Raw genomic sequence first — 72,089 nt, forward strand, 5'->3', positions numbered from 1 at the left:
AAATCATAGAAGACAAGAAAGCAAATAAACTTTTATTTTGATTATTAATTTCAGCTTCTCACGAGTCATCTTCAGATCATAACAGCGTTCGTGATTAGTGTGAATGCCATGACGGCTCAACACATCGTCAAAATCTTTTCAAAATAATACACATACAGAACGTAGAGGTAAAATAACTTCACAGCGTTTTTAACCGTTCAAGTAGGACGAAGGTCGTAGAACTAAGGCGTCACGCCGTTAAAAGTAACTGACACAGTTTCATCAATATCTGTATTACCTCATGGAAGAGATCATCATGAGTACGTTATTACAACGTGGTATACGAGAGTAGTACTATCTCATATACCACGTAGTAATAACGTACTCATGATGGTCTCTGCTATGAGGTAAGACAGATACTGATTAAACTGTGTCAGTTACTAAGTTTGAGCGACACAACGCCTTAGCTCTATGACTTTCGTTCTACTTGATTGGTTACGAACAATGTTAATATCGATGTTATAATTTTAAAAAAAGCTTTGAAATATGTGTTGAACCGTTATGGCAATTACACTAATCAAGAATGATTTTATGTTCTGAAGATGGCTGGTGTGTGACTGAAACTAATAACCGAAATAAAAATTTATTTGCAATCTGGACTTCGAGCATTTTCAATCCTTAATACAAAAATTGTTTCCAGCATTGACAGTGTCAACAAACATGACCTTCCAGGTTACTATATTTCTTATTTTGATTGCCGGTTACAAAATGATCAACAGATATTTTCAAAGCATGTTTGTGCTGAGGAGTACCATTCTGATATATCTTTTTATAAGATCGAAACCAGTGATGAAGAAAATAAATATCGTCATACGGAGAGTGGTTTTCTATGACCTTCGCTTATAGCTTAAAGCGGAACGTGCTAGCTTGCGGGAAAGGCAATTGACTGTCACCCAGATCGAATCCGCTTAGTGGATCAACGACCGGTAGTTTAGTACACCAATTAACCTGCGTGTGATTTTTTCATGGTTTTCTACGTTCTTTTCGGAAAATACTTTGCTGCTGCACACTCTCCGTCTCAGAATGTACGATGCATGAACAATTAGAATGCGGTAACACCCAGAACAATGATCAGGTTACCTTGCATTAGGGAAATGGGTGCACTCAGCGGCTGTGATTTGTAAGTTATAGAGCGCAGCAATCAGTCGTCCTTTTTTTGTAGGTTTCATTACGCAGATCCAGATTTCGGCTAGTGCCTAGCCGTTATCAATGCAACATTTTCTAATCTCGATGCATGTTAGTTCCCTGTTGTTCGGGAGTCAGTCACAGTTCGTTGATTCAGTTGTATTTAAAGAACATGCATCGAGCAATCAGTCGTCCTTTTTTGTAGGTTTTATTAGGCAAATCCAGATTTGAGTCAAAGAGCTGAACAGTGTTTGCAATTGGGCTACCATTTTACTGGATTAGATTTTAGGTAATAAAAGCAAGTAGTATCTAGTTTCACTATGTCCTGATTAAGTGAAACTGCGCCTTGATATAAATAAATTCTTGACCCAATAAACAATATGGTAAGGTTGTTTGACTTTGAAAATTGATAATAAATCAACTCAGAAATGTAACCATACGAAAAATCGCTGTACTAATAAAAGGCAGGCAAGGCTTTTGCAATTTAACTTTAGCGAGTGTGAAAATGTACTCGTAAGATCTTACAAAAAGTAAGAGAATGTGATAGTGACCAACGCAAAATTAAACTCTGTACAACAGAGATCTTGTGCTCTAATTGTAGTCACAGCACTCACATACGAAATTACTAACTGCTGACAATAATTGTAATTATTGGAATAATAACGCGGCTCGATATATATACTGAAGCGCCAAAGAATCTGGTATAAAGATGCATATTCAAATACAATGTAAACAAGCAGAATACGGCCCTGCTGTCGAGAACACCTATATTAGACAAGTGTGTAGTGCAGTTGGTAGACGGATTACTGGTGCTACAATGGCAGCTTGTCAAGATTTGAGTGAGTTTGAACGTGGTGTTACAGCCGGCGCACGAGCGATGCGACACCTCGGAGGTGGCGAGGAAGTGGGGATTTTCCCGTTCGATCATTACACGAGTGTACCACGAATATCAGGAATCCGGTAAAACAGGGAATCTTCGGCATCACTGAGGCCTCATAAATATCCTGCAAGAACGGGACCAACGACGACTGAAGAGAATTGTTCAACGTGACAGAAGTGCCACCCTTCCCCACACTGCTGCAGATTTCAATGCTGGGTCACCAACAAGTGTCAGCCGAAAGCCCTCTCGTGCACCCTCGATGACTGCAGACACAAAGCTCTACGCCTCGCCTGAGCCTGTCAACACCGACACTGACTGCTGATGACTGCAAACATATTGCCTGGTCGGACGAGTCTCGTTTCAAATTGTATCGAGCGGATGGACGTTTATGGGTATGGAGACAACCACACGAGTTCATGGAGCCTCCATGTCAGAATGGGACTCTTCTAGCTGGTGGAGCCTCTGTAATGTTGCGGGGCACGTGCAGTTTCGACTAGATACGACTTTGACAGGTGACACGTGCGTAAGCATCTTGGCTGATCACAGGCGTCCATTCATGGCCATTGTGCATTCCGACGGCAATTCCAGCAGGATAATGCGACACACGGCACATCCAGAATTGCTACACTGTGATTCCAGGAACACTCTACTGAGTTTAAACACTTCTGCTGGCGACCAAACTCTCCACACATGAATATTATTGAATATACCTGGGATGCCTTGCAGCGTGCTGTGCAGAAGGGATTCCTGCCCCCTCGTTCTCTTACTGATTTGTGGACAGCTCTGCAGGATTCATGGTGCCAGTTCCCTCCAGCACTACTTCTGACATTAGTCGAGTCCATGCCACATCTCGTTGCTGCACTTCTGCGTGCTCGCTTGAGCCCCACACTATATTTGGCAGGTGTACCAGTTTCTTTGGCTGTTCAGACAGTGGATCCTATACGACAGGTAAATTTTAGAGTAGAAAGGGAGGAACGGGGACAGAGAGAGAGGGAATTTTGTGTCATTATAACCTCGTAATTTCTCAATCACGAGACACGACGAGCTATCCCATACGTCATAGTGATTGGAGAACCATCTCCTTATAACAGTGAAGCTATGTCTACTTCAAATGCCGAAGAGAGCAGAGTCCTTTCACTGACTCACACTCCACACCGACGCTAGCAACCAGGCTAGCAATGATTGTCCACCACTATATGTGTGAACTACTTTGAAGCATAACACTGTACATCTGCCGCTACATCTACATACATGTTCCTCAAGCCAACACTATATGAATGAAGGAGGGTACTTTCTAACATTGCTACTCATTCCCTTACATACGGAGCGAAAGAAAAAAATAACTACCTATATTGTTGCTTACGAGCCCTAATTGGTTTACAGCCTGTGTCGAACGCCGAATCTCTAAAGTTTCACAAAATGTATGTCTTCTTGCGCCCAGGAATTCACAGTTCAACTTATGGAGCATTTCGTAGTACCCGTGGTTTGGTCGAACCTACTGATAACAAATTTAGCACCAACGCTTCTAAACTGGTTCGATGTCTTCCTTTAATTCGACTCGGTAGGGATCCTAAATACTAGAGCGGTACTCAAGAGTGGGTCCCACTAGTGTTCTGTACGCGGTCTCCTTTTATAGATGAGCTACGCATTCCTGAAATTCACTCAATAAAACGAAGTCAACTATTAGCTCCCCTACAACCGACATTACGTGCTCGTTCCCTTTCAAGTCGCTTTGTAACGTTACGCTTAGATGTTGAATCGACATGAGGTTTTCAAGCACCACTCCACTAATTCTACGGGTGGTTAAAATTTAAAAAGTGGTTGAAAATGCTCTAAGCACTATGGGACTTAATATCTGAGGTCATCAGTTCCCAAGACTTAGAACTACTTAAACCTAACTAACCTAAGGACATCAGACACATAAATGACCGAGGCAGGATTCGAATTTGCGACCGTAGCAGCAGCGCAGCTACGGACTGAAGCACGCAGAACCGCTCGGCCACAGCGGCCGGCGTTAAAATTAAAAGTGCAGCTACTCATGGAGGTCCAGTGAGTGCTGTAATTATTGTTTGACAACGAAATTTGGAAAATATGCTCATGTGTTAGTGCGGAACAGATTTACGCTAGAAAAGAAAATAGTTCCAGTTTTGGCCACCAGGTGCAAATATGGCCCTGTACACTGTTTGTATGACGGTATGGAATCACCCTGTCATTTGACAAGCCACAAAGTGAATGACCTATATGGCTGTCGAGGAGAGAGACCGTGTGCTGTTAGTGAAACTGTTTTACCAGAACGGCAGCAATTACAGTGCAGCACTGAAGGAGTATCGTCGACTTAAAGGTCTGAGGCTGGCCTTTTGTCACTAAATGGTTTAAAGAAGACGACAGTGAAATCCGGAAATGCGGCTCAACTTGGTGTGGCATCTGGCAGAGGAAGGTGTCCTACCCCGCTGAAAGTTATTGACGAGGTTACATTTTCTGTAACTGGCCATGCAGCACGTGCCCCGTGTAGTGGTGGTGCTCATGCAGTGCTACAAACATTGTCCATCCCGTAGTCAACTGTACGGAAAGTTTTGCTGTCAATTTTGCACTCTTAGCCGTACAAGATCCAGACAGTGCAGCAAATGAAAGCTCGTGATCTGCAGGAACGTAATCTATTTGCTCCTCAGTTTCCCGCACGAGGTGAAGATGATGACATTGGCCGGGCAATATTCGATGGACTGACGAGGCACATTTTATACTTCAGGGTGCAGAGAATACACAGACCTGCCGAATTTGGGGTAATGTTAAAAAGCATGTTGTGAAGGATGAGCTACTGGACTCGTCGATGTGTCTGTGTTGCGTGGATTCACAGGAACCTTTATTCTCGGTATGTTTTCTTTAAAGAGAATACACCCAGATGAATGGCAGGTATACCGCAAATTCTACACGTTATCGTGATCTCCTCGTACAGCAAGAGATTCATGCTTTGTAAGTGAGCAACTATGTGTAACTGGTGTTCTCATTCGTGGGATAACATCTCATGTAGCTTGCTCAGTGAAGGATCTGCTTACTGCTACCTTCCACTAACGTGACATCTTGTGGGGCGGCGGGTGGAAAATAAAAAAATTGATTATGTTTGTATTGCCGTTCTCAACACCGTCTCTCTAACTACAATATTGGCAACCAGAAAGTGATTAGCAAAAACGTGATGCCTGCAATTGAAGTTCACTGTGCCTACTCTGATGGAGAAAGAGTTATTGATTATAGAAGTTCATTACTCTGGCGATTTAGGATGATGCCTGGGACTCATAGAAAATGCACTTTACTATATTAATTTTCACTCTATTCTGAAAACGATAAAGCATAAAATTCCAAACAAATGATTACCTATATGAGCTAAAACGTCCAAATTTCGAAAACTTTTAAAGTTACTAAACTGAAACTTAACACATTATTATTTTATCATCATTCCTGACATGCTATTAGGTTTTCAGATTATTTACTTTATTTTTAAGGTATTGCGCAACATTCGTGACGTCATAGCTAGTTACAGCGGACTATGCTGGCACAGAATGGAAAACATATGAATTCTATATGGCGTGAGCAGGCTGCTTCCCTACAATCACCAGAGGTTTTCCAGACGCATAGCCTGCAACATTACCTTATCTAAATCTATGTGACTTTTGACAGTGGGGTTATCTAAAGGAACGCGTTTACCAGGTAAACGTTCGGTCTCTACCTGATTTGTAGGTCACTATGTAGGAACACGTTACTCAGATTCCATTGAATTGCTGCGAACATACGTTAATCACGTCGTTTTAATGCTGCAGTATCTCGTCGACTTCTCTGGTGCTCATATTGAGCGAAGTATGCAAGCGGCGATGTACAACGAAACCAACATTATGCTTTTCTCAACTTGTTTGACCATTCCTGCCCACGTTCCATTCCATTACTCATCGAAACAATTCTGTACGTCTTTCATTCATTCCCAGCACCAGATTTGCACCAGGTGGCCAAAATTGGAACTAATTTTTTCCCAAGTAATTCTGTTCCGAATAACGCATTAGAATATCTATCAAGTTTTGCTGCCGCGCGATAATTACAGCCAAAATTGGACCCCTCCGGGTAGCTGCGCTTTAATTATAGCCGCCCAGTGTATTCGAACAGTACAGAAGAGTTTTTCCTCCCCATCTCCACATTTCCACGTTTAGGGCTTGTTGCCATTAATCTTACCAAAGAGAAATTCTACGGCATCCTATATTCTCCTATAGTTACTCAACATAGCTGCGTTTCTGACACTACAGTTTTATCAAGCAAACAATCACATACTGGTGCTCATTCTGTCCGTGAAGAACAACAGCTGTCCTTTCACAGTTCCATGGAGCGCTCCTAATGACACCTCTTCCTTCGACGAACACTCTCGGTCCAGATAAACACACTGGATTCTATTATTTAAAAAGTCTTCGACCCATTCACATATCTGAGGGAAGCCGACCTCGGGGAATATTGGAACACGTGAGGCAATACTGACCTTACGACTTATCTTACAAGAAAGATTAAGGAAAGGCAAACCTACGTTCCTAGCATTTGTAGACATAGAGAAAGCTTTTGACAATGTTTACTGGAACTCTCTCTCTCAAATTGTGAAGGTGGCAGGGGTAAAACACAGGGAGCGAAAGGCTATTTCCAATTTGTACAGAAACCAGATGGCAGTTATAAGAGTCGAAGGACATGAAAGGGAAGCAGTGGTTGGGAAGGGAGTGAGACAGGGTTGTAGCCTCTCCCCGATGTTATTCAATCAGTATGTTGAGCAAGCAGTAAAGGAAACAAAAAAAATTCGGAGTAGGTATTAAAATCCATGGAGAAGAAATAAAAACTTTGAGGTTCACCGATGGCACTGTAATTCTGTCAGAGACAGCAAATGATTTGGAAGTGCAGTTGAACGGAATGGACAGTGTCTTGAAATGAGGATATCACATGAACATCAACAAAAGCAAAACAAGGATAATGGAATGTAGTCGAATTAAGTCGGGTGATGCTGAGGGAATTAGATTAGGAAATGAGACGCTTAACGTAGTAAAGGAGTTTTGCTATTTGGGGAGCAAAATAACTGATAATGGTCGAAGTAGAGAGGATATGAAATGTAGACTGGCAATGGCTAGGAAAGCGTGTCTGAAGAAGAGAAATTTGTTAATATCGAGTAAAGATTTAAGTGTCAGGAAGTCGTTTCTGAATGTATTTGTATGGAGTGTAGCTATGTACGGAAGTGAAACGTGGACGATAAATAGTTTGGACAAGAAGAGAATAGAAGCTTTCGAAATGTGGTGCTACAGAAGAATGCTGAAGATTAGATGGGTAGATCACATAACTAATGGGGAGGTATTGAATAGAATTGGGGAGAAGAGGAGTTTGTGGCACAACTTGACAGGAAAAAGGGATCGGTTGGTAGGACATGTTCTGAGGCATCAAGGGATCACCAATTTAGTATTGGAGGGCAGCGTGGAGGGTAAAAATCGTAGAAGGAGACCAAGAGATGAATACACTAAGCAGATTCAGAAGGATGTAGGTTGCAGTAGGTACTGGGAGATGAAGAAGCTTGCACAGGATAGAGTAGCATGGATAGCTACATCAAACCAGTCTCTGGACTGAAGACCACAACAACAACAACTCCGTATGTGCGGACTTCGTTACGAATATGCAATGTGTCAAGTATGATCCAACTCTTCTAGCCTACTTGAATACTTGTGGACTCAGAACAGAAAAAATTAATAGTAAAAGCACGATAAAACAACATGAGAGAGAATCTATGGAGGGGATCCATCGTAAATTAGCAACCGAGCTTGAAGATGGCGGAAGAAGAAAACGATGGTGGAGGAAAAGTTACATGTGCAAATAAAATATAAAAGATGATTTATTCATATTTTTTAGAGTCTTTAGCGTCCCTGCTGTTTTTGTTTCGTAAGAACGTACGAACGATCGAGATTACATTAGCTGTGTTTTAATACCGTGCATGGGGCTGACGTTCGCAGGCTGGCGGTCACGTTGCGACGAACAACGCGGAGTCCGTCACGTGTACCCGAACCGCCTGTGACCGCTGCGGACTGCCACGGCCACCTGTCTGGCTGTCGGCGGGCTTAACCGGTCGCGCCACCTGCGCCCGGCGGCTGCCAGCGCCCGGGATGCTGCCTTTGAGCGCCGCGTCTGGGCGCACGCCGTTCCCCGCGGCTCACCAGTGTCGGAAGGGTAGCCGACTGTGCAGGCGGCAGCAAGAGCAGTGACACCGTTTGCTACGCGCTGCGGCTGTTTTCGGACGAGGAATTGGAAATAAGCGCTGTTGATTTCGGTTTCCCAGTCTATATTTAACCATCGTTATGTTAAAAGATAAATTTACATAATGGCGTAAATATCAATACAAAAATACATCTAATATCATATTTATTACTCAATAAATGCAGCAATAATTAGCGTTACATATCCCACAATTTGTTTCTGCAGACTGTAGCAATAACGTGTCTTTAGAAATTCAGTTTATTGCGTTGTTCAGAAAGTGTATACGCTGCTTTTGAGAACAGTCTTCCAGAAGGTAACGATTTGGCTATATAGCTCGAATATTTCAGTGCAGTTCTTTGTAACTTTTGTACTGATCATGCGACTGTGTGCTTTTTTAAGGCATAATGAAGGCGATCTTTTTTATAATAACTGAGCTATCACGGTACTTCCATTTCTATTCCAGTTTCCAAAGTATTGTTTTCTCGAGGTATTTTATAACGTTCTCTGGTTTCTAGTAAAGGCTCAACGTGTTATCCTCACTACTTGACACAACGAAAGCATTAACAGCGAAGGACATTAGTTCGTTGAAAAATGGTGGCAATTCCCTCCCCCCCCCCCCCCCCCCCTTCGTTCCCACCGTAGCCACGTTTTATAAGTCGCAAATGTGTTCAGAATAACACTCGTTAAAATGAGGAAAACATTGTTTACAATGCGAACAAGTAACCAGTTCCTTGGTTTTTTGTTCTTTTATCATCGAAGTCGACATTTTGTCTCGAACATTGAAGTTGCTATGTTTCAAAGACTTCAGTACCCATAGCGAAACTTCGAAGCTTAGCTCCCATCACCGGTATTTTGTAAATGGTCATACACCATCCGTAAGAGGAAACTGAGTGTCAAAGTAAACCTATTTCTACTTCGGAATCGTACATTTTTTTTCTGACGACACGTCAACATGATGTTATTTTCGTCCATTAACGGCGTATGAGTCCTCTGTTGTTCTCGTCTTGAGTCGAAAGACTGGTTTTATGAGACTACCCACAGCAGTCAGTCATGTGCAAGCCTACGGCAACCGACATCCAATTAAACCTGCTTAGCACAGTCCAGCCTTGGTTTCCCTCCACAGCTTTCACCATAAACCCTTCTCTCCAGTACCAAAGTGACGTTTCCTTGATGTATCATTATGGTGGCCCACTTAACGATCCCTTCTTTTAATAAAGCTGTGCAATCATTTTATTTCTCCCCCAGTCAGTTGAGTACCTCTTCATTACGCGTTCGGTCTTCGCATCTAATGTTCAGCATTCTTCCCTAGCACCACAAAGAAGCTACTATTCTGATCTGGTCTGATCAATTTAGTGCCCACGTTCCCCTACCATACAAGACTAAACTCTAGACAAATACTCACAAATGACCGCCCAACACTTCACACAACCGTCACAGCTTCGCATGGACGGAACTATCTTCGTACGAACTACTTTTCTTGCGTAGCAGTAGTAAGTTACATATACAAATTTGCCTCGTGAATCAGTCTGTCTGTTACTTACCGTATCAAAATCCCTACGGTAGTCCCTTAGATTAGTCTTCACACACAGAGAGAAAAACGCGGCGGCAGACTTTAATTTGTAGTATCTGTTGACTGCGACCTTACTACTCTGCATTTCATGAGACATAGGGACAGAAGCATGGCTTTGAAAAATTGCGAGTCAAAGTCCTAGGGACGAGCCGTACATCGTCTGTTTTTCGCCATGTTGCTGTATTGGCAAATAATTTACTCAAAGGTAGTCTTGTGGTTGAATATTTGAGGGTAAACAAGTTATGCGAATTGTCAATCAATGTACATAAACAGACAGGGAAACATTTGTAATAAATTTAGGCAAAATTGTATATTTAACTTTTAAAGATTAGATGGTTTATTCAGTAAGCTCCCAACTCTTACTAAATTGTGGTCCTACGTACACTTTTATGCGTAAATAAACTCAATTACTGGAATATATCACAGTCCTTGCATTATCTAGCGGGCCCAAGAACCTGTCGCCCCCCCCCCCTTTCCCCACTCGTACTGGAGCTTCAGAAATGTCTCAGTTTAGCTGGTGAGCCCGTAGATGGTGGTATAAGGAGCGTACAGTATAAGTGGTCTCGCTTTCCCACCACAGTTTTTGCGATAATTAAGACAATCCGCCCTTGAACTGGCTTCCTACCTGTTACGTGGAGACGCTCTCGTACTTTTACGTCCCCTTGCAGAGGAGTAGCAGCGCCATCGGGTTCTGAAAGTGCAATACAGCCGTCTACGTTTTATGTAATGAAGCGCGGAGAAGTTTACTTTTGTGCATATAATGTTACTCGGGATGCCATTATGGTGCGTTTATTTAAGAAATAACGTAAAATGAACTTGCCCACACTGACTGTAATTAACTCTTAACTGAACGGGAGCACGATCTACCGCATGAATGGACCGAAAGGCATCATAGCGAATTCTGCCGACTATGGCGCACAGTCTATAACTTGAGCGTAAAACCGCTATAGTTGGTTTAATATCGTACATCTTCGGTTATGCTAAACTTATTCATTTATTTATTACTCTCAACGTTTTCTGGAATTACAAAATTACTGAAAGTTGGTGTGTATGACTCCTAATATCTCAGTGGGGCTGCACTTGACAGCATGGGAACATACTGCCCGCTTCTTACTCCGTAGATACTGCGTCGCTAATACATTCACTTCACGTATGTGAAATACGAAAACTGGAATTACAATAAAATGCTCTCTTATCTGCAAACTAGTGATACCTTACATGTGGCACGAACGATGACAGAATTCCCACTCGAAAAAGGCCATGTTGTGTACTCAACACAAGCTTCTTCATCTGCGTTGTTAGATGCGCGTAACGTGGATCGGAAAAACGATACGAACTGTCTCTACGTATATTCAGTCACACCACACAACTCTGCCGTAGTTTGTGATGCCAGAAAACTAGAATCTCTCTTTCACAATTGATATCGCGAACTGCTCTTCCGACTTCTCCTACCCTCCTGCTCCCACCAGCATCTCTTCCACCACAACCAACATCCACAACATCACGACACTGCAGCCAATGAGAGCTTGAGCAGCTCCTCACCACATTAAACAGTTCGTATAACATTTTGACATATATGGTTCGTAGAACACTTCGTATAAGACTTTGACATTTATGCAAATAGACCACTGCTCCTGTTCTAATTATTCTACGATGTGATGTGATTGACAGCGTATTTTGTAACGTGGCTCTTGGCGCCAATTCTTGTCATTTTAATTACATCATATGTCATCAAGAGCAACTTATTTGTGTTTTAAGTGCACCTCCATTCATATTACGAGGGTTCTCCAGAAAGCAAGTTCCGATCGGTCGCTAAATGCAAACCTCAGTGAAAATCATAAACACTTTATTTGAAAGAGTTAGCTGCACTTTCCAGATACTTCTCTATATAGCCGCCGCTCCGACTTCGACATCTGTTGGAGCGTTATACTAAATTTCCTACACCATCGTCATAGATGGCAGCCGCCGGTGCTCTCTGATAATTCTCTACGCTGGTCTATGGCGCGTAGCCTGAGGCCAAGTGTTATCTTCGTATTCAGCGTTTCATGTGAACAGAGATATTACTCGGGACGAGCCAATTAGGGCTGTGTTGTGGGTGATCGAACACTTCCCATCGAAAAGGCAGCAGTAGCGTCTTCTCTGCCCCTGCAGACTGTGGCTGAGAATTGCCATGAAGAAGGAAGTGCATGGCAGTTGTGTTAGATGGGCTGCATTCATTAAGGCGAAGCCTCTCAGTGGGCCCTCCTACTTGGCGGGAGACATCGTTGTTCTAGGCACCTCTACGTGCTCACAATGCGCTCACAACTAAAAAGAGCCTCTTGATGCGATCGACGATTATACTAGAGACACTACCCAACACATCTATGCAAAGCTTCATTGAGATTTCACTGTGGTGTCCATTTCACGAGAGATCGGAACTTACTTTCTGGACAACCCTCGTATAAACAGCACTGTTCATAGTTTAATAAAGCGATTCGCTCAAACGTCCTGCTGTGTATTCGCCCCTAGGTGATCCGAATGGTGGCGGGTGGGAGGAGAAGGCTATTTTTATCTCTGCAACAAGAGCTCTCATAATTAAATCATATAGTAGAGATTGAGGCGCGAAATGTACAAACATTTCCACCGTCATCACTTAGAGAAGGATCTTGCCGACAACCGGTGAAATTTCTGGTTCCAGGTAAATCGCTAAGCGGGTTGAAGGCCTCTATTCAGTCATTTGTCGAAAAGTCTGGCGTGCGAATAGAAGACAGCAAATTGGAAGGTGAAGTTTCAAATTACGAGTTTGAAAACTATTCACGCAGGATGATCCTACGAACACACCAATGCTTGACCGAAAAATACACTGCCATTTGTAGGACATGATAACAGGCATTTCTGTAGTAGACAAGCGCCTGAAAGAGTTTAAAAATAAGGCGACAGATCCAGATGGAATACCCATTCGATTTTGCAAAGAGTTCACTACTGCACTGGCCGTTTACCTAGCTTACATTTATCGCAAATCTGTCGCTCAGCTCAGATTCTGAGTCGCAGGGGATTCCTGTATATAAGGAGGAAAACAACGGATCCGAAAAATTACGGACTTACGATGAGCAGCAATCTGCGACTATTTCCTTATGACACTGTGGTATACGGAAAGTATCATCGTTTACTGACTATAGAAGGATGCACAGTGACAGACACAATTTATGGTTGGTCTGATGAACGATAGACTGCTCTAAATGTGGATAAACTGTAGATGAGTGTGTAAAACAATGCAATAACGTTCGCATACACTATTGGTGGTGTGCTTCTTGACACAGTCACGTCCTTAAACTATGTGGGCTAACGTTGTAAAGTGGTACGAAAGGGAACGAGCACATATGGACGGTAGCAGTGAAAGCTAATGGGCGACTCTGGTCTATAGCTCATCTACAATGGAGACTGCTTATAGAACACTTGTGCTATTCATTCTTGAGTGTTGATCGAGTGTTTGGAGTCCCCGTCCGGTATTTAAAGGAAGACTTCCAAGCAATACTAAGAAGCGTGCAGCTACATATGTTTTCTATAGCTTTCATCAGCAGGCGAGTATTACGGATATGCTTCGTGTACTTAAGTGGGAATCCATGCAGTGAAGAGGACGTTCTCTTCTCAAATCACGGCACACCGTTGAGAAAATTTAGAAAACCGGCATTTGTAACTGACTGCAGAGCGATTCTACTACCATCAAAGCAAATGTCACGTAAGGAGCGCGAAATAAGATGAAAGAAATTACGGCTCGTTCCGAGGCATACAGACAGTTGTTTATCCCTCGTTTTATCTACAATGGGATAGTTACGAAAATGACTAGTAGTGTTAGTTACTACCCTCCGCCTTGCACCAGGCAGTGGCCTGCCGTGTATGTATGTAGACGTGGAGCTGCGTGTTCTCGGGAAATATTATCTCCGTAGTTTATTTATCCCTTGTTTTCAGCCGTTCGCAGTACCAGCTGCACGTTGGTTAATGTTACATGGGCAGATCAATCAACCATCCAGTTTTCCCGGAAACTGCTGAGAAGGACGCTGCTCGTCTTCAACAACTAAATTTTAATCTGATTCACGTAGCCTCTTGATAATGTTTTTAATCACTGCATCCGTTGTCCCCAGCTGCCTGCGTTTACTTTTGCAATTCAAAAGTAATAAAAATACACACTGGAGCAAGATATATTGCAGGGTGTATAAGAAACAGGAATTAAGATCAGTTCTACAGGGCTAATAATCGTTTTACAATCAAATCCTGCATAAATATGGGTAAATATTCGATGTCACGTTTCTTTTATGACACTATTTACAGAGGAGTTAATTAAAGAAGGAGTTACACTCAGTTACCAGCAATAAACGTAACTTCCAGCAAGGGTACGAGACTATGTGGTGTCGTGCGGAGGACGTCTCGCAAGTAAAGACCCAGCACGTTGTGACTCCTTAGCCTACGATTACTGTCGTTGTATATTAATTGTAACTGCAAGTGGCAATGGAAGGACCGAAGACCAATGACAAACTCTCTGAATGAAAAGGCAATAGTTGATAATTGTTGTCTGAGACAACAAACAATAAAAGACGTTGTCTAAGGACGTTATAGTGCTTCTTAACAAAACGGATATTATTAACGTTAAAATTATGTCATTTACTGTAGTTAATCGTTACATTCGTAAAATGCACACAGGTCGTTTAGGTAATTGAGGGAGAGTATATGTTCTGACTGTTGGTAAAAAAGTTGTTGTAAATTGAATGCTAAAATGTTCTGTATGGGATTAAAGGATTTTTCATTTTGTAAGTATTACGGTTTCTCTTCATTCAATACAGCAAGTATTAATTTGTTGCACATGTAACAATTATCTGGACCTTCGTATTTAGTGGGTGCACCGCGTCTTGTCATAACTCTGAATCGAAATGCACAGCCGATGGAGACTTCTTGCATTGGAGACTCCTGCTGCCGTTAAGGTGATCCAGAAATTGTACATCGTGACATATTGAACCTCAGGAAAGTATAACATCTCAAATTTTGTGAAAGAAAAACGTTATAACCCTGAATTTATCGTGTTGGCAACTACTTTTTGGAGCTAAATCTCACAGTTTTGTTTGAAAATGAAACGTTATGTCTTTATGTCGTTAGTTAATAATGTTACGGAAATTTGTTGTAGGCCATTTTTTTGTGAAACTCTTAAATAATTACCGTAAAGTCTTGTCGTACAATCAAGTTATTTGACATCAATTTAAGTCTTTCATCCCGGTCAGCAGAGAGTATATTGACTTGAACAAATTAAGGAGTCCATGAGATCAGTATCACTAGGCTACATGGCACACATTCTAATTATATGGATTCATTGTGAAAGGTACCATGCAAACATGAGGTCTTCGAACGTATTATTGTCATCGTAGATTAATGCCTTTTCTTTGGCAAACACATATAGTATGTTAGAACGTCATCTAGCGTATACACAGTTGTAACATAATGGTCCACGAGGAACTATCGAGGTAACGGTAGAGAATAGCAAACTTCAAAGTGCTCGTCGTGTAGTAAGGCCATGACAGCTTACAGGAATATGCCTTTAGTTCACAAAATTTCCCTCAGAATTTTCGTCCTAGCAGTAAAGGACATTATTGCCGAATCCGTGCGAGATGCCTCATAATGTATATGCAGGCGGTGAAGGCAGTTGGAAAAGGGGGCAGAGATTACGATTAATTCGTTTTACAAGATCGGACCTGATGAAGTTTGTGGGGTGCCCGATTTTAATTTTCAGTAAAATTGATTGGCCTTGATCGTAGATTTACAAAATGATGGCCGGTTTGGAATGCAGAAGCAATCGTCTTCAGGTCTAAAATAGACTGAAAAAAGTGTTCGTAAAAAGTTCTACCTACTTTCAGTACGTACGATATAAAATGAAACGAAGGTGAGAGAGAAGATCGCACTAAAATTTCGTTAGAGTCACATGTAGTAGAAACACGTGTTATGTCATTAAAACTAGCGTGTGTTCTATTATGACAGTATTCAATATAGAAGCAAACGTACATATGGTAGAGGGTACAGTTGCGTGCAGAGTTATATCAATAAAATGATCGTATAAGCAAAGTTAATAAAAATACACAAAAAAGTATGTTGGTTGTTTAACTAAGGGAAATAAAAGAACTCTTCAGCTGATTGTTATGAAATACGAAGTAATTTAACAAATAAAAGTGCAAGGTATAAAATGACAGAAGGAAAGCATCGCGGGGACTACGAGTTCATAGCAACCAGCAGGGTCACTTTGTTCAGGCGCGGTCTAGCTTTTTGCTGTCTTCAGTCGCTGATGTTGTGGTAGATGGCAAAGTGGCCATGTGGAAGCCATATCGCTGTCTGTTTGGTTTAATTATGAGTTAGTAAGCGTCAGAATTACTCTTGTGTAATGCACCATAATTGAAAACACGACGATGAAATATCAGATCACTGCAGCAGCTCCTACTCATTTTGGTAATACTAATTTTTTATTTAAAATCTCTTCCGAAGATCGGCCGGCGTGGCCGAGCGGTTCTAGGTACTTGAGTCTGGAACCGCGCGACCGCTACGGTCGCAGGTTCGAATCCTGCCTCGGGCACGGATGTATGTGATGTCCTTAGGTTAGTTAGGTTTAACTGGTTCTAAGTTCTAGGGGACTAATGACCTCAGCAGTTGAGTCCCATAGTGCTCAGAGCCATTTGAACCATTGAACCTCAGATGTTAAGTCCCATTGTGCTCAGAGCCATCTGAACCAGTTTTCTTCCGGAGAAAGCTTCCTGTGCTTAAGATTACCATTTCCTTTACGACACGAGCAGTCTTACCTTGGTTTCTGTGTGTAGCACTTCCATTTTCCGTTTTATGTTTCTTGTGGATTGCTTATTTTCGTAAATTAGTGTACCAAACGCCGATTTATTTCGGAAATATTAATGCTGTTCAAAATGTGTTTTAAGTAAACGTCGTCTTTCAACTATGAAACACTGGTCGTATTCACTCAGTTCGTATTATAGATACTTGAATTTAAGCAATTATTATGATTAGGACCAGTTTTATGACGAGATATAATGCCAAAGCGTCATTTGTTTGAAAACCTGTTGTAATGTTTGATTTTTTGAAACATTGCTTAATTTTTATTTATTTTTGCCGTTATATGTCTAAGCGAAATACTAAATTTTTCTTTTTTGGACTCTGTTTGTAATTGGTTCATCTAGGTGTGAATGACTTCGTCTCTTCGTTTTTTGGAGAACGTTGGTACTGTGGTTTTATAATCGTTCATTACAGCAATTTGTTTCAGTCTATCTTCCTTTAGTTGTAATGGCAGACGTACTAGGCAGTGAATCATCAAAAAGTTGTGGACGACACGAATGAGCATTTATTATCAGATCGGTGACCAGTTTGGTTTCTGTAAGTTTCCGGAAATATGTCAATCATGTTTTCGGGTTGCATAGCAATTACCACGTTCAAATTCGAGAATGAAGTTGATTTTAGGATACATCAAATTCATAGTGTAAAGTTGATTTGTCTGCTTTATTGTCTTTGAAAAAGAGAATCGGAACACAAATATTTTCTTATCGTAATTTTAAATGATGGCATTCACTTTTTAGGTGCTGCACTCCTATATTTTGCAATTACAAAAGATTCTCCGACAGATTAAGGTTTTTTTCAAACGTGAAAACTTGTTCCAAGATACAAAATGATCATGCAACTAGGAAGAAATGTTCGCTTGGAATTTAAAAGCGTTTCAATCGAGATTCTTGTCAATACTATAAAACAATAGTCTATCTGTTGCATTACAACTGTACTACACACCAGTATTTCAGTAATCAGTAGGTAAAATCAAATTAAGAGGTGTTACTAAACACTATGTACACGTTCAAGACAGGTAAAATTTTAAGACATTAAGGAACCTCAATTTATGGACGTTTCATGTTAAAGGATATTCCTCTGTTTCACTATAAGATGGTACACGCCCGACGAAGTATTCCTTAACTGTACACATGTTATGTAAGTAATTCTAAAACATATAGCATTTTACTCAGAATGACATTCTGCATCTGAAGAATTGACAATATATTCCAAACAGCTTTAAATATTATGCAGGATTTAAATGTGCACAACGCAAAGTATTTAAAGTGCTGTGCAAAGCACCACCTTATATCTAACAATACCAAAGACTGTAGAAAGTGGTGGAAATTACCTACGGCGGTCTCTAGTGGGCAATCCACCATGTGATTCTAAAACCAGTCATTACATTGACGTACCGGCCAAAAAGCATCGTGTGTCCATGGGTACACCATACTCTAGGTAAAATAATTCACGCTATATATCCTTTTCTGTGCTAAAAAATTTCTTTTTTAATGTGCATGGTTTCTTCGACTGCCACATTGCTCTATGTGCTAGAGAAAATAGAAATATTTAGCAACAAAATGGGCGCTCCAAAGAGATTTTAAATGAACAACGCAAATTTAGTCAGAATGAGTGTTGTAACATTTTTCTGGTGCTACTTTAGTGATCTGACAGTTGAACGTCATGTCGTCAATTGTGGGAAGGCGCGTAACTCTAAGTCAACAAAGGCCTACGAACTGTAGAGAATGGATGCGGCCGAACGTTGATCGCCAATGCATTTGCTTTCGGCTCCGCATCCACACCAAATGAAAGGCTTGGGGCCGAGGCATTCGGCCGTGTGTAATCGCAGTTCACTCTGATACCTTGCAGACGTTCCTCCCGTTCTGTTATTGTGAAGAAATGACGTCTTAAACACAATTTCACCGACCGATATTATGAGGGGAAAAGTGGGTATAGCAATAGTCGCAGGTGCAGCATTTCTTTTATTCCAAGAAACTTATTAGAAAAAGAAGAAGAATAAACAACGCTGGTGGACGTCTTCTAAAAACTGGGGAGCAATGTTGTGGACAAAATTAATATCTACCTTAAAGGTAAATAGGAATATGGGCTATTTCGTACTTTTTCCGAATGAATGGTACAGATTTCGAACTGTTATTGAATTGTGTAGGCCATAAAATTTTCAAATATGACACTTCTCTTAGGATAGCTGTAACTGCATCTAAGAGATTAATGGTCACTCTCAGTTACGTTCGTTTCTCTTTGTCGTTCACGGCAAAATGATGTGAACAAAGACGCCATTTTTTTTCCACATCGTGGACATTTTTTTCTAACGGCTCGCTTATGTCCCTCCAAGCGTCTTATCTTTTCTATTTGTTTTTACAACATTGGCGTTCACGATGAAACACTGTCAGCTTTAAAGCTATTCCACTCCATACTCTCGTATGTATACACACCCTTAGTCTGAGTGGGCATTGGCCTGCAGCGGAAACAGTGACTGTTTAAATTAAGTTTTTCAGGACAGCCAGGTTTCGCATTTAGTATGACCGGTTTCCCTCTTTAACTTAGCAGCTAGCTACTTTAAACTGCAAATTTCAGCGTTTCGAATGATGTCCTTGTTGAATTAAAGAGCGAAAGCGGTCTACAGAACGTACTAACTGCGACTTGCGTCTTTACTAATATACAATCGCACCAAAAAGTATTGGCACACGTGCGTATTTATCGTTGCTGGTTACAAACGCCGCACTTTCCGGTACACAGTACATGTACGTGCTACCTCACATACCAGACATTACAATTCTGCCCATAGTGCCTACCATTAACAAAGAAATGCAGTGTTATGGGCAAACACGTATCTCCTCTGCACACAAAAAGTATTGGCACAGAGCATGGCATCTCGGTATATTGCTGGGTTTTCAGGTACCGGAACGCCATCTGCTGACACATTAGACACTGCGTGTTGTTGACGGCCCGGTCGCCAGTATGTTGCTGTAGTGCGCGATAGTGGTCAGCATGGGGCCGAAGAAGAAGGAACATTCAGTGGCGTTGCGTGAGAGAGTGGTATTGCTCCATTCACAAGGGAGAAGCTATCGACAAATCGGAGCAGAGGTGTCTGTGAGCTACACCACGGTAAGAGCCATCATTCAGAAATATAAAGAGACTGGAACAACAGTGAATAAGTGTCGTCCTGGACGTCCAAAAGTGCTTACAACCCGAGAGCGTCGCCATATCATCGCACTTGCTCGGAAGGAACCTGCTACAAGTGCAGCAACTATTGCTGAGATTGTTCAGACAACGTCCGACAAGACGGTTAGTGTTCAGACTATACGAAATGTGTTGAATGAGGCTGACATGCATGGACGTTCTCCCAGGAAGAAGCCATACATTTCGGAAATTAACCGGCAGAAACGCCTGCAGTTTGCCAAGGACTACATCAGCAAGCCGATGGAGTTTTGGAACACTGTGATATTTAGCGACGAATCGAAGTTCAATGTGTTCGGATTTGATGCAAGAAAGAAAATTTGGCGCAAGCCGAATACGCACCTCGACATCAAACACATGCATCCCACAGTCAAACACGGTGGGGGCGGTATCATGGTCTGGGGCTGTATGGCGGCTTCCGGCGTTGGAAATCTAGCTGTAATTCACGGCACAATGGATCATATGAGATACATTGACGTGTTGCGAGGTAATTTACACGCTAGTGCACAGAAATTGGGCCTTACTGGGGTGTTTCAGTTCCAGCAAGACAACGACCCAAAACATACCGCCATGAAAACCCGGGAGTGGTTACTGTACAATGCCCCCAGAAGGGTTCTAACACCACCTCAGAGCCCTGATTTGAACCCCATTGAGAACCTGTGGGCTCATCTTGACACACAAGTCAGAAAAAGGCGTCCGTCCGGTAAAAACGACTTGGAGAAAGTGCTCCTGGAGGAATGGTCGAAAATTACCCCTGATATCACCCGGAATTTAATACAAAGCATTCCTAGGCGTTTACGTGCTGTTATAGATGCTAAAGGGATGCACACTAGCTATTAGATGGTGAACATCAATGAAGAAAACGAACACACTGTCCGATTCATATGCGTGTGCCAATACTTTTTTGGGTGCAGAAGAGCGATGTTTTTTTTCATGACACTGTATGTTACTTTAAGGACAGGTGATTTTGACATATTTGTAAACTATGTAATGTAAGGTGTCACATGTATGGGTTCTGTTCTGAAATATATGTTTCGTTTAACCTACAACCACTAAAATGTAACTGTGCCAATACTTTTTGGTGCGATTGTACACTCCTGGAAATGGAAAAAAGAACACATTGACACCGGTGTGTCAGACCCACCATACTTGCTCCGGACACTGCGAGAGGGCTGTACAAGCAATGATCACACGCACGGCACAGCGGACACACCAGGAACCGCGGTGTTGGCCGTCGAATGGCGCTAGCTGCGCAGCATTTGTGCACCGCCGCCGTCAGTGTCAGCCAGTTTGCCGTGGCATACGGAGCTCCATCGCAGTCTTTAACACTGGTAGCATGCCGCGACAGCGTGGACGTGAACCGTATGTGCAGTTGACGGACTTTGAGCGAGGGCGTATAGTGGGCATGCGGGAGGCCGGGTGGACGTACCGCCGAATTGCTCAACACGTGGGGCGTGAGGTCTCCACAGTACATCGATGTTGTCGCCAGTGGTCGGCGGAAGGTGCACGTGCCCGTCGACCTGGGACCGGACCGCAGCGACGCACGGATGCACGCCAAGACCGTAGGATCCTACGCAGTGCCGTAGGGGACCGCACCGCCACTTCCCAGCAAATTAGGGACACTGTTGCTCCTGGGGTATGGGCGAGGACCATTCGAAACCGTCTCCATGAAGCTGGGCTACGGTCCCGCACACCGTTAGGCCGTCTTCCGCTCACGCCCCAACATCGTGCAGCCCGCCTCCAGTGGTGTCGCGACAGGCGTGAATGGAGGGACGAATGGAGACGTGTCGTCTTCAGCGATGAGAGTCGCTTCTGCCTTGGTGCCAATGATGGTCGTATGCGTGTTTGGCGCCGTGCAGGTGAGCGCCACAATCAGGACTGCATACGACCGAGGCACACAGGGCCAACACCCGGCATCATGGTGTGGGGAGCGATCTCCTACACTGGCCGTACACCACTGGTGATCGTCGAGGGGACACTGAATAGTGCACGGTACATCCAAACCGTCATCGAACCCATCGTTCTACCATTCCTAGACCGGCAAGGGAACTTGCTGTTCCAACAGGACAATGCACGTCCGCATGTATCCCGTGCCACCCAACGTGCTCTAGAAGGTGTAAGTCAACTACCCTGGCCAGCAAGATCTCCGGATCTGTCCCCCATTGAGCATGTTTGGGACTGGATGAAGCGTCGTCTCACGCGGTCTGCACGTCCAACACGAACGCTGGTCCAACTGAGGCGCCAGGTGGAAATGGCATGGCAAGCCGTTCCACAGGACTACATCCAGCATCTCTACGATCGTCTCCATGGGAGAATAGCAGCCTGCATTGCTGCGAAAGGTGGATATACACTGTACTAGTGCCGACATTGTGCATGCTCTGTTGCCTGTGTCAATGTGCCTGCGGTTCTGTCAGTGTGATCATGTGATGTATCTGACCGCAGGAATGTGTCAACAAAGTTTTCCCTTCCTGGGACAATGAATTCACGGTGTTCTTATTTCAATTTCCAGGAGTGTACTTACATACACACTCATCCTAGAGAAAAAGCAAGTTGCTGCTGAACCAAAGAACATTCGACCTGGCGTCCACACTACGCCTTCTTTGGCGTAGTGTATAGGCGCCCTTTGAATCAAATGTTAAGTGAGACAGCTTCCACATGGGCCTTCTGCGCTCGTCTACACACATCAGCAATTGAAGACAAGAAGTAGTTAGAGCGCTCCAGAACCAAACGTCGATAGTTCGCTGCTATACAGACTCATCTGCGTTGCAACGTTTAACCTCTGTCATTCGTATCTAGCCTTTTATTTGCTAAATTACTTCGTATTTTATAAATATTAGTTGAGGAATTCTTTTACTTCCTTCAGTTGAGCTTCTAAAATACTTTTCCGTGTATTTTGTTTAATTTAATGATACAACTCTGCACACTGTTGTGCCGTCTAGCAGATGTGAGTTGGCCTCCATTTTAAATACTACCTTCACAGAACAAAGCGAAGTTTTAATGAAACAGTTTGTACTACATGTGACGAGTTATTCACTGTACCGAAATTTCGATGGTATGTTCTCCTTCATTTTCTTTTATTTCTATACATATTGTAAGTAGGTAGAACTTTCTACGAACAGCATTTTATTCAATTTTAGATAGGAAAATAGTTGCTCGAGTATTCGAAACCACTCATTATTTTGTAAATGTACAATCAATACAAATTTTAGGTTGATTAATTTATTTGTTTGGACGGGAGTCGATTTTGTGAAGACTGATAGAATACCATGACATCCATGGATGTAACAAACCATCATGTGACGAACGTTTACTGGAACATCAGGAGCTCTGTCTTCTAGCCTGTCTGCTTTGTATACATACCTATCACTGCTTCTCCAGCTACAAAACTTGTATTCCTCCTCTGGGAAGAAACCTAGAATTCTTTGATTAATTATTGGCCTTAACAAAGTGTAGACAGGTCATGAGTTACAGGTCGTCTCTTGCATTGTTCGTAACCTCCCAATTACAAACATATTACTGGTATTTTCCACTGCACTGTTTTTCGGTCAACCGTTTGTGTCTGTACCAGAGGTATCTTGTCAATCAAGGACCGCATTTCGCTCAGAAAATATACTGTTCCATGCGATAATTACAGTGCAATGCAGAGCGTTACCTGAGGGACAAAGAATAAAAAGTAGAGAGGCTCTTCCTCTAACACTGATACCTGAACTAAAAACGTGATCGATAAATGACACTTTTCTCAAGTACTGATGCTCCACGGATCTCGGTGTTCGGTAGAAATGTGTAGACATGTCCAGTTAAATGTAGTACAATGTCATAATAACGTGATTTATCGGAACCTGTGGCTCTAGATCTAATTGTAAGACTTACTATGTACAATTGGAGTTCAAAGTGTCATTGGAAGAAACTAAAGGATATTAATTGCTAATACTGGAACATATGTTATATTCACATGATATGGCATCCTCTGACTTCCACCAGTTCCCAGTCCTAGAGCATCTGTGGTTGCGAAACATTTAAATTCTACTAAGATGTTATGGCAGCAGGAGATGGGTATTTCTCATAACTTCAGTAACAGCACTGGAAGTGCATTGTCCTAAACAGAGACCACCTCGAAAGCTGGATTACTTGAAAGCTTAGTATAGCACTGTGCACTGCTAGAAAGCATAATTTTCTCCACTGCGTATAGTTCAAGGTGCTATTGTACTTCAACATTATAGCTCTGTCACATCCGTGACATGGCATTATTATTCATGACGATAGACTTATCAGGAGGTGTGCATTCCGGCATCTAGCCACAAAGCGTTTTATTCCTAAATGTGTTTTCGAAGTACACCATCAGTTAGGATAGACAGTTCAAATCCGTGGCACCCCCAGTGTATTCTATATTAATGGTTCATGTTATTTCCTCATAACATGGGTACGATACGAAAATTATGAGGACGGACACGGTGTACTTACACAGCTTGAGCGACGATAATGTAAGATCAGTGCGCTGTATCTACGAGGTATGACTACATTTGTAGAATTACAAATCATTATTTATTTATAGCACTTATCACTGAATCAGAGTGATAAGTTTACTATGCACTATCAGAGCTCAAGTGGGACACACTGTGAATGATTCGACTTTCAGTGAGATCTACTGTCATACGTAGCAGACACTTGTAACAGTACAGGTGCACCTACTAGATGGCCTCCACGAAGACTGTTCGTCTGTTACTATGGTCGTTTGAACTCCAGGTCGCTCTGTTCCCCCACGAAATAAAGAACGTAGTAACGACAGCGCCCAGAATGTCACCGTATTTTGTGAATTCTGTAAGGTTTTTGATACAGCTCTAAATTGCTGTGTAATGAGGAAGTGTGAGCATAGTCGATATGAGAGTAGCTTTGGGACTGGACTGGTGAGTTGCTAGTTAATGGAAAACAGCACGTTATTCTTCAAGGAGGGGAATCTTCAGATGGAAAGTAACTTACCGTGTACCCTAAGAGAGTATTACAGAACTGTTACTGTATGTCCAGGATCTCCTCCAAAACCCCTAGATCGATATCAACGAAATTTGGCAGACTAACAGCAAAGTCCACGAGATCTGCTCTGTGGCGTTTATAACCTCCTATCATCATTAGGAGCAGAGACAAAGTCAAAAACGATTTTCTTGGTGCCTGCCATGCAGACTGCCTTGCACAACAGCTGTGTTGTGTTCGAGTAATATTGGCCTGCTTTGGTGATCTGTATCACACTTGCGAATGGGTATAATAGGTATGGCTGAACAGAGTTACAGGTGGAGGAGATACATAGTAAGAGAGGGGCAAGGATGAGGTGGACAGTGAAAATGGGGCGGAGTAGATGGGCAGAGAGGAAGAGGAGGAGGAGATGGAAGGAGAGGGACAAGGAAGAGATGGACAGAGAGAGGATCTGTGCAGAGAGTCGAGAAAGGACGTGGAGGCAGATGGAAGATATAGAGCGATAGTGAGGTGGTGGAAAAGGAAGAGCATGGAGGAGGAAATAGAGAGAGGGAGAGGAGGATGGGGACAGAGAGAGGGTGGAAGAGTAGCCGTGTGCAGTATGTGTGTTGAATGTGTACACAAGTGTAGCTGTGGGGTAAGACAACACACACACACACACACACACACACACACACACACACACACGAAACTTCTTGGCAGAATAAAACCGTGTGCCGAACCGGGACTCGAACTCGGGACGTTTGGCTTTCGCTGGCAAGTGCTCTGCCAAGTGAGCTACCCAAGCACGACTCTCGACCCGTCCTCAAAGCTTCAATTCCGCCAGTACCTCGTCTCCTAACTTCCAAACTTCGCAGAAGCTCTCCTGCGTACCTTGCAGAACTAGCACCCCTGGAAGAAAGGATATTGCAGGGACATGGTTTAGCCACAGCCTGGGGAATGTTTCCAGAATGAAATTTTCACTCTGCAGCGGAGTGTGCGCTGATATGCTCAGTTGGTAGAGCACTTGCCCGCGAAAGGGAAAGGTCCCGCGTTCGAGTCTCGGTCCGGCACACAGTTTTAATCTGCCAAGAAGATTCATATCAGCTCACACTCCACTGCAGAGTGAGAATTTCATTCTCGAAACAGAGACATCACTATATATAGTGGATATTTACAGGAGCTCCATGGGGCTGTGGTGGAGAGATTGGCAGTTGAACCCTCAAGATAAACAATGATAACGCGCAGTAACTGCTGGAAAGACTCATGACTGAAGAATTATTGGTTCAAATGGCTCTGAGCGCTATGGGACTTAGCATCTGAGCTCATTGGTCCCCTATAACTTAGAACTACTTAAACCTAACTAACCTAAGGACATCACACACATCCCTGAGGCAGGATTCGAACCTGCGACCGTAGCAGTCGCGAGGTTCCGGACTGAAGTGCCTAGAAAAATTATTGAAAAACCCGTGGAAGCAGTCACATGCATTAAATACTTTGCAATACTCATCCCAAGCGATTCAAAGTGGAACTAAAATATAAGGAGGAATCAAAAAGTTTCGGTTTGAGAGCGTTGCTGTCTTCCCGAGATGTGTGCCGTGCGGTAAATACCGAAACAAGAACTATGACTACATTATTATCAGATGTGTCCAGACAGGACCAATGCGCTATTATTATGTTCTTGGCTATCGAAGGACAAACACCAATAGACATCCATCTTATAATGAAGTAAGCGTATGGGGCAGCATTCTGTCGAAAACCACCATTGTGGAATGGTATTACAAGTTCTGTGCTGGTAGCAATCCAACAAAAAAGCCGCAGTCGATCTGGGGTTATGCAGAATATATGCCAATTCAAGTAGGAGACTTTCGAACACCCGACCTAGGGTCCTGATTTGTCTCCATGCAATTATCACGGTTTTGGTCTCTTAAAAAAGATCTTGAAGAGTCGACTGCTTGTATCGGACGAGGATGTACAGTGGGCAGTTACAGATTTGCCTACACAGCAGGACACTATTTTACTAACTAGTACCTTTAACCTGGTACTTGGTGGGATGATTGCCTCAATTCGCACGGCGATTTTTCCTTGATAGCGTGCAGATTCTGCACTGTACGGCCTTTAAAGGGAAACTTTTTGAAAGACCCTTATATAAATCTAATAGTAACAAACGCAAATACCAAAATGATATGCGTTGGAAAAGATCCTCAGGAATTGTAGTTCATCTACGAAGGAGGCACGTTTCGAAACTCGCATTAGCGTTCATCGTCAGTCAGGGTCCCTTTCCAGGAAATAAACAGAGAAGATCCTAAGAAGAGTAGTGCGTTTCGTCACAGATTCGTTCAGTATGCGCGGAAGCGTCAGAAGTCCCCATCCAACTACAGTGGCATGTGATACCAGACAAGCGTTATTTGTAAAATTCCAAGAGCGTACATTCCTGGAAGAGAGAACCAATGCATTCCTTCCTCCTCTGAATATCTTTCGAACAGACCATAAGCCTACAATCAGAGAGATTCGCGCTTATGTGGGGGTTTGCCAACAATCGGTCTTCATGCACAACGCTCATCACTGCAAGATAAACGGGAGAAAACGACAGTGGTATATGAAAACTCTCCGCCACACACTCTCTCCAGAAGTCTGTGCCACTGTTTATCCAACATCCTACGTAGTAATTAGCGGTTCTCCAAGCGAGGACTGCGATAAATTTAGATCTCCATTTGGACAGGAACGGCGTAATTGGGGCCACGCGCGTGTCATCTGCTGCGCGTCACTTACCGCAGGCGCACCTCGTGCCGCTCAGTGACGTCAGCGTGAGGCGAGAGGGTGGAGGCAGGGCGCCGAGAGGCCTCGGCGGCGTCCTCTCGCAGGTGGGGGTGTGTGCAGCGCCTGAGCACCCGCTGACGTCAGGCGCGTTTTATTGGCTGCGTGCCCAACTTCTATCCCAATGCTCACCTTCCTGCCACTTGCCAGGCTAAAGCCGCGCTAAATGGCTCAGCTGTCTTGCTCAGACGACAACAATGAACACCAGAATCGCTCGCTTTTAATCACATACGGACAGTTTCCATTACGCTGGCAGCATGTTTTACGGATGTTTTGGAAGCAACAAGAAATTAGGAGCGCAGTTTCATTAGATATTATCGATCTCTTCAAGCCGCAGCAAACGAGAATACACTCATTGATAACAATGACACGATCCAGTCACGTTATTGTGGTCACCGGCTATGCTCGACGTCAACGTGCAATAATCACTCACAGATGGTAGGTGGCAGCAGGAGCAGCTGAGGGTGTATAAAGCGTGTCGGCGGTCGTGGAAAACAGAGCAGTCGTTGTTGTAATGCGGAAACGTAACTATTTATTTGATGTCCAAAACGGCATGGTCTTGGCTTTTGGGATAAGGGCAGAAGAATTTCCGAAACGGCCAAGTTTATAAACGGTTCGCATGGTGCAATGGTTGAAGTGTACCGTGCATGGCAAATTGGCCTATCCTAAACCGATGCTGCACCATGGACCAGAGGTGACAGGGGCGAACGATAGCTACGGAGATGTGTGCAGGCAAATAGACGTGTAACTGTTGAGCAGCTGACCACCCAGAGGAACCAAGGGGCTACCAAAGGTATCTCCTCAGCCCAAGGGATCCTTGCTGACTACGGGCCTCCGTAGCTGGAACCTGGTTCATGCACCCATGCTGACTGCTCTTCGTCGACGACAAAGGCTGGAATTTTATCGGCAGTACCGTGACTGACGTCTACTAAATGGAGTCGGGCGAGTTATTCATATGAATCGCTTTCTATGCTCCATCCGACATCTACATCGATACTCCGCAAGCCACCCAACGGTGTGTGGCGGAGGGCACTTTACGTGCCACTGTCATTACCTCCCTTTCCTGTTCCAGTCGCGTATGGTTCGCGGGAAGAACGACTGTCTGAAAGCCTCCGTGCGCGCTCTAGTCTCTCTAATTTTACATTCGTGATCTCCTCGGGAGGTATAAGTAGGGGGAAGCAATATATTCGATACCTCATCCAGAAACGCACCCTCTCGAAACCTGGCGAGCAAGCTACACCGCGATGCAGAGCGCCTCTCTTGCAGAGTCTGCCACTTGAGTTTATTAAACATCTCCGTAAGGCTATCACGGTCACCAAATAACCCTGTGACGAAACGCGCCGCTCTTCTTTGGATCTTCTCTATCTCCTCCGTCAGACCGATCTGGTACGGATCCCACACTGATGAGCAATACTCAAGTATAGGTCGAACGAGTGTTTTGTAAGCCACCTCCTTTGTTGATGGACTACATTTTCTAAGCACTCTCCCAATGAATGTCAACCTGGTACCCGCCTTACCAACAATTAATTTTATATGATCATATTGCAGTGTACGTCCTGCAACAATAGAACGAGGAAGCGTTCTCTTCTGGGTAATGTTTTGTGGCTTTTCCTAGATGATCTCGTCATTCTGGAAGGCACAGTAGATCAACAGAAGTATGTATCTAGTCTTGGACCCCATGTCTACCCCTATTTTATCCTCAGCACGATGGCATCTACCAGCAGGACAATGCAATGTGACCCAAAGCGCGCAGTTTTCGTGTTTGATTCGAAGAGCAGTAGAATGAGGTTAATGTACTCCCCTGGTAACAAACTTTCCGGATTGAAACCTGTTGTGACTAATAATTAGCAATTTTTCACAACACAACTTTTATTGATGTAAGTTCACAAAATTGATGACTGAACATACAAACGAAAGGTAACAATAACGAAAAAAAAGTCTTCTAATTGAGACAAACAAAACTTCACTTCTTATTTTCCACAAAGGTTCGTGGTAACACACTCACACACTAGTAACAGTCCAATTCCGAGACGAACACGTAATCTTCGACGGTTGCAGTACATGACGTCGGTATCCGGCGTGAACTAAACTTCGGGCCTGGTTCTAGCCCCTACATAGCTGTCTCCAGCCAATCATATTTCGGCGTAGTGATACTTCCTGCAGGCTGTGGCTCGAGCTCCCCCTTGCAGGAAGTAATGCACGGAATGTGTGTCTCCATTATCTTGTGTGTAAATAGCCGGTGTTTACCACGGTACTTTTGGGTACGCCTTTGGGCCAAGACAACCTCGTCCTCTGTGGTGTTATATATGTTGTCGGCCATCAGGGGCCACCTTGGCTCCGGTATAGCAAAGCCCAATCGAGAATCTGTGGGACAAACTCGATGGGGCTGTTCTCGCCATGGATCCTCAACCGAGAAACCTTGCGCAACTAGAAATGGTAGTGGAGTCCGCATGGCTATGCCCTGTCGGTACCTCCCAGAAGCTAACTGACACTATTCCTCAACGTCTCGAAAGCGTGCATAATGCAAAAGGTAAGATTGTTATCTGGGCCAGAAAGGTGGTCACGTTAATGTGAGTGGACAGTGTAAATAAGTTCCCATGGCGAATGATCCGATGCAGATACAAAACGAATTATCAGCGGATAGCAGACGATTCCAGTTATCAATGACGCATAAAAAGGCCACCACAGTGCATTTGTACTGTCACCATGTAACCTTAGCAACACGTCTGCAGGAAATATCATACACTGCAGAATATCCGATCTCTGCTCCAGAGAAACATAGAATTCTGCAAGTGTTGGCCAGCGCGTGTGTGACACCGTTTAGATCATAGTGAACCACGTATCCACCGTAAACATCTCCACCTGGCTGTCAGTGTCTACACGCACAACAAAATTCTCCTGGACCTCCCAGCAGGTGCAGAGGTGCTTCACACGGAATACTTCTATAGCGCAAGTACGATATTGAGCAATTAGTTCGCAAATATGTTGGATGGCTGTCTCGCTCTCTTTCTCTCACGAACCGAATTATCTGTTAGCAGTTTCTGCACACTCGCGAAGAATGTTAATTTCTCTCTCTTTCTGTTTTGCACGTGGTGTGCCCATGTTGTACCACAGAAGACTGCCAAACTTCTTCAATTTCAGTGTCTATCTGCAGCCAGGTTCAGTCTTATTGTTCCTTCTTGGTTCTCGTACATACTTGATTATACCTTTGTCTATAACGTACCCTTATTTTTCTCAGGATTTCGAACATATTGTACCGTATTACATAGTCGAACCCTTTTTCCAGGTGGACAAATCGTATGAGCATGATTTTTCACCGGCCCGAGTGGCCGTGCGGTTCTAGGCGCTACAGTCTGGAACCGAGCGACTGCTACGATCGAGGGTTCGAATCCTGCCTGAGGGATGGATGTGTGTGATGTCCTTAGGTTAGTTAGGTTCAATTAGTTTTAATTTCTAGGCGGCTGATGACCTCAGAAGTTAAGTCGCATAGTGCTCAGAGCCATGATTTTTCTAAAGTCGTTTTTCCGTTATTAACCGTAACGTCAGAACTGCCTCTCTCTGATGCCTTTCCCTTTCCTAAATCCACACTGAACTTCATCTGACAGATCCTCAGTTTTATTTTCGATTCTTCACCATATCGACTCTCAGACGTAAGTAGGCGAGCTTGTGCGATGTCGGAGGAAAACTCTTTTGGACGTTTCTATGCCACCGTCGCTCATTCGTCGCTACTTCTTGCTGCAACTATGTTTACTTTGGTTAAAGGTGGACATATATGGGTGGACTGGACATTCGTTTGCGGATACTTTCAGAATGAGTGGATATTTGATGTTACGAGAGCGAAGCAGTCGCGTGTGACATCTGTGAAATATCGACTTAACGGCAGTGACAATAGTATCTTTGAACTTGTGTATCTTTGGCTCAGTTGTAGAACGGAGAGTAGTCGAGTGATACACTTGCGTAAACTGGCAGAAATTTTATCGTTATGCCTACTGGAGGAGGATTTTACTGAAGAAAAGGACTTACAGACACAGCATTTATGGAACAGAGAGAATGGATTTGCATTATGGATAGCTTTTAGGTATAATAATTTTTGCTGTCAAGCACTGATAACGTTAGAGATCCTTGCATCAGAATAGTCCCCTCCCCATCTCAGTTTAGGTCATTTCAATTTAATTCATTTCAATTTGCATAATCGTAAAAGCACTGCCTTGTAAGACTTTTGTAAAGTAAGTAAAGTTTTTGGTTTTCTGTGAGTTTCATGTTCTTGTGAAATAAGAGTTTGAAATAAAGGATTATCATTGTGATGAACGGATTAGTATTTCCATTTCAAGTAAGAAGTTTTTTAGTATTAGAATATCATACCAATCTTTCTTCCAGTCGTTTAGTATCTTTTAGTTTGCGCAATTTCTTCATGATGTGCTTCCGCTGCTGATTATGCTGTTATTTTCCATGTGAGATTCTCTTTATATTTTGTTGCTTCCTTCGTCACTCATCTCACGTTTCTATTGCGCTGATTCTAAGCATTTTCTTTGTAATCCAGATCTTTAATGGGCCAGTGGAGAGCGTGTGTTTTATAGTGCTGCTACGTAATTTCAGTGTTTCAACTTTTTTGGGCAGTGCACAATTTGCTTTTGGTAGCGGTCTTTGAGTAACAGTTTTGATTTAACTTCTTGCACAGTAAACGCCAGTTAGTATTTGCCTTTATGTAAATGTGTGTACTGAGACACGGTGTTCGCAACAGTAATTTCAGTTCAAGCTTTTTATAACAGAGGACAGCACATTCAGTTTTGACTAGAAAAAGCAGGCAAACATTTTAATGCTCTTGAACGAACGAACGATCGGGTCAGAGCAAATTACTTTCAGTGTTTCCATCGCGAGGTAGTAACCTCGGCACGGCGCCTCGCACTTCGGACGTCATCATAGTTTTAAAAATACAAGTTCAGTACATTAAAATCGTTGCCTAGATCGTCTGAATACAGCCGCCGCTCCACTGCGAGAAGCAGGAAAAGCAGCGTGGCCAGATGCAGGAAACCGTGAATAAGAGAGTATAGTACCAGGGCAATTTGCAGCACCGGCGAGAACGTGTTGAAGCTGATAACAATAAAAGAAGACCTGGTAAACGGAATATTAACGGCACAAAAAAATTTGTAATATTTCATCCGCTACTTAATTTACTTCGTTATTTAAAATATTTTTTTCGGAACTTTGCAATTAGGAAGCAGCAGCGTTTAATGTAATCAGCTATATACAACCGTGGATAAACAACACATCAATCATTCGTCTGTGTCACGTCACAATGAGCGGCGTTAAACTGTACTTTTCAGTGGAGCGCCATTTTCTCTCGCTTATACGATGACTTCGTTTTGAGTAGTTTCTCGGTTAGTAGCGCCGAGTTTTGTTATTCTTTAGCACGGGTAGGCTATGTGCTACGTCTGACATGTTCGCAAAAATGCTGTACGATTGCAGCATTCTTAACATTTTCACTGCTGAGTGTGCCATAGCGTGTGGACATCCCTGTGAGGTTGGGACGCTGCATCTTCATCACTGCAAGTTCTTTCGAATTTATTCTCACTGGTAACATCTTAAATTAAATTGTACTTTTAATGTTGGTTATTGCCGGATTTCTTAAAACTGGATGAGATTACAAAGAAGCACGTTTCTCAAAGACTTCTTGTTTTACATATCTCGAGACGGGGCTCGACATACAGTCCAACATAGCATTGTTTACAGCAGTAGCGCGATCCCTGTCGTTACTTTGCATTTCATGCATATTATGCACTTTACAGTTCCTTTCTGTTTTACTGACGATGCAACGGCGCTTGGAAAGTGCCTTTCTCAAAACGGGTATGAACTTTCGTCGTCTGATAGACGGTATCCTGATCCTTTCTTTCTTGGTATTATATCTCTGAAATCTTACAAATGAAGCTGAGATGAAATTCGGTGACTGAAGCGTTGTTTCCGGTATGATCCTCAGAAATAACGTGTGAACTTAGCACGCGCGAGTCTAAGGAGTCCACAAAGTGTTTCTGAAGAGCTTTTGTTCCGTTTCAGTGTTTTGTAAAAAAATTGCGTTGAGCTAAATTACATGCCGTATTTGTTCTCTGCACCCGTACTTTTGTTGTAATCCAACACAAATTATGGTTTAAACTTTTCAGTATTAGTTTGGCGGTCCGTTTTCGTAACTGATTTCATTGCAGCTGCGTGGCTGTCATCAACATACATAAGCCTCTTTTGCCATGCAACTTCAAAGCCATCATAGTGCCTGTTGACCTAAATTCCGTCTCACCTCTTTCCAGTCTGGCTCAAAGTTTTGGCGTACCTTTCCTGCTCATGCGACTAACGCCTACCGCACGTGTTCTTTAATACAAGTAATAGAAGAGAGATAGACTTAATATATCAATTGGCCACATATTACGTTTGTTTCCTAGCGTGAATTTACTATTAAACGTATACATCCGACGTTAGCGGTCCTGGCAGCTCAGCTCCTGTCGTATACATACATCATTAGGACTGGAGACGCGAGTTGCGGCTGGTCCCGGCGGAGGTTCGAGTCCTCACTCGGTCATGTGTGTGTGTTTGTCCTTAGGATAATTTAGGTTAAGTAGTGTGTAAGCTTAGGGACTGATGACCTCAGCAGTTAAGTCCCATAAGATTTCACACACAGTTGAACTTTGGAGACGCGAGTACTGTGCACGGATACGTCGCTAGAAGTTAAATGGTTAACGAAACCATCTTTTTTTACGTTTTCTACTGTGCACAATAAATACCTGAGTACATGAAATCTGGAAATGCACCAACTGGATTGCACAAGTCCTTCAAATCTGCAGCGTTTACTTAACCATAAATAGTTGGGTTAAACTGCTTTACAAAATAAAGTTCAGTTAATAACCTACTGACTCTGTATTTGTTCTGTATAAATCTAAAACTAAATACATTCAACAAGTTCTACTCTGTCTCCAGTGACCATGGAGACTTTTCTGATTTCGCTTCCTGCGCTGCCAGCTCCTTCTTCAGTGACTGTTGTACCTCTGGTGGGGTGGTCTTGGACGACGCAGATATACTTTCACAGTCTCATAAATAAACCACCGAGCAGCGGTCAGAGTACCAGTCATTATTATCCTTGGTGTCAAATTTTTCCACAGACGTGCAGAGCCTAACTTATTGGCTGCTTCTGTGGCAACGGATCCCTTTTCTTCATTGAGCTTTGAAACTACACCGTCAGCTGGATGGGATGCAATTACGCAGAAGACACCTCAAGATACAGGTTGCGATAGTAAAAGAAAAATATGGCAGAATGCGTCCACAATTGCTACATTATATTTCCTTTGAATGATCACGTTTATTTACAGTGCATATGATAGTTCAACATAAAATACAATAACCACCAAATATGTTTGGACATGAGAGGTTGTTAAATGAAAATAAGCTTTTTTTCAATTTTAACAGCAGATTGATACGACTAAACTTTCAATTCTTGCTACGCTGAGGAATACGTGCCAGCAATAAATAAAACCTATGGTAAACAATAAGTAAGTAAAAGATGACTCTGGCACAATCTTCCAAAACAGTCACAGTTGTTAAGTTAAGAACTGGCAATTTAGAATAAACACCGAAGCATGGGAGATCTGATAAATATTCTGACATCCATCGAATGGATATACTGACAATTTAAGCTCAAGTAAAAAGTAGTGAGTATAATTAATAATAGAAATCTATCAACAAGGCAATTAGAACGGAAGTTACATTAAAATTTTGTTCAGCACACCAAGTATAATGGGCGTTTAAAAAGAAACAAGCTGGAGGCGTAATTACAAAAACCATTACTTTTATGTTAGAAGTACTGATCCTGGCTGTTGAGACACTTGTCCCTCTGTGACACAAGGCGGTGGATGGCTGCCTCATAAAATTCCCGGGGCTGCGATGTTAACCTGTTCCGCACGTACAGCTGGATGTCGTCATCCGAAGTGAATCGTGTGCCCCTCAGAGCCTTTTTAAGGGGACCAAAAATGGCGTAATCACGGTGATAGAGGTTCAGACTGTATGGAGAGTGGCCGAGAACCTCCCATTTGAATTTCTCCAGGAGTGCCCCGACTGTGTTGGACGTATGAGGCTTTGCATTGTCGTGGAGCAGAATGACCCCACGGGTGAGATTGCCTGATCGTATTGATTTGATCGCTTGGTGGAGGATGGTCAAGGTTTGCGAGTAACGCTGGGCATTTACTGTTGCCCCGTCCTGCAGGAAGTGAATCAGAAGGGGGTCATCTTGGTCAAAGAAGAACGTCAGCATAATCTTTCCTGCACTAGTGTGGACGACGACGTCCAACTGTACGAGCGGAACTGGTTCACATCGCAGCCCCGGGAATTTTATGAGACAGCCTCACTGTGTCACAGTGGGAGAAGTGTCTCAACAGCCAGGGTCAATACTTCTAACATACAGGTACTGGTTTTTGTAATTATGCCTCCGACTCGTTTCTTTTTTAACGCCCCTAATGCATACGCAAAAATTTGATCAGGCAAAAGAACAACTTCAAAATTTAATTACAATATCGCTCAAATGTAGACCTTTAGGCAGAGAGTGTAGAATTTAAAGCAAGTACATCAAAGCTTTAAGAAGGGAAAGGCAAAACTTAATTTGAAGAAGGGAGACTGCAGAGGTGAACGGTTCCACTATAACAACAGTGGACAAGCCTCAAACACAGCCGAAAGACACGTGCAATGGTACAACAGCAACACGCACTCGCGGCCGGCAGCCGTGGTAATGTCGGGCTCGCATTTCACAAGCCAAAGAGGCATTGGTATCAAACACCATAGGTGAGGTGTAGGCTACAGAAATACAAATTACAGAAACCACAATCGCCAGCTTCTTAAGAGATCACGGCTATAAGCCCAAAAATCCATCGAAAGGTAGCAAAAAGTACTCCCAAAAACTGAATAAAGGAGGTAGAATTTAAATCACTCGTAACGGAGTGTAAAAATAAGATAACTAACGTCTCACAAAACAATTCAGGTAAACGTTCCACCGAAATCGCACGGCCAAGTGCCTATTTGAATCAAACAGAACAACTAAACGACGAGCTTACCCCTTAAAAGGAATACTTAGTGACTAGGCATTACAAACAGTGTTTCCTTGTATCAGTTCTCAGGCATGACAATTATCTACAACCTAGTTTCAAAACACAATTATTAGTACAGGGAATTCCCCGTAAAATAATTAAAAGGTAAAATTACAAACTTTACATAATGCAGAAAAATCTCAAAGTCAGTGAACAGGAATTATACCACACGGCTCATGACTAAGTTAATAAAACTGAATAAAGAACTTCATTGAACACTAGAGCTCAAACAGCGAACTGCCATCCACACGAGGCGCAAACTAAGTTCCACTAGTAAACCAATGAATCTGAATGTGCTGCACAGCTTACGGCTTTGGTAATCCACACCAAGTAAAGGTCTTAGAAGCACACTTTATCGCCAGTGCAGGGACAGTCACTAATGCCGGCCTCGGTGGCCGAGCGGTTCTAGACGCTTCAGTCCGGAACCGCGAGACTGCTACGGTCGCAGGTTCGAATCCTGCCTAGGGCATGGATGTGTGTGATGTTCTTAGGTTAGTTAGGTTTAAGTAGTTCTAGGGGACTGATGATCTCAGATGTTAAGTCCCATAGTGCTCAGAGCCATTTGAACCATTTTTGAACAGTCACTAATTTACACCCAAAATTTATACCAATGCAAGGATACAACATGGTTGCGGCCAAGATTAATCACGATAAATTAGAATATTCCAGTGCTTCACGTGGCACCAACAGCAGGGGCACAGATATCAGAGCGCGGGCGGTACTGATCGCAAAATTTTCCAGTAATGGTTCCTGCACGCGTGGAAACGATGCGGGAAAAACTGCAAGCGTCTATGCTCGCACAGCGTGAATAAACAGGGAAGTGCAAATCCACTGAAGGCCGTAGGAGGACAGCAATGTGATTACTACTACCCAAACGGGCGACAAGTCGATCTCGGCAGAAACAGAACTAACGGCCGAAGGAACCGTGGCGCGCGAAAATCCACGCCTGTTACCCTTACAATGTGCCCCTGCTACCCTTTCTCATCTCACGACCCATTGCTGTCCTGTTTCAGATTCTCTGAGACAGAGATCATCTACGAAAATTGCAAGTTAAATTCGCGCCGCCTATCGGGGGGCCAGTGAAAGAAGGCACCGGGAAGACAGAGAGAGAAAATAAATTGACACCACCACGGCTCACAAAGCTTCAGTTGCTCTTTCGAAAGAGGTAAACATCATCATAGTGTAAAGAATCTGTCTCCTCGACACAGCGGGAAGATAATTTTGTAGAAGCTGTTTAAACTTTCCTCTCTGTACATTACAGGCATAATTTGTCTCAAAGTTGATAAAATTGTGGATAAATTTGAATCCTAACCTTTACAGCATCCACTGGGCTCAGAGCGCTATCGGCAGAAACATGTGCAGAATCTGATGCAATAAGGCAAAGTGATGTACGCCACAAACATATTTCCTCTCTTCTAAAATTTCTGAGTACAAAACTTCGAAAACGTCATAGAAGCTAAATTTACAATGACCTCGGGTCGAACATCCAATAAATGTTGGTGTCTATCCTTTAGCCAAGCCTCGCTTTCCATTCTCTTTCAGCACCACATAGAGACTGTTAATGGTCGATAGATTTATATTTCGCGAAGTCAACCTGAATAATACATTTAACCAGATGAAGTGGAGCCACCATTTTGTGTGTGAGTCCACCAAGCCCAATGCAAAATATTTTGGAGAACGAAATTAACACGACACACAAACAGGGAATTCTGTAGACGTCGCAGCAGTCTTCCTTCCAGGTTTCACGCCAACGGTATAGCGCACGACACACTTCCTAAAGGAAACCCAAAGGGATTTTCATCCACAGCTAGTAGCAAAAATTTAAACATAATTTGGAATATAGTTGTTGTGACTCGGCAACACAGCCGAGTCACTATGAGAGGAAGCCGAAAGGCACGCGTTTAAGCTCACGCAGACTGGCGTGAGGTCTGGAACAGTTAAGGGAATTAATAGTAGCAAATAAAGTACGTAGTGGATGTAATACTTAACTTTAACTTTAATCCACAATTGTAGAACATCTCTCGTTACTGTACATGCTTCACAATATCAATTATCAAATGCTATGGCGCCTTGCTAGGTCGTAGCAAATGACGTAGCTGAAGGCTAGGCTAACTATCGTCTCGGCAAATGAGAGCGTAATTGTCAGTGAACCATTGCTATGAACGTCGGCTGTACAACTGGGGCGAGTGCTAGTACGTCTCTCTAGACCTGCCGTGTGGTGGCGCTCGGTCTGCAATCACTGACAGTGGCGACACGCGGGTCCTACGTATTACTAACGGACCGCGGCCGATTTAAAGGCTACCACCTAGCAAGTGTGGTGTCTGGCGGTGACACCACATTCCTCCCCCGCAAATCGGCGTACGGTTGTGTTATAAGGCTTCCGCCCGCCGTGGGGAGGACCCCATGTTGACGTATGCGACGAGGTGGGGAGCCTAACAACAGGCGAAGCTGTACCACCCGCACCCGGCCATTCGGTCCGAGGGGAGCTAGGAAACGCCTGAAAACCTAGTCCAGAGTGCACGCCAACATGCGGTGTATGCACCCTTCAAGAGACCGGAGGGGCCGAAGATTCGACCTCCATTGGGACGGGGCAGCCGACGGGCGAAGATGACTTCTGGTCCGGAGCGGGCAAGAGTTCCATGTCGGAGGACAGCTGGTCACGGGAAGCGAGCGGCGGCGCGTGACCCAGGGAGGCGCTTGGCGGCTGCAGCGAAGCGTCCTTGCGGGCGTCGCCGGCGGGAGAACAGGCGGCGGCGGCGGCGGCGCGTCGCCATGGGGCAAAATGGAAGGCAGCGTCGGTAACACCTGGGGATGAGGCGAGCCAGTAGATGGGTCCCCAGGGCGCTGACCGGACGGCACCGTCGCTGAAAGCAGACGGGGAGCGGCAGAACCCGTGCGACGACAGAGGCGCAGCTGATTGAGATGCCGACGGACCTCACCAGAGGCCCCCAAAAGCAGATACATAGCGCGGCCGAGGCAGCGAAGAATGCGCCCTGCGAGCCAACGCTGTGAACCTCGATAGTTGCGATAGTATACAACGTCGCCTGTAGCAAAAGCAGGCGTCTGCCGCTGCACAGGAACTTGATGCGGCGGATGCAGCAAAGACATCAAGGTTCGATGAGGACGACCGTGGAGCAACTCAGCCGGCGAGCGACCATCTCGGGGCTGAGAGCGATACGAGAACAAGAAGAGCAATAACGCGTCCTCCTGAGAATGCGACTCTTGCAGCTTCAACATCCGTGACTTGAAAGTCCGGACCAATCGTTCAGCGGCACCGTTTGACTGAGGCGAAAACAGCGCGGATATCAGATGTTGAATACCATTGGCCTTGCAGAATGACTGAAATTCTGCGGACATGAATTGTGGGACATTGTCGGAAACAATAGTCTGTGGAAGACCTTCAATACAAAAGATAGCGGATAACGCTTGGATGGTAGCAGATGACGTCGTGGAAGACATCTGGACAACAAAAGGAAAATTACTGAATGAATCGACCAGAACCAACCATCTAGCATTCCAGAATGGACCAGCAAAATCGATGTTTAAGCGTTGCCAAGGGGAAGTGGCTTTCGGCTATGCAAAGAATTTCCGCGGCGGTGCGGATTGTTGTTCGGCACACGCCATGCAAGAAGAGCACATTTTCGTAATCGCAGCATCGATTCCGAACCAAGTACAGTGCTGACGAGCAATTTGTTTCGTTCGCACTATATCCCAAAGCCCTCGGTGGAGAAGCCGTAAGACAGTGGACTGTAACGAACGTGGGACCACGACCCTGGACTGATCATTATCAGAACGCAACAGCAAAACACCACATCGTACAAAAAGTCTCTCCTTGTGAGCAAAAAATCGGCGAACCAACGGATCCTCGATCCGTGACTTTGACAAGGGCCAATGCGTAGCAACAAAACGCAAAACGGTAGCCAGGACAGGGTCAGCAGCTGTGGCTGTAGCTACACGACGAAAATCAATCGGAAACGATTCGACCACGTCATCGGTTTCCGAATCAATGAACAGGCAAGCAAGTTCGAAAGAATCGAATGCTCTATCCTCAGCAACAGGCAAACGGGACAACGCATCGGCGTTTCCGTGGTTAGCAGTGGACCGATACAAGATATCGTAGAGGTACTGCGAGAGGAAAATGAATGAATTTCTGCGCTGTACGTGGAGGTACAGGCTAGTTCGGATGAAAAAGCGATGTCAAAGGTTTGTGGTCTATGATGATGGTAAAGTGATGACCATACAAGAAATCATGAAACTTTGTGACACCAAATACGAGGGCCAAAGCTTCTTTCTCGATCTGTGAATAATTTCTTTGCGCAGACGAGAGCAATTTGGACGCAAAGGCAATAGGGCGATCGTGCGATCCATCTTTGTGCGCAAGCACAGCACCGATCACGAAATCCGATGCATCTACCATCAACAAAACGGGTTTCTGGGGATCGAATGGCGTAAGGAAAGTATTAGAAAGCAACGCCGATTTCAACTGGCGAAAGGCGCGTTCGCATTCCGTCGCGCAGACGAACCTTTACGGCGTAAGCGATGAAGCGGAGCTGAAATGGAAGAGGCATGTGGTACATATCTGTGGTAATAATTAATTTTTCCCAGCACACTCTGTAGCTGCTTCAAATTCTGCGGCGAAGGCAAGTCTTGTATGGCACGGAGGCGCTCTGGACTGGGATGTATGCCTTGGGCATTGATTACGTGTCCCAGATATGGTAAATCACGAGCAAAAAACACACATTTGTTCTTCCGCAAGCGAAGACCATTTTGTCGCAAGACCTGAAATAACGTTCTGAGATTGGCTAAATGTTCTTCTTCCGTCTTTCCGGAGATAACAATATCGTCCAGATAGTTTGCTGCAGTAGGGACCGACGCACAAACAGCTTGCAGATATTGCTGAAACAATGCAGGAGCGGATGCACACCCAAATGGCAGTCTTTTAAACCGACACAAACCAAGATGCGTGTTAACCACCAAGACGCGCTGGGATTCGTCGTCCACTGGTATTTGCAAGTACGCATCTGCTAGGTCCAACTTCGAAAAATATTTACCCGGGCACAGTTTGTCAAAAAGATCTTCCGAGCGGGGTAAAGGAAAAGTTGCAATCACTAGTTGTGGATTCTCTGTAGCTTTGAAGTCCACACAAAGTCTCAATTTTCCGGAAGGTTTCGGCAAAATTACTAATGGTGAAGCCCAGAGAGAAGCCAGCACACGTTCAATTACACCTTGTGATTCCAAATCGTGTAATGTTCGTGCGACCTCATCAAGCAATGCGTGGGGAACATTGCGCGCTCTGAAAAATTTCGGTTGCGCGTTGACTTTCAGCTCCAAATGTGCTTTATAGTTCGTAGCGCAACCTAGGCCCGGTGCAAAAATGTCTGCAAATTCTTCACATAGACGAGAAACACTGGCTGAAGGCACAGTCTGGTTCACTGAGAGGACCTAATTGACTATAGACGAGTTAAACAACTGAAATAAATCTAAACCAAACAAGTTCACTGCAGAAGAAGAACGAAGGACGTACAATGTCACAAGTTTTGTTTGTCCCATGTATGTTGCATGAAGGCTGCACTGTCCTAACACAGGGATATTCTGACCGAAATAGCTAGTTAACGTAACATTTGCGGCACGCAAGGGAGGTGTGCTCAGTTGTTTGTACGTGACGTGATTGATCAGAGAAACTGCAGCTCCGGTATCGAGCTGGAATGGGGTCACGTTACCATTTATGACCAAGTCTACAAATAGTTTAGTGTCCTGCTGACGACAAGAGCGACTGTCTCGTGCAACGTGAACAGACACTGGTACAGAATCACTTGCTACTTGACGTGATTTCCTGCGACATCGATGCACACTATTTGTGGGACGAACACAGTCACTATTAGAGAGATTGGCACTGGGCGGAGTGGAATTAACTACATGAATGTCCATGGGCGAAGGTTCACGAGCCTGAGTATTCTTGGTTCGATTCCAATTCCGGCGCGAAGCAAAGGTCCTGGAATGGTTTTTAGTGTCCGACCAGAGCTTTATCTGGCAAACACTTTGAACATGTCCTTCTTTATTACAGAAAAAGCAAATAGCTTGGCGTGACGGGCAATTCTCACGCGAATGTCTAGTAGCACACCGCGGATATGATTGTAGCACTGCATTTGCCTGCTTGCGCGGCACACTTAGCGAAGAGCTCGGCGGCAGCTGCGCGGGGGTGCGCGAGGGTCTGTTTACTGTTCCGAGCAGCTCGCCTGGCGGGCTGGTTAATGTGACACACAGCTGGCGAAGTTTCAAATGATTCCTGAGCAAAGTCAAGTGTGTCCTGCCTATCCAATATGTCCATCACTTGTTGAAGGGAGGGATTGACTAGTTTCAAAATCTGTTCCCTGATACGAACATCAGAAATGTTCTGTTCAATTGCATCACGCACCATAGTATCTGAATAAGGGAGTCCACATTCACACTCAAAAGCACAATCCCTAGTAAGGCCTTGCAAAGTTGCAACCCACTCCCGATTAGTTTGACCGGCCGTACGTTTTGTACGAAAGAACGTATACCGTTTGGCAACTACAACGTACATTGACTGATTCCTTGAAATATGCATCTAATGCAGACAAAATTTCGGCGTAGGACTGAGTTGCTACGTCGCGTCAGGGAAACAATTTCACTATCACGCGGTACGTGTGCACCCCGACGGATGCTAACAAAAAAGGCTGCCGCTCGTTACCTTGAATTCTGTAGGCGGCGAGATGGAATCCAAATTGGCGTGACCACTCCGTCCAGCTTTCCAGTGCAGCATCAAAATGACGAAAAGGTGGTGCAACTGCGTGTTGTGGCCGCGGTAGCGGTGAAGCGGCGGCTGCCGCATCGTTTTGCATTGCACGTTGACCCTGGACGAGCTGTGCAAGGGCATCCAATAAGGCCTGCGTCTGCTGATTCTGCAAGCGATAAAATTCGGACAGTACATCTGGAGATTGTGGCGAAGCCATGACACAAGTAAATTAGGGCAATACAAACGCTAAATCCTTGTTGCCAAAATGTTGTGACTTGGCAAGACAGCCAAGTCACTATGAGAGGAAGCCAAAAGGCACGCGTTTAAGCTCACCCAGACTGGCGTGAGGTCTGGAACAGTTAAGGGAGTTAATAGTAGCAAATATAGTACGTAGTGGATGTAATACTTAACTTTAACTTTAATCCACAATTGTAGAACATCTCTCGTTACTGTACATGCTTCACAATATTAATTATCAAATGCTATGGCGCCTTGCTAGTTCATAGCAAATGACGTAGCTGAAGGCTAGGCTAACTATCGTCTCGGCAAATGAGAGAGTAATTGTCAGTGAACCATTGCTATGAACGTCGGCTGTACAACTGGGGCGAGTGCTAGTAAGTCTCTCTAGACCTGCCGTGTGGCGGCGCTCGGTCTGCAATCACAGTGGTGACAGGCGGGTCCTACGTATTACTAACGGACCGCGGCCGATTTAAAGGCTACCACCTAGCAAGTGTGGTGTCTGGCGGTGACACCACAATAGTACCCCTTGAAACCTAAGGTACTTGTCCTGATCCCTCTGTCCCGACTATCACTGCATCTGATCACTCAATTACGGAGGCATGCATTTCCACTCTTTCTGGGAGATAATTCAGCTATATCAGACATAGAATAGTTTCACAGTTTCCATGAGTGAAATGTCATTTACAGCAGACGTAAGAACTAAGAGCTGTCTGTATTGCTGTATTAATATGGCACTCACTTGAGTGCCAATTTTCTCGCATAGAGCACTATTGTTCGGTACTAGCTACTTGAAACAATACTACATCTATATCTACATGATTACTCTGAAGTTCACGCTTAAGTGCCTGGAATTCATCGAATACTTTCAAGGCAGTTCTCTACTTTTCCACTCTCCAACGGCGATCGGGGAAAACGAGCACTTAAATCTTTTTGTGCGAGATCTGATTTCTCTTATTTGATCATGATGATCATTTCTCCCTACGTTGGTGGCCTCCAACAGAATGTTTTCGCAGTCGGAGGAGAAAGTTGGTGACTGAAATTTCACGGGAAGATCGTGTCGCAACGAAAAACGACTTTGCTTTAATGATTCTCACCCCATTCACGTATCATGTCCGTGGCACTCTCTGCCCTGCTTCGTGACAATACGAAACAAGCTGCCCTTCCTTGAACTTTTTCGATGTCGTTAGTTCCATTTGATGCGGATCCCACACTGCTCAGCAGTACTCCAGAAGAGGGTGGACAAGCGTGGTAACAGTAATCCCTAGGTATTTAGTGGACGCAGCCTTTAGTTTTGCGTGGTTTATCGTGTAACCGAAATTTGGTAGATTTCGTTTACAATGTATTTGCTTTTCCGTATTTCTGTTACTATGAAGTAAACAGAGTGAATCTGCCGCTGCGTCGTAGACTATAGTTCACCTAGCGGCCCAGAAAACGACTTTCTAATATCACACAGTAGAACCGCCGTGAACTCATTAAAATGATTAGGGAACGCAGTAATGATAGGTTCATCCACGTCTGCACGAACCGGTTCTTGCGTGTAGAGGGTCATTGACAACTAGCGTGTGGAGGACTGGCGCCTGCAGCCCTTCGCTCTTAATGAGCGCGTTCCCCTGCGGTCTGTCCGATGCCCTGTAGGCGACGACGTCGACGGCGGCGCCGTTGGTGACGTCACGCGCTGTGACCGTGCGGCGTGCCCGACGGACCGGATGAAGGGATCACACGCCCGGCACCCACGTGGGTGCGTATTTTTACCGCCGCCTCACCCCTTCTCATCTTTTTTCGTTTCCACAAAAGACCCTGAGGCCAGCGGGCGCAGCTCTGCGATTTATGGCTGGCGCCAGGTCCCTTCCCATGACGCGCGCCTGTATGTGTGTGTGGGTGTGTCTGTGTGTGTGTGTGTGTGTGTGTGTGTGCCATCGACTCCGCTGCTGGCGTCATCGTGATAATAAAAGACGGCTTTGATTCCCCTCACTTTCGCCCCAAAACCGCCGTCGCAAGAAGCTTTGTACACGAACTGCGTCAATGAAGCGAACGAAGTACTTTTGTAAATAAATGAAATCAACAATTCGGTTTCCAGGATGCTAGTGGCCAACAGACCTGTATCCGAGACAAAAATCATCATTGAATCAATCATCAGTCAATCAACCTGAAATCATCAATGAAGCTGAGACTCTCGCGACATGTTCAGCGTAATTAAAGACATGTTCTGATGTTTGTCTCAAGAGTAATAACTCTCTTTATCGTCCTGTCTATGTGGTGGCTAAAAAGAGATGCAATCTTCTCTCTGCAAACTTTTTAGAAAAAAGTAAAGTTCAAATTTGATTCAACCTTCAGCGTCGCAAGCTTAGAGGCAACTACGCCCTCAAATATTCAAATTACAGAAAGAATATTATACCACCACTACTAGAATATGGGTTATATTTCCAGACACATCTCGTGAAGTTCGGTTCTCTCTCTACTTCAGTGTAAAATTATGACTAGCTACACTGGTATTTGCCCCACGTGGATTAATGTGCTGCTCCGACAAATTAATTGTATACACTTGACAGACACTCCATAAAAAAAGCACCTTTCAAACAACAGCGCTTTAGAAACTGTTCTACCAGAACATTTACGGTAAAACCAAAATCCTGTAATTACTCGTTACCTTAAGAAAACATTATCTTCAAAGTCTACAAACGGAATCATCCAAAATAGCCGGTTGCATTCTGGAGAATAAATTTAACCTTTTTCAATAATGTACAATATATTGCACTATAGAACATATCAGAAGATTACAAAGCACATAAATTATGCTTTGATTTTACCCCTAGAAATCCTGACTAAAAAGAGTGTTTTATCGTTGCTCGCAACCCCTATATACATTGAAACGCATGAAAATACTTTGCTATAGGTCAAAGAGACTTTCTTTATAACATCACCTATGCCGCAAAATTATACTGTCTCTGGATCGCTTCCCTGAATTTTAATTTTCCATCGCTCAAGGCCAAATGCCACTCGCGCCTTTCTTTTGGATCGTCTGTCTGTTACTACGTACAACAGCAGTTTTTTGGCGTCAGTGAAAACAATAACAGAAAAGACAATAACTGACGTGCACTCCTTTAATTGCAAGCTAGCTTGTAGAGTAAAACTTTTAAATTTAAATTATAGTTTTTTTGTATACTGAAAGTATACAATATCTGCTTACCGTACCGAAAAATACACACAGATTGCGAATTAAACTCCCTAACTCTCACCACAAAAAAAGGCTTCTCGTTTACTCACCAGGAAAAAGAAGCAACATGCAAAAGTATTACCGTACACCATCCGTAGGGTTCCTATTTTGGGTGACATTTTTCAAGATTTGTGTTACTAATCAGCTAACCCAGGACAAATACCAGTTGCAAGTAGCCTATCTAACAGCTGTCAGGAAGAACAAAATTTTTATTTCTACATCTGCATCTACATCTACATAGACACTCCGCAAGCCACAGTACGGTGCGTGGCAGCGGGTACCCTGTACCGCTGTTAGTCATTTCCTTTCCTGTTCTACTCCCAAAAAGAGCGATGGAGAAACGTCTGTCTATATGCTTCCGTATGAGCCCTAATTTCTCGTGTCTTATCTTCCTGGCCCTTACGCGCAATGTATGTTGGCGGCGGAAGAGTCATTCAGCCGTCAGCTTCAAATGCCGGTTCTCTAAATTTTCTCAATAGTGTTCCCCGAAAAGAACGTCGCCTTCCCTCCAGGGATTCCCATTTGAGTTCGTGAAGCATCTCCGTAAGACTTAAGTTTTGTTCAAACATACCGGCAACAAATGTAGCAGCCCGCTTCTGAATTGCATCTTCCTTCAGTTCGATCTGGGCAACGGCCGTGCCGCAGTGGATACACCGGTTCCCGTGAGATCACCGAAGTTAAGCGCTGTCGGGCGTGGTGGGCACTTGGATGGGTGACCATCCAGCCGCCATGCGCTGTTGCCATTTTTCGGGGTGCACTCAGCCTCGTGATGCCAATCGAGGAACTACTCGACCGAATAGTAGCGGCTCCGGTCAGAGAAAACCATCACAACGACCGGGAGAGCGGTGTGCTGACCACACGCCCCTCTTATCCGCATCCTCATCTGAGGATGATACGGCGGTCGGATGGTCCCGGTGGGCCACTTGTAGCCTGAAGACACGAAGTGCTCAGTTCGATCTGGTGCGGATCCCAAACTCGAGAGCAGTGCTCAAGTATAGGTCACACTAAAGTCCTGTATGCGGTCTCCTTTACAGGTGAGCCTCACTTTCCTAAAATTCTCCCAATAAACCGAGGTCGACCATTCGCCTTCCCTACCACAGTTCTCATATGTTATTTCTATTTCCTGTCGCTTTGCAACGTTACGCCCAGATATGTAAACAACTTGACTGTGTCAAACAGGAGACTAGTAATACTGTAACCGAACATTACAGATTTGTTCTTCCTATTCATCCTCATTAACTTACATTTCTTTCAGATTTAGAGCTAGCTGCCGTTCATAGCACCAACTGGAAATTTTATCTAAGTCGTCTTGTATCTTCCTACAGCTACTCAACGTCGGCATCTTTCCGTTCATCACAGCATCATCAGAAAACAACCGCAGATTCCTGCTCTCCCTGTCGGCCAAATCATTTCTGTATTCAGAGAACAACAGCGGTGCTATCACACTTCCCTGGGGCACTCCTGACCATATCCTCCTTTGTAATGATCACTCGCCGTCGACAACAACAAACTGGATTCTATTACCTTAGGAGTCTTAGAGCCACTCACATATCAGTGAACTCTTTCAATACGCTCGTAGATTCGTTAACACCCTGCAGTGGGGCAGCGTGTCAAATACTTCCCGGAATCTAGAAATATGGAATCTGCCTGTTGCCCTTTACCCACAGTTCGCAGTATATCATGTCAGACAAGGTCACGCTGAGTTTCGCACGAGCGACGTTTTCCAAAACCACGCTGATTCGTAGTCATGAGCTTCTCAGTATCAAGAAAATATATTATATTCGAACTGAGAATACGTTCAATGGTTCTGCAGCACACCGAAGTCAGGGATATTGGCCTGTAATTATGCGGATACGCTCTTTAATTTCCATTATTTCATACAGTTATTGATTGGATTTAAAAATTCAAAATCTTGTCATAAGCCACTCGTTTTGTTTAACACAATAAGTGAAGTATTAGTGTTTAGAATCTACGTTTAGGCGTAGAGGAAGCGTAAGTCACGGTGCCCCAATTACTCTCGCTACATGTGTCATGTGTTTGAGAATGAGCGCACTTAGCAACTTCCAGGAAACTTTATCCATAATTTGAGACCCGTTCGAAAACTTCTGTCTCTTACTTCCCACGCAAAATGATAAAAGGAAAAAATATATAGCTTATCATATTTTCGCTGTTCATGCAGTAAAACTGTCGCATTAGGCATGACGTTTTAATTTATTTATTTGTTCTACTCGCAACACATATGGCAGGCAGCATCCACAAATAGCATTGAATTTTCTCACAAAATTATATCACTGTATGGCACATAGTTCTGGAGGTAAGGTGTTTAATACAAGAGAGTTCGGTTCTTTAAACACTGGGGGTCGAATTTTACTGGTATCCGTACAATTTATTAGGCTATGGCAGCTTATTTATTATGCTTCACACTCATGTTAGTTGAAATGTAATACACAAACCACCAGCACATTAAAGATATACCATTCCGTTATAATACTGATATCGTCGAACGAGTCAGTTCAGTTGTAAACTTTGTAATTTGCGTTGTGTGGGCACTCTTGCTTACCCATCTATACGGATGTCGCATGGAGAGTGGGAGTAATGTCATTTATTTGTTAACGTCCGTCTTGATTACACCAGTTTCACAATTCACAATTAACGGTTTCGGTTACGGCCATCTTCGGATCATAAAGTATTCTGATGTAAATATCAACGTCAATATCTATATACGAAGGTTGCTCAGAAAGTATTGCACTGCATTTTTTTTTCTCTGCCGAAAACAATCCTACGAATGCGAAACGTTACGTATATGATATTTGAAGTCTCCTGAGCGAGCGCACAAAATTTCCGCCACTTCCTACAGATAGCGTAGCTGCAGAACAGTTTCAAAACGGCGTCTATAGGTGACGTACGTTACAAGCAACGTGTTGTCATTGAATTTCTCACCGTAGAAAAAAGAAACTTTGGGAAATATTCGCAAATGCTGGTGCAAAGTCTATGGAGCATCTGCTGTGGGCACAAGTACAATTATTCGCTGGACACGGAGACTGCGGTCATCAGAAGGCGGAACTCTACGATTTGTAGCGTTTGGGGAGACCACCCACGGCTGTCACACGAGACACGTTGCAGCGAGCTGATGTTGTCATTCGTCATTAAAGGATGCCATTCGTGGAAGATATTTTTAAGACGATAAAATTTTACGAGTGAAGCACTGGCGTCGCCACCAGGACAAGGATTGGTACCGACAGAGCGTACACGCCCTTGTTTGGCGCTGGAGGAAGGCCGTAGAACAGGATGGTGATTACATGGAAAAATAGAGTGTGTAGATTAAACACCATTCTTTCGTGTGTGTTTAATTCACATTATGTTCAATAAAGAACTGTTGAAGGAAAAAATGCGGTGCATTACTGTATGGACAACCATCGAATGTAAGTGCATAGTAAGTGAGCACTTAGTAGGTAGCTACGTATTTCAGAATTTTTTATGATCTGAAGATGGCAGTAGCCGAAACCGGTAATTGTAAATTGTAAAATTTGTGTGTTCGAAACGGATCTTTACAAATAGAGTGTCATAACATGACTGTAGACTCGTTTACAGACTTTGTCTTCAATTGGCAATGTTGTTTAGCATGATTAGACGATAACGAATTGGGTTTGTGCCGTTACAAAGTATTCACTGTCCACCATCAACGGAAATGTATTGGATAATTCGGGAAAGAATTTCACGTGTATCCGAATCAAACGTTCTGGGAAGACATAACTTGTATCAAACAGAATCTGTAGGCTACCTCGAATGTCGTCTCCTGCATGTACACATTATTAATGAGCGAAAGGGATAATACCTGTTTTAAGCTGACAACTCCTGATTTATATTCTTTCATCTTTTATGTAACTAGAATTATAAACTCTACAAAATGAGAACAATGAATTGTTCACTTATAACGCTGACGACTTTTGTTTTAAGCTGACAACTCCTGATTTATATTCTTTCATCTTTTATGTAACTAGAATAATAAACTCTACAAAATGAGAACAGTGAATTGTTCACTTATAACACTGACGACTTGTCATTGATTGGGGCCGAATTTAAAGTGGCAGCATTATCTTATGCTGAATGGTCTACGTACATCTCTTTTACTGTTTTTATTGTTAATATTTGAAGGAAGTATATCATCATTTCATCGTAATTTGGATTGGTTGGTTTGTGGTTGGTTTGTGAGATTGAAGGGACCGGACTGCGATGGTAATCGGCAATTTGGATTAATTGCAACTGTCGGGTTACTCGTCATTTCCCTTCATGGCGTAATTTATTTTGCATCATCCACAATTTTTTATTATGTAAAAATTTTTAATCTTATTTAGTAGCTTGTTCCTTAACATCATCTTGTTTAAAACCCCAGTCAGGTCGGTGGATTATACTTCTATTTGCTATGATCCACGTATCATGATTTTATGCGTAATTATCTCAAACCGTATCTGAAATTTTATCTCCTTTTTCCGTCATAGCGTTTATTAGCTTTAGAATTCTGGAAAATTAGCCCGTACATATTCTATTGTGAGCACTTCTTTGAAAACTGCTGTTAATTTTATTGTTGATATGTAGCTTGTTAAAAGTATTTTTGGAAACCCCCCGTTGCTGTTACCATTCTGTATTTATCAGGGCCGTTGAATAAGTAGTGCAAGATTTTCTCTTCTCTGCCTATTTTGGTTGAAAAAAATGTGCAATTTGTTGTTCGACATGGTGGAATATTCCTGCATATTTTCATGAAGTTCCGATAGGTGGCAGCGGTATGCGTAGCCTTCAAAATGACGTCTGTAATGTATTTTCGTTCCAAGCAAAGAACTGTTATTGAGTTTCTTTTTTGGAAACTCAGAGCATCGCAAACACGGACAGGCTCTTGCAGAGTGTCTCCAAGACCTGCTAGAGTACAAAACAACGGTGACTCGTTGGGGGAGGCGTCTGTCATCATCGCAACAAGATCGTGCAAACCTGTCCGACCTCCCGCTTGATGGTCGGCTGCACACAGCTGTGAGTCCTGCAAAATGTATTGTGCTACTCGCAGGAAACTGAAGAAACGACGTGTTCGTCGTCACAGGACTCAAACGAATTTCTCCTTCTCCATGACAACGCAGGGCCTAGAATAAATATGCACACTCGAGAGGCATACACAAAACTTCATTGGACTGTTCTTCCTTATCCACCCTACAGCCGGGACCTCGCACCTTTCGACTTCCATGGGTTTGGTCCAATGAAGGATGGATTCCGCGAGAAGCAGTACGTGGATGATGGGATTGATAAATCAAGACGTCTTTGACTCCGACGTCGCTCCTTAGAGTGGTGTACGGGCATTCTCAGTAAAGTGGCGTACGGCCGTCGTATTGAACGGAGATTATTGTTGAAAAATTGGATTTTGTAGCTAAAAGAGTGGGCAATAACATGATGCATTGTAATCCCAAATAAAACCAAAAAATGTGTTCCTCTTTTGTACTTTGCGTTTAACTGAATAGTTTTTTAGATGTTGATAGCATTTCTATTTGAGTATGGCTTGAAGGCTTAGTTGCTTGTTCCGTATTGCTTGTTCGGTATACCATTACAGAGTGTTTTTATAGGTGAAAATAGACGCTTTTCAATTCCCAATTACGAACGAGGGTGTTATTATTTGATAGCCGGCCGCGGTGGTCTCGCGGTTCTAGGCGCGCAGTCCGGAACCGTGCGACTGCTACGGTCGCAGGTTCGAATCCTGTCTCGGGCATGGATGTGTGTGATGTCCTTAGGTTAGTTAGGTTTAAGTAGTTCAAAGTTCTAGGGGACTGATGACCACAGATGCTAAGTCCCATAGTGCTCAGAGCCATTTGAACCATTTGAAAAGAGATTCCGAGCTTTTCCGCTCTAATGTTTTAATCACATGTTGACTTGAAGACGTGGCTTTTAGCGCCACGAAACCGGTAGTGATACAGTAATAAAGGACCAAATACAGCTGAAGCGGTTGTTAATACCGAAGACAAAAATGTGTAAACTGTTCACGCGGAACATTTCAGACTTCGATGTTATTGGGGCCCGTCGATAGTTCACTGAAATTAGAAGTGCTCGAGGGAGTATCTACATCTACCTCTACATCTGTACTCTGCAAACCACTGTGAAGCGCATGACAGAGGGTACGTCCGATTTTTAGGGTTTTTGCCTCTTCCATTCACGTATGAAGCGTGGGAAAAATGATTTTTATATCATGTGGCTTATGTTAATAATGAACTGACATGAAAGTATTTTCATTTTGTTCTCAGTAACTTCGCGCAATGTTCAATTTCTTCAATCACTGGGTGAAGCTGAGACAAACTTTAACTCTCTGATTGTCGGTTCGGGCACGGCAGTGCACTGCACCAGTTCGTTCCAAAAAGCCGCCCGCAAAAACACGATTTTTCGGGCGGGTGTCATATTAGGTTATACTGTTCACTTAAGGAGAGTCATCTCAGAACAATTTTAGAGGCCTGCTCTTTCCGACACAACAAAACGTTAAGTTTATTCATAACGGGCATGATCGAGGTACTTGAAATGCACTGCCAATTAATTATATGCATGAGGTACTCATTGTGACATGAGGGATACCAATTACAGTGTAACAGCAAAGAGAACGGCTAGTCCATGTTACTAACCCAGCTGAATAGGTGACAGAGGTCCAATCCAATTATCACCTTAGACTCTAATTGCCTAAAGCCTGATTCTTTCGCAAGCTGTTATCCTTCAACGTACTGTCTTTGTAATTTCAATCAGCTAAAATCACGCAGCGTAATTTTCTCATTTTTATAAAACAGCTCCTAAATGATCCTTAGCATTGTTGACAGGTAACAGCATCAGAAAATTTTTTTACCATTCTGATGAAAATAACTGCAAATTTTAAAATCGAGTTTTCAGTTACCTACGTTAATTAACTCTAAGCTCCAATGCACTGAAATATCAAATTCTATTTACAAATTTTGCATATTATCGCGCGTAATAGTTAATTCGCGAAGCATATTGGACTACTGAGTCTCACTATAACTGAAGCATAGCTCATTCACTTACATTTATTCACGTTGCACGACTGTATTTGTGAGTAAACTATGAAACTAGTGACGCGAATCGAAAAGCGAGAAACAGTGTACTGTTTGTGTTGTATCAACGTTCGCTACCACACTTGTTAGGGGTTGCAGTTATCGACCGCAGTCCGTACTACCATAGAACGATCCGCGAGTCGAGACGGGCGACAGTAGCGCCACTCCGCGGCTTGCAACAAGTCTCTAGCGTGCGCTGGGCCACCCTTGCTCGGAACGTCAAGTAAGGAAGTAATATAACCTTCAGGTGATAGGAAGTAACCTCTAACAAGGCGCTTAGCTAATGTATGGCCTATGTGATGCCTCTTTAGCTCTCTGTTTATAATTATGTTGCTCCTGAGTATGAAGACTCGTGTTTTTTACCAACGATTTCTAATTATTTTAGACGTTTTAGACGCAGACCATCCATCCGGTTCCTTATCGACTTCACTGACAAACCTGTTGTATATACAAAGAAGAGATTTATATGTTTCCATTTAGCATTGGACACCAGTCATTCAAATTGCCGACGATTTGTTCCTCGTCACCATAACAGTTTGTAGTTGTTTTCGTCTGCTTCCCGATATGTTGACTGAAAAAAGCATTTATGTCTGCGTTCTTCATCTACGTCTATTTGCGTACTCATGGTGCAGCGTACGGCGGAGATACAACTTCTAGTCAGTACCTTTCTGTTCCACTCGCAAATAGAGCGGGGAAAAATCGACTATCCATTGCTTCAGTGCGAGCCCTAATTTCTACTACCCTGTCTTACTGGCCCTTACACAAGATGTACTCTGGAGCCGGCAGAATCACTCTCCAGCCAGTTGCAAGTGCCAGTATCTTAAACTTTCCCAATACTGGCAAATAATGCGTCAGCTGTAACCTTCTGAAGACGGGTACTACTAAGTGTCTAAAGCCAATAAGAAATTAAATTTATTTTATGCAGCTGGTGGCTGATTACTTCGATATATACAACTACATATGCTAAAGAAGGATAAAATACTAAATGGTATGTCTGTACTCCTACTGAATGATGTTTTTTAAACGCTTAATTTAAAATTTCAGCTTTGATTTTCGCTGTCTTCTAATGTCACGTCAGACTGGTCGACGAAGCCACGGATCATCTTAGCAATTTTACGTAGGACCAGAATTATTTTGGGTTCTCGACAAAATCTTTCTTTAACTTCTGACAGTGGAACTTATTAAATGCTATGTCCATCGATAGTTTTATAAATATTCGAATCTCTGTTAACTTTTGCCTGTCGACATTTCTGCGAGCTTTTTTTGAACTGAGGGCGCAACACACTATTTTCCCTGCTTTTTCCGAATTTCGTTCTTGTATCACAGTGCGTCTATTGCCCATTTAATCCACTTACTCGGCACATATTTCTCCAGAGAGCGATTTTCAACCAGTTTAAACTACACCAACTATTGCTCTACGTCTATCGTATTGGAACTAAATGATGTCCATTCATTGCCTATGTGGGGTACTAACAACTGCTTTCTAGAAAAAATGCTCTCCTGTCCTTCTTGGTTGATTTATTAACTTTAGTAATCATCTTCGGTGTAATACCATGATCGCTAATCTCTGTTTCTGTGCTGACAGTTTCGATAAGATCAGACCTGTCTGTAGCTACAATGTCTACAATATTTTCATTGTAAGTCGTCGAAGTAGCTGCTGCTCAAGATAGATTTCGGAGAAAGTATTCAGAACTACCGCATAAAAAGGTCTGTCCGTATCTCTTGCAGTGAATCCAGAGGCGGCCCATTATGCTTTCCGTAGATACAGCATCATTGGGATACTCCCGTACGGCTGAGCATAGACTTTCTTAGAATGATACAGACCTGTTACGGTGAAATCGGGCGGCTGGTGAAAACGTCTAATGATTAACTTGAATTCACGTTGACCTGTCATTCGCGCCCAAATAACTTCTCAGTCAGACTCAGTTTCAGCCTCGATAGATATTGTATGGTCGCTTGCTATGAACACTCCCCCTTCTATGACGTCTAACACGTCTTTGTCATATGTACGAGTTCCGTTCCTTGTTTAATACTTCGGCGCTTTCTACATCACATTTCGTCCAGCTTTCCATTCCGAGTTTAATTTGAGCGCGACAACTTTCCTGCAGGACGCTAAATTCAGGGACTCTGTTACGATTCCCTTGGAAATCTACGGTTAAAATATTGACATTCTCAGTGTCTTCATGTCTTGTTTTTGTGCGCGGTCATATTACGCTCCCTGGGTATCGACTGGTGACATTTGGAAGAGGGCCTCAAACTATCGCTTAGTCCTACGTGAGTAGCTGTTATGTTGAGCAGTGTACGCCTAACCTATCATGGGGATTCTTACATTCTCCGCTGCATAACGAAATCCAGTAATCTACGTCACGGTAGCGACAGAGGTTTTGGTTGAGCCCCTCCACTAGGCTCCAAGTCGAAAGACCCCGGTCGATTCTGGGCTCGATGCAGCAAATTGTCAGGACCGCCTGCACCCCAGGAGAACACCTCTTTACTACTTCCACCAGGCGCCAGTACAAAAATAACGCGGCCTCATAACCCAAGCGACATTTGTCATTGGTGCCTACATAAGCGACGGCCAGGAGGCCACTGCACTATGCTCGCTCCACGGCCGCAGGCAGGGACTGTTCCACATTTTGGAATACCCTTTCCCCCTGCCTCCCCTATTGGCCAAGGGTTTTGAATAGTGTGTAGCCAATAGCAACACAAAGACAATGAATATCACACGTAATTGGAAAACACCATAAGGCACCGTTCGTAAGATGGACAAATTTCGTGCGGTTCTAGGCACTTCAGTCTGGAACCGCGTGACCGCTACGGTCGCAGGTTCGAATCCTGCCTCGGGCATGGATGTGTGTGATGTCCATAGGTTAGATAGGTATAAGTAGTTCTAAGTTCTAGGGGACTGATGACCACAGATGTTAAGTCCCATAGTGCTCAGAGCCATTTTTTTTTGACAAATTTAAATACCTCGGAGAATATACAAGAGGAAGAAGAACAGACAGTACAATGAGGGAATAGTAGAGAGGATGAAGAGGATGAGATCAGCCAACCGTAAGACTAGAGATATATAAAATAAAAAGAGTATACTGACATAAACAATGATCAGACATTACAAGGGCATGATGAGGACTGTGGTACTGTATTTCGCTGAGACGATGAGTCTAGAAAGAGATGGCGCAGAATATCTAGAGAAAGAAAAATACTGAATAAAATACTGGGCCATAAAAGAGATGGTCAGAGATGTACACTAAGAATGTAACTTATGCGCAGCTTTACCAGCAACACTTCTCACACCAGCGACATGCGGGTGGCCTAAACGTCGAAGCCACAAGGGTCACACTAGCAGAGATAGACAGAAGACCGCACGTGCTCACTGAGCCGAAAGGTAGTAGCGAGGGCGCCACCAAAGGTCACTGGCGAAGCGGGTTTGCGGCCGCAAAAAGATCCAGCTGCATCCTTCCGCCGTCAGGGGCTTAAGGCCGGTGCCAAGCCGCTCTCGGCCTGCCATTTCCTTCGAACCCTCTGGGCCAGATGCCGCCCACATCAGTCCGAGCTCTTACTAAGGACACCGTCGGAAGCTTCGACGTCACTGTGAGTCAACATTAAACATAGAGCCACCAGTCATTGCCAGCAGGTGACTTCTACACTGAAGGTTGCACAGGACTTCCGTTCAAATTGCTCCGCTTCAAGGGAACTCAGAATTTGTCCGTTATTGGGGGCCATCTGCCAACTCAAGAACTTTTGTAAAAGCGGTATTACCACAACCTATCCAAACAGTTTTTGTAAATAACTTACTACACTAAGTCGTCATTGTCTATGTTCTTTTTGAATAACTTTTTTGCATTGCTTATATGGACTGTTTTCTCGCTGTCCCCCCACCGACGTGGGACATATCAAATATCTAGGGAAGCATACTATAGTAGGAGAAAGTGTGGCAACTTGGCACAAGATTACAGGTTTCCTTATTCCATTTTCAAATTAAGACACTCAGTTTTTTCCAGCAGCAGACTACTCCTGAAATCTCAAAAACTACTACAGAACATTAAGGATTTTCCAAATGTGACAACATGTTCAAAGACGCAACATGACCATGCTCTTAGGAACAAGTATTTTTGGAACTTAAAAACGCTGCAGTGGAGAAAACACTGTATTTAATAGTCTCTCCATTACGGTATTAATCTTCTACACATCAATAATCAGTAAGTGAGATCAAATTAAGTAGAAATATTGTCAAAAACCATTTGTAAGTAAGTACATTTCGAAATAGAAGCTATTGGAAACCAACACAAATTTATTTGTTAAAGAAACTCAGTTGATTTGCAAGTATCACATGATCCATAGTAAAATACCTGTTTCAAGCGTCTAGATGGTGCACAACCGAGAAATATGCCTTAACTGTCGGCGTTAGATACGAGTCAGAGGGTGGACGACTGAAGGTTGTACATGATGGGGCAGCTAGAAAATCAGAAAAGAGAAAAGTAAAGGCTCAGCCTAGACATAGTGGGGGTCAGTGATATGGAAAGGAAAGAAGTTAAGGATTTCTGATCAGACGAATATAGCACAATACGATAAGCAGCAGAAAATGGTATTACAGGAATAGGATTCGTTACGAATAGAAAGTAACGGCAGAGACTGATTTAGTGTGAATATTGCAGTGGTAAGATTGTTCTCATCACACAACACAGCAAAACTACGCCGCCAATAGTAGTTCAGGACTACATGACGATGTCGCAAGCAGAAAATGAAGAGACAGAAAAAAATATATGTGGACATTAAACGGGTTATTCAGCATGTAAAACGAGATGAAAATCTAATAATGAAGGGGGATTGGAATGACATTGAAGGGAAGAAAGAGCATAAAAGTTTCACGAGAACATGGGCTCTGTAGTAGGAATGGGAGAGCAGAAAGTCACATTGAGGTTCCACAATAAATTTCAGTTGATGTGATAGATACAGAAATTGGAGTCGATATCAAAGAGATAGGGTATCCAGCATTGGAATCAGAATTTAAAGCAGCTTTCGAAGACTTGAGATTAAATAAGGCAAGAGGTATAGATAACACTGGATCGGAATATTAAAATCATTGGCCGTTATTTAGGTTTGTGCGAAGAATCAATGAAATCTGAGAGGTAGCATCAGACTTTCTCAAAAGTATCATCTAATCAGTTCCGAACATAGCAAGAGCAGACATGTGCGAGAACTGTAGCACAATCCATTTAACAGCTCACGCACCCAAGTTGCTGACAAAGACAATACACAGAAGAATGGAAAAGAAATCTGAGGAAGCATCAGATGACAACTCGGTTTACGAATGATAAGATTCGCTGATGACATTGCTGTGCTCAGGGAAAATGAATAACATTTACAGGATCTCTTGAATGGGATGAACAGACTTATCAGTACAGAATATGGGCTGAGAGTAAACTGGAACCATGTAAAAGTAGTTAGAAGTAGTACAACTGATAATAGCAACAAACTAATATCAAAATTGGCGGTCACGTAGTAGACGAAGTTAAGGAATTCTGCAACCTTGGAAACAAAGTAACTCGTGACGGACGACGCAAGGAGAACATATGAAACAGACTACCACAGCCAAAGAAGGCACTCCTAGCTGAAAGAGGTCTAATAGCGTCAGAGATAGGCTTTAGTTTGTGGAAGATATTTCTGAGAACGTATGTCAGGAGCACAGCATTGTATGGTAGTGAAACTTGGACTGCAGTTAAACCGGAACAGAGGGGAATTCAAGCGTTTGGGATATAGTGCTGCAGAAGAATGTTGAAAATGTGATGAAAAGTATGCGGACACCACCAAAAACATACGTTTGTCATATTAGGTGCATTGTGGTGCCACCTGCTGCCAGGTACTCCATATTAGCGACCTCAGTAGTCATTAGACATTGTGGGAGAGCAGGACGGGACAATCCGCGGAGCTCACGGACTTCGAACGTAGTCAGCTGATTGGCTGTCACTTGTGTCATACGTCCGTACACTCCTAAAGATCAAATAGGTCCACAGTTACCGACTTGATAGTAAAGTGCAAACGTGAAGGGACACGTACAGCACAAAAGCGTACAAGCCGAGCTCGTCTGTTGACTGACAGAGACCGCCGACAGTTGAAGAGGGTCGTAATGTGTAGTGGGGAGACATCTATCCAGATCATCACCACAGGAATTCCTAACTGCATCAGGATTCACTGCAAGCACTAGGACACTTAGACGGGAGGTGATAAAACTTGAGTTTCATGGTCAAGCGGCTGCTCATAAGCCACACATCACGCCGGTCAATGCCAAACGACTCCTCGCTTGGTGTAAGAAGCGTAAACATTGGACGACTGAACAGTGGTAAAAAGTTGTGTGGAGTGACAAATCACGGTACACAATGTGGCGATCTGATGGTAGGGTGTGCGTATGGCGAATGCCCGGTGAACATAATCTGTCAGCGTGTGTAGTGCCGACAGTAAAATTCGGAGACGGTGGTGGTATGGTGTGGTCGTGTTTTTCATGGAGGGAGCCTGCACCCCTTGTTGTTTTACGTGACACTGCCACAGCACAGTCCTACATTGATGTTTTAAGCACCTTCTTGCTTCCCACTGTTAAATAGCAATTCGAAGATGGCGACCGCATGTTTCAACACGATCGACCACCTGTTCGTAATGTACGGCCTGTGGCGGAGTGGTTACACGACAATAACGTGCCTGCAATTGACTGGCCTGCACTGAGTCCTGATCTGAATCCTAAAGAACACGTTTGAGATGTTTTGGATCTCCGACTTCGTGCCAGGACTCACGGACCGGCATCAACACCTCTCCTCAGTGCAGCACTCCGTGAAGAATGGGGTGCCATTCCCCAAGAATCCTTGCAGCATCTGATCGAACGTAGGCTTGCGAGAGTGGAAGCTGTCATCAAGGCTAAGAGTGATCTAACACCGTATTGAATTCCAGCATTACCGATGGAGGGCGCCACTAGGTTGTAAGTGATTTTCAGACAGGTGTCCGGATACTTTTCATCACATTGTGTAGTTTGATGAAGTAAGGAGTGACGAAGCGAAGAATGGAACTATGTAAAACACAGACAAGATGGTAGGACGTGTGTAACATTTTGGAATAACTGCCGTGGTACCAGAGGAAATCGTAGAGGGTAAAAACTGTGGAGAAAGACAGATACTGGAATAAGTCCAACAAATAATTTTTGACGTACGTTGCAATTTCCACTCCAGGTTGAAAAGATTCTCACATGAGAGGAGGTCATGGGGGGAGGGGCGGGGGGGGGGGGGGGTAGCATTAAGCCAGTCAGAAGATTGTTTATTCAAAGAAAAGTCCTGTAACTAAAAAATTCCGTATTCTAAATAACTTCAGTATACTGTACAGCACAAAGTGTAGAACGCTAAATAATTACAAATACTGTGCAAAATACGACCTCGTTTTCAACAATATTAAATTTGTAGATAATAACGTCAATACTGCACATTCATTCCTTCGTGTGGTTTTAAAACCAGTCATTAAACTGATGTACCGACGAAAACACATCGTGTGTTCCTACGTACACTACCCACTACGCACAACTCTCTCCCCTACATGAAGATAATTCTCAGACTGAAAAAGGGCAAGATTTGGGGACATGTGATACTGTTGCTTATGGAACGCACTTGGTTGTTGAACTCAGAAAGAATTGGTCAATATTGGGCATGAAGGTGGAAGAGAAGGAAAATATTGGAGAAGAAAATACACACCGACGAATACAACGGAGGTCGAGGATAGAGAAGGATATAGGAAAACAATGGAGAGTCATTAGCGACCAGGCATGAGAAGACCTTCAAGAGCTTGATAAAAGAAGAGAAAGGAAGGAGAGGGAAGGAAAAAAATACAAACCATGGAAGGAATACCCGTCTTTCTACAGAAGCAGTAGTGGAAGAAGAAGTTCATAACACCGTATCCATATCTTTCGGATGATTCCGAATGTTCGGTCGATGGTGACTTAGTTAACTTTATTTGCAGCGTTGTATCCTTCATGGCATCGTTGAGAGTACGCGATCTAATGAGAGAATCACGGATTTCTTCAGTTTAGTGCGACTGTCTTTGATAGCACGGTTGAGGTTCACTGTTATAGACCAACAGGCGTTAGTACGTGCTACAAAATCGTGTAACCTCTACGGATAACAAATACCCTTCCCTCTATACTTGAAATTTTATGATGGCTCTAAGTGAGTCACGATTTGAGCTACTAGTTTTGAATTTATTGTCGCGTTTCGTACGCTGCCGTTCAAGAGAAACGTTGCAAATTGTATAGTAGGCAATAATACAAGAAGTTTTCACGCTGTATGAGTATCTTGACGTAACAGTTGATGTTATGTATTAATAGCAAACCAGATACAATGATGTACAGTTTATGAATTTCCAGATGCGAGTCAGGTGACGACCGGCGCTTTAAATTTGCAGGTAGTACCACAGGGGGTGCCTTCCGTCTCAGAAGTGTACACTGCGGTCGTAACCGCTGGTTCGCGTAAAGACCTCTAGGTTACGGCTCCCTAAAGAGTAATTAGTACCCTCGCAGTGGTACGCCATAAAGAATGCAAATAGTTCCAGAAATGTGGGCTGTTGGAATGGAAGCGCCATAACAATTTACGTTCGTGATAAGGGACATCCCGTAAAGCAGTAAATTTATGATGACTGCACGAGTGACGGACGTTCAGACATCATTACAACAGTTTTTTTTGATCATCAGTCTACTGATTGGTTTGATGCGGCCCGCCACGAATTCCTTTCCTGTGCTAACCTCTTCATCTCAGAGTAGCACTTGAAACCTGCGTCCTCAATTATTTGCTTGACGTATTCCAATATCTGTCTTCCTCTACAGTTTTTGCCCTCTACAGCTCCCTCTAGTACCATGGAAGTCATTCCCTCATGTCTTAGCAGATGTCCTATCATCCTGTCCCTTCTCCTTATCGGTGTTTTCCACATATTCCTTTCCTCTCCGATTCTGCGTAGAACCTCCTCATTCCTTACCTTATCAGTCCACCTAATTTTCAACATTCGTCTATAGCACCACATCTCAAATGCTTCGATTCTCTTCTGTTCCGGTTTTCCCACAGTACATGTTTCACTACCATACAATGATGTACTCCAGACGTACATCCTCAGAAAGTTCTTCCTCAAATTAAGGCCGGTATTTGATATTAGTAGACTTCTCTCTTAGCCAGAAATGCCTTTTTTGCCATAGCGAGTCTGCTTTTGATGTCCTCCTTGCTCCGTCCGTCATTGGTTATTTTACTGCCTAGGTAGCAGAATTCCTTAACTTCATTGACTTCGTGACCGTCAATCCTGATGTTAAGTTTCAAGCTGTTCTCATTTCTACTACTTCTCATTACCTTCGTCTTTCTCCGATTTACTCTCAAACCATACTGTGTACTCATTAGGCTGTTCATTCCGTTCAGCAGATCATTTAATTCTTCTTCACTTTCACTCAGGATAGCAATGTCATCAGTGAATCGTATCATTGATATCCTTTCACCTTGTATTTTAATTCCACTGCTGAACCTTTCTTTTATTTCCATCATTGCATCCTCGATGTACAGATTGAAGAGTAGGGGCGAAAGGCTACAGCCTTGTCTTACACCCTTCTTAATACGAGCACTTCGTTCTTGCTCGTCCACTCTTATTATTCCCTCTTGGTTGTTGTACATATTGTATATGACCCGTCTCTCCCTATAGCTTACCCCTACTTTTTTCAGAATCTCGAACAGCTTGCACCATTTTATATTGTCGAACGCTTTTTCCAGGTCGACAAATCCTATGAAGGTGTTTTGATTTTTCTTTAGCCTTGCTTCCATTATTAGCCGTAACGTCAGAATTGCCTCTCTCGTCCCTTTGATTTTCCTAAAGACAAACTGATCGTCACCAAGCGCATTCTCAATTTTCTTTTCCATTCTTCTGTATATTATTCTTGTAAGCAGCTTCGATGCATGAACTGTTAAGCTGATTGTGCGATAATTCTCGCACTTGTCAGCTCTTGCCGTCTTCGGAATTGTGTGGATGATGCTTTTCCGAAAGTCAGATGGTATGTCGCCAGACTCATATATTCTACACACCAAAGTGAATAGTCGTTTTACTGCCACTCCCACCAATGATTTTAGAAATTCTGATGGAATGTTATCTATCCCTCCTGCCTTATTTGACCATAAGTCCTCCGATTCTAATACTGGATCCCCTATCTCCTCTAAATTGACTCCTGTTTCTTCTTCTATCACATCAGACAAATCTTCACCCTCATAGAGGCTTTCAATGTATTCTTTCCACCTATCTGCTCTCTCCTCTGCATTTAACAGTGGAATTCCCGTTGCACTCTTAATGTTACCACCGTTGCTATTAATGTCACCAAAGGTTGTTTTGACTTTCCTGTATGCTGAGTCTGTGCTTCCGACAATCATATCTTTTTCGATGTCTTCACATTTTTCCTGCATACTGCATACTATACCAGAAACAGACAAGTAAACGATCACATACGTAAGCAACTATTTCCGCTTTGTACTCCAGATGCAGTAATCAACATAAGAGTAACATTCTACGGGAAGGGGTGTGGAATGGCAGAAGTTTAGACGTGACAGGGAAGCTAGGAAATCTGAAAAGGAAATGCTCGATCTAGATACAGTTGTGGTCAGTGAAATGAAATGTAAAGAAGACAAGGATTTCTGGACCGAAAAATGTAGGGTAATATCAGTAGCAACAGGACGTCATATAACGGGAGTAAGATTCGTTATAAATAGGAATGGAGGGTAGAGAGTGAATTACTGTGAATAGTTGAGTGATAGGGTTGTTATCATTAGATTCGACAGCGAGTTAACGCAGACAACAATAGTTTATTTGGAGCACAGTAGTGTATGGCAGTAAATCGTGGGCTCTAGGAAAACCGAAAGAGAAGAGAATCGAAACGTTTGAGATGTGGCACTACAGGAGAATTGGGAAAATTTGGTTTACTTATAAGATAAGTAATGAAGAGGTTCTCCGTAGAATCGGCGAAGAAAGGAGACATATGGAAAATACTGACGAAAAGGGAGGATAGGGTGATAGGACGTGTGTTAAGATGTCAGGGAATAACTTGCGTGGTATGAGTAGTAGAGGAAGTTGCAGAGGCTAAATATTGTAGAGGAAGATAGACATTGGAATACATCCAAGAAATAAGAAAACTGGGACATAGTTTGCGACTGATACTCTAAGATGAAGACACTGGCACGGGATATGGAAGTGCCAGATGGAGAACCGAGGACCGTAATCTGGTTGCTTAGAGGCTTGATCGTTCACTACGCATTTCGAAAATCTGGCGGCTCACGTCTATGATATAGGACTGTGTTACAGAAGGACTACTGTAATTTACAAAACTCGTTTCGCATTTCTGTCTGACAATCTCCACCAAAAATTTCCTATCTGCTCGTGTAGCGTAACATGCAGTGCGCCAGCTCGCGAAACTGGGCGCTTAGAAAGACCCAAATCGAATCCGAGCGGTGATAGCTCTCAGCACTATGGGACTTAACATCTGAGGTCATCAGTCCCCTAGAACTTAGAACTACTTAGACCTAACTAACCTAAGGACACCACACACATCCATGCCCGAGGCAGGATTCGAACCTGCGACCGTAGTAGTCGCGCGGTTCCCGACTGAAGCGCCTAGAAACACTCTGCCACAGCGGCCGCCGAGCGGTGATTTAACGACTGTTAATCAGGTACAATGACCTGCAAAGCAGTTTTCCACGCTTGCTTTGGCAAATACTGGACTCTGCTTCAAATAATACGGTACTCCAATAACTAAAAGACATCACCAAACGAAAGGAAGTTTACGCTATCCACAGACAATTGTCTCACGCGACTTTCCTCGATTAGCTTAACTGGTGACTATGTCAACAGGAAGGGCATCCGGCCACAGAGTTAAAACACGTTTCCCAAACCATGAAAGCAGAGAACTCCTCACGATGGGATAAATAAAAGCAACGAGGATCTTAATGTAAGTTTTCCACGATTGTACTAGAAGACGTCAGTATAAGTTCGGGACTCGCATCCTCATTGGCCAGGACTGTTCTCTGTATCTAAAGGTGTTGATGTATGAAAGACGTCAAACTTCCGTCTTTAATATCAACATCCGTATTTCGCAAACTGAATCACCTGTCTGTAGAAGCCCGAAGTATCTCTGTTCATATCGTTATAGCAATACGTGAGCCAATGGATAGTTTTAATAAAGCAGAGGCACACCTCACGTAGCGAGTTGCATCTCAAGACAGTCATTTGAATGTCCAGCGACTTCGTATGTGTGGCAACAATGATGACGTCCCTTCTGACAGAGCTAGACCAGCGAGATATGCGGGCCCTGCAACGAACTTGTGACGTCACACTAGTAGGTTTGTCCTCCACACTTCGGGAACGGTCGGCTCCGTGCAGGGCCTACGAGTAATTAATATTTAATAGAAAAGGTACCCACTAAAGGTCTTAATTTTGTCGTGTTCTATTGAGAACTTGCATGCATTTAAATGCACAGTCAAAAATTATTAAACTCGTCTGGAATAGTTACTCACTCCCCGCTGGAGACAGCTTCTGGCACTCGTAAGACCTACAGTGTCTCGTGCGCCTCATGACAGTGCCGTGTCTCTAGAATCAGAAACTGGGAGGGACCATTGCCCTTACATAGCTTACCTAGCTGTAACGGTTCGGCAACAAACTCGTCATTACTGTAAGACGGAGGTGCCTTTCTTAGATCTGCAAGAATCGTAATTTGCTCTTGCACAAAGCGTTGTGGTTTGGGTAGGCAGCAAGGGAGTCAGGTCTGAGGATGGTTCCAGCAAGGTAGCCAGAGTTCATGAAAACTCTTTATTATTCATTAAGCTAGATCAGATGCCGGTGAGCTCCCCCATGTGGTGGGTACAGCTTGGCGTCGTTGCATTACGTCTTCTTAGCGGCGTGGCTGTGGCGGTTGTCCCTCAACTGGAAAGCATCAGGCCGACACGGCGCTGAATGGCAATGGCGGGACGCCATTAGTGGCCTCATTCAACTAATGAGCAGTCCGGCGAGTCGAACCTCGGACCCAGAGGAGATTGGACGTCGCCTGTATTGCCTGACACGCAGGTCCGCTGCCCACTGTCTTAATGCTCTGTCAAATATAGATTCTTCAACCGCTTTTTGAAAACGTTTTATTTAAAGTAATTACACATAGAAAGGCGATCCTCTTAATGTGTATTTTTTGCGTAGGTTTTTTATTTAATTTTCCATTTCAAATTGTTTGCGTGAAGACGTGTTGTTTTCATCGTTAATGTATCTTCTCATACTAATTTCTTCATTGGGTGGTAACACGTGTTGGCACATTAACGGCATTACTTCTTTTCATCATTAATGCATCCACCTCTGGTAATTTCTTCAGTAGTAATTACCTCTAAACTGTCTTCCGTTTATTTAGATTAAGCTCGTTTTTGTGCCCGAATTTCTTTCTGATTATTAGACCCATTATAATGTCCCAAATCAGCTTCAAATGGTTCAAATGGTTCTGAGCACTATGGGACTTAACATCTGTGGTCATCAGTCCCCTAGAACTTAGAACTACTTAAACCTAACTAGCTTAAAGACATCACACACATCCATGCCCGAGGCAGGATCCGAACCTGCCACCGTAGCGGTCACACGGTTCCAGACTGAAGCGCCTAGAACCTCACGGCCACACCGGTCGGCAAATCATCTTCATCTTACGTTGCCGAGGAAGACTGAGCAGTTCACTATTCATATCCTTTTCATCACAGAATCTTCAAACTGCATTGAGACCACAGAAGCGTTAGTAGCTGGATATGAACCGGCACGATGACAGGCACTCATCTAACTTTCTTTCGCCTCATTCTTCTTAGGAAATATATGAATCTAGTATCTGACTTTATTCGTTGTCTACCGTACGTAGTACACACACCAAACAATTATGTTTCTGTGGGAAAAATTTGAAAAATGCTCTTAGTAGTCCTCAATACTCTGATAAATGTGGCGTAACTATGCGCTTAATTGTGAATCACGGATGATCCTGTTAAATGCAAGAGGTCCCAGGACGAATGGTCAATATTCAGGGATGTGACAAGACAATCGTTCGAAGCAAAAATGTTTAGCAAACATGGGCTCTAAAATGCAGAGCTACGAGCAAGTGTTCATTTTAGATACTGTGAAATTAGTCGCTTCTACTGGACGTTCTTTCCTTTCCGTATTTTGAAAAGTGGTAGTATGGACCGAAACAAGAAAAATATATCAAGTAAACATGGACTCTGAAGTACATAGCTTAAGAGCTATGAATATTTGTTAATATTCGCTACTGTGAAACATCTCTTCTACTGGAAAAGTGCTCCTAGTTCTTAAGGAATGAATATTAAAACTCATTTTACTGCACAATTTTTTCTATTGTACTGACCCATACTACCTCCTTCGGAAATACTGAAAATAAAAAGCTTTCAGCAGAAGAGCTTTGTTTCATAGTATCGAAGATGAAGGGCTGCTCATAACTCTTCAAGGACACATTTTACAGCCTTTGTTTACTAGACGTTTTTGCTTCGACCGATCGTTCCCTTCATACCGCTGAGAACTGACCATACCTCGTGGGACACGCCGTGCACAGAAGTCTCAACGCTAGGGAATCGCAGCGAAATGCAGGATGATCTGCGGGGGACTGATACTTGATGCAGCGACTGGCACTCGGTACTTAACGTAAACAAATGTAACATGTTGCGAATAAATAGGCAAAAAGGCTGATTTTTTGTGACTGCACAACCGCAGAACAATCACAGCAAGCAGATACTCACATCAAAAACGCGATGAAAACGCAATACTTTAGGGCAGTGACGGGCTACTGTCAAGGAGATTACACAGCTTTCGGATTTTCTACATCTACATCCGCGTGATTACTCTGCTACTCACAACAAAGTGCCTGGCAGAGGGTTCAATGAACCACCTTCAAGCTGTCTCTCTACCGTTCCACTCTCGAACTGTGAGAGGAGAAAACGAGCACTTACATTTCTCTGTGCGAGACTTGATTTCTCTTATTTTATCGTGATGATTATTTCTCCGTATGAAGAGGGTGGGTGCCAAAATAATATTTTCGCAATCGGAAGAGAAAACTGATGATTGAAATTTCATGAGAAGATCCCGTCGCAACTAAAAACGCCTTTATTTTAATGATTTCCACTCCAATTCGCGTATCATGTCTGTGGCACTATCTCTCCTATTTCGCGATAATACAAAACGAGCTGCCTTTCATTGTACTTTTCCGATGTCATCCGTCAGTCCCCCCTGATGCGGATCCCACACCGCACAGCAATACTCCAGAATAGGGCGGACAAGCTCTCGCGTCCGTCGGCCGTCGTAATTTAATATATTATTATTTTTTGATTGTTGCCGACTTACGTGGTGGGCCTTAATAAAAATGATATTTAAGTTGAACAATGTGATAAACTTTTCATATTAATTTCCTCGGATAGTCAGTTCACTTTAAAGCAAGAAATCTTTAGTTATTAATTAAAATTGCGACCCACACACGCGCGAGAGTATTTTTCTTACCTCCGTTAACCATTGTATTGTAGTCGGAGTCCTGGCTCTGGCTCTCGGCTATGGTACTGAAAATAAGAATCTTAAAGCTAAGTGTTTCTGCAACTTCGTGCGGCTGTGGAGAAAAATTAATATTATGCTAATAGCGGGCGAGTTTTCCGCTTCCGCTAATTTTTCATAAGTTAATATCGCCACGTAATGGCGTCGTTGGCTGCATCGGCCGCTGCGATTGTTGAGCTGTAAATTACTTGAATGCAGGTTAATTCAAGGAAGGCGGACATGAAATCGGGATCACCTCTTACAAATTAAAAGTGCACAATAATATTAAATCAGTGTATTATATGCTTAACTCATACAAATATGCTTACATTTGCCAGCACTCGCAAGATGTCCGTATGTACACCATAAAGACAAGAGAAGAAGTAATGAAGACGACTAAAAAATTAACAAAAGAACGTATCTTGTCGTCTCTTTAGATCATTCTGTCATAAATTATTTCTTTGCAATCTAAACCTACACAGAGAAATTATTATTTTACGGCTACATGATAAAAATTTGGCACTGGGGACGCTATAAAGCGTGGTGTAAGTAATCTGTTTGGTAGACCTGCTGCACCTTCTAAGCGTTCTGCCAATGAGTCGCAGTCTTTGGTTTGCTCTACCCACAATATTATCTATATGAAGTTCCAATTTCGGTTATTTGTAATTGTAATCCCTAAGTATTTAGTTGAATTTACAGCCCTCAGATCTGTGTGACTTACTGCGTAGTCAAAATTTAGCTGATTTCTTTTAGTACTCATGTGAATAACTTCACACTTTTCTTCATTAAGGGTCAGTTACCACTTTCCGCACCATACAGATATCTTATCTAAATCATTTGGCAAATCGTTTTGATCATCTGATGACTTTCCAAGATGGTAAATGACAGCATCATCTGCAAACAATCTAAGACGGCTACTCAGATTGTCTCCTATGTCGTTAATATAGATTAGGAACAATAGAGGGCCTATAACACTTCCTTGGGGAATGCCGGATATTACTTCTGTTTTACTCGATGACTTTTCGTGTACTACTACGAACTGTGACCTTTCTGACAGGAAATCACGAATCCAGTCGCACAACTGAGGCGATGCTCCGTAGGCACGCCATTTGGTTAGAAGACGCTCGTGAGGAAGCTTTCTCGAAATCTCAAAATTGGAATCAATTTGACATCCCCCGTCGATAGGACTCATAGCTTGATAAATATAAGAGCTAGTTGCGTTTCACAAGAACGATATTTCCGGAATTTGTGCTGACTATGTGTCAATAAATCGTTTTCTTCGAGGTATGTTCGAGCGCAGTATAGGTTCCAAAATCTTATGCGAAATCTACGTTAGTTATATGGACCTGTAATTCAGCGGATTGTTCCTACTTCCCTTTTCGGGTATTGGTGTGACTTCAGCAATTTTCCAGTTTTTACGTACCGACCCTTCCGTGAGCGAGCGGTTGTATATAATTGCTAAACATGGACCTATTGTATCAGCATACTCTGAGAGGAACCTGACTGGTATACAGTCTGGACCGGAGGCCTTGCCTTTCTTAAGTGATTTAAGCTGCTATGCTACACGGAGATATCTACTTCTATGTTTCTCATCTTGACAGTTGTTCTTGGCTTGAATTCAGGGATATTTACTTCGTCTTCTTTGGTGAAAGAGTTTCGGGAAACCGTGTTTAATAACTCTGATGGCACTGCCTGTAAAGCAGAGACTTCACCTTTGTTATAGCGCAGTGAAGGTATAGATTGCTTTATGTATGACCAGAATATCTTCGGGTTTTCTGCCAGATTCGGAGACAGAGTTTCGTTGTGGAAATTATTAAAAGCATCTCGCATTGAAGTACGCGCTATATGTGAACTTTCTGGTATGATTTTTAGTAATTTAATTGAAAGCTTTGTTGCTTTGGTAAAAATAAAATTGTTTCTTTTTGTCGTGACAGAATAAATTACTATTAATCACACCAGATTTGTCGGAGAACAGCAGCAACATGCGTAATTGATCCAGCTTTAAGAAATTCTATTACCTTTTAGCGGAAAATTCGTCCGGTACTCTCCGACGTTAGAAAAGTCGTGGTGTTCCGTTCGGAGCAGGAGGCGGCTGTCTTTTCTCATTCGCGATATCGAAAATTACTAAAAAATGAACAGAAATTATTTTTCGGAGGAAGATCGCGCGGAGAAAACAGACGGAAGTTACATGAAAGAAACCTAAGGGACCAACTAATTGGATTTGTACGAACATATAAACGGAACTGAAAGAACTTGGAATAAATACTATAACGATGTCGCCACGACAGCCTCCTGTTCCGACAGAACACACGCTGGATCATAAGCTGCATAAATCTTTTAAACAGAAAAGATTATCACAAGTATAATTAATGAAAATAAGGTTGAGAGATTTTCTTTGAAATTAAATAAACTTCAAGGCTTCAAGTATTATATTATGAAACGGAA

The 72,089-nt window shown here is 43.3% G+C and overlaps 2 pseudogenes; one reads left to right on the top strand and one right to left on the bottom strand.

The window, feature by feature from the left end:
• Nucleotides 1–37,903: 37,903 nt before the first annotated feature.
• LOC126455782 (phosphate carrier protein, mitochondrial-like) lies at nt 37,904–50,854 on the bottom strand (annotated as a pseudogene).
• On the top strand, nt 47,607–47,723 carry LOC126458921 (5S ribosomal RNA; annotated as a pseudogene).
• Nucleotides 50,855–72,089: the final 21,235 nt, after the last annotated feature.

This window comes from Schistocerca serialis, chromosome 2 (assembly GCF_023864345.2).
Source record: "Schistocerca serialis cubense isolate TAMUIC-IGC-003099 chromosome 2, iqSchSeri2.2, whole genome shotgun sequence".
Classification (NCBI taxonomy): Eukaryota; Metazoa; Arthropoda; class Insecta; order Orthoptera; family Acrididae; genus Schistocerca; species Schistocerca serialis.